At 31.5% G+C, this 70,977-nt stretch overlaps 3 protein-coding genes across 4 annotated transcripts; 1 reads left to right on the plus strand and 2 right to left on the minus strand.

Moving 5' to 3' along the window:
• The first annotated feature begins 17,251 nt into the window (after positions 1 to 17,251).
• On the plus strand, positions 17,252 to 19,067 carry SAD1 (Small nuclear ribonucleoprotein family protein). The gene is made up of 4 exons (XM_021418685.2): positions 17,252 to 17,408; positions 17,490 to 17,613; positions 18,505 to 18,577; positions 18,858 to 19,067. Exons 1-4 carry the CDS (start codon positions 17,375 to 17,377, stop codon positions 18,888 to 18,890), a joined length of 264 nt encoding a protein of 87 aa, XP_021274360.1. The 5' UTR covers positions 17,252 to 17,374; the 3' UTR covers positions 18,891 to 19,067.
• An 830-nt stretch (positions 19,068 to 19,897) lies between these two features.
• On the minus strand, positions 19,898 to 24,679 carry KAT5 (peroxisomal 3-keto-acyl-CoA thiolase 2). Its single transcript, XM_021445508.2, has 14 exons — positions 24,298 to 24,679; positions 24,130 to 24,206; positions 23,706 to 23,790; positions 23,490 to 23,616; positions 23,124 to 23,222; positions 22,945 to 23,015; positions 22,752 to 22,859; positions 22,584 to 22,661; positions 22,378 to 22,510; positions 22,191 to 22,287; positions 21,302 to 21,425; positions 21,100 to 21,208; positions 20,761 to 20,844; positions 19,898 to 20,264 (listed from the first exon to the last, which is right to left on the minus strand). Exons 1-14 carry the CDS (start codon positions 24,412 to 24,414, stop codon positions 20,155 to 20,157), a joined length of 1,419 nt encoding a protein of 472 aa, XP_021301183.1. The 5' UTR covers positions 24,415 to 24,679; the 3' UTR covers positions 19,898 to 20,154.
• Positions 24,680 to 28,352: 3,673 nt separating this feature from the next.
• On the minus strand, positions 28,353 to 35,944 carry LOC110429320 (kinase superfamily with octicosapeptide/Phox/Bem1p domain-containing protein). 2 transcript variants are annotated; one of them, XM_021445293.2, is made up of 10 exons: positions 35,657 to 35,944; positions 32,026 to 35,533; positions 31,848 to 31,934; positions 31,574 to 31,726; positions 30,409 to 30,572; positions 30,180 to 30,327; positions 29,764 to 29,886; positions 29,593 to 29,680; positions 28,637 to 28,885; positions 28,353 to 28,514 (listed from the first exon to the last, which is right to left on the minus strand). In XM_021445293.2, the coding sequence occupies exons 2-9, from the start codon at positions 34,987 to 34,989 to the stop codon at positions 28,674 to 28,676; spliced, it is 3,939 nt and encodes a 1,312-aa protein (XP_021300968.1). In that variant the 5' UTR covers positions 34,990 to 35,533; positions 35,657 to 35,944; the 3' UTR covers positions 28,353 to 28,514; positions 28,637 to 28,673. The 2 variants fall into 2 exon arrangements, with proteins under 2 accessions (XP_021300968.1, XP_021300967.1); XM_021445292.2 differs by having other exon boundaries at positions 28,353 to 28,885; positions 32,026 to 35,457; positions 35,657 to 35,940.
• Between the last annotated feature and the right edge of the window lie 35,033 nt (positions 35,945 to 70,977).

The following is a 70,977-nucleotide window of genomic DNA, read 5'->3' on the forward strand; positions in this document are numbered from 1 at the left end:
TTTTGTCATTTTATTACTTGGTCTTTCATCTTTTATTTATTTATATTTCTTATTTCATTACTTTACTTTATAGTCAAAATTAGCTAAAAGTCTAGTGGACTTTAAAGTCTCAAGTCAGGTTGTAATACTATAAATTAGTTTAGGCCATGCAAATGTTGACTAGCAGTGGGATCATTGAGCTTAACATTTGAACATATTATTGACAAACAAGCCCAATGCAACTAAGGTGATTTGAAACAAATCAATCAAACTAAACAACAGATTTAAAGCTAAGAAAGGATTAAAACTAAATGAGTCCCAGAACATTCTGGAAATAAAAAGAATAAAAATAAATAAAAGTAAAAAAAGCAAAAAAAAAGACAAAAGATAAAAAAAAAGAGAGAAAGCCAAACGCATCCTGCTCAGGACAAATTAACTGTGCTAGCTGCCAATTTTTCGCATCTGGCAATGGCCTCGTGATGCTAGGATACCACAAGTGGCTGCATCCCCAACATATGAAGGCAACTTTATTACTACTTTCTCACTAGATTTCAAAGAATAAAAAACCTAAAAAACAATATCCTAACATCCAAAATTCCCTAATTTGCTAGCAACCAAAAACACTTAGCCACCATTGAAGGAAAAGCCTAGATTGAAAAAAAAAATCCTTTTTTTTTGAAAATCCTAAGAACCAAAAGTATCCTAGTCTTTAGTTGCCAAAAACCACAATAAAAAAACTAAAAAAATATATAAAGCAAAAACCAGGAACAGAAAAAGAAAGAAGGTGACTATAGAGGGTTTTTTTATAGGTTATTTCTCTTCTTCACGGGGGTTGGAGAGTTTAAGATTCGGTGGTACTATTGGGGTATCCGATCGACTATAAAGAAGAAAGGGAGGAGTGTGAAAGTTTTGGGCTAGGGTTTTAGGATAGTGTTCGGGTAGAGAGCGGGCAAATAGCTTAGATGCTAGAGAGAGAAAGTGGGAAGAGAAATAAAGAAAAAGGGCTTTATACATCTAGGTCTAAGATGGGCAAAATGGCATCATTTTGTTGATGGTGGTGTGGTGCTGAAAGGGAAGCCTGGAACGACACTGTTTCGTAGGAGGGGGGTTGAGCTTTTGAAGCAAACTTGCGAGCTCTCTCATAGTCCAATCTTCATTGGGCTAACTTGGGCTCAACTTTTTGGTAAGTTTTGGACCTTTGATCTATTGGGTTTGTATTTAGATGTTGGTTTTGATTGGTTTTGTTTTAAAGAATGATTAACATAGTTTTATGCAAATGATAAAATATAAAATATAAAAAAGAAGAAAAATAGAAAATAAATTTGTATTGTAGTATGAATTTTAGAAGTATTGGAAAAGAAAATTACTGAAATAGGAAAATATAAAAATAGATAAGAATCAAAATAAAATATTTAGTAATATAAACTAGATTTGAGTAGGCAGAAAAATAAAAAATATATATTCAGTTGCATACAAAAAAGATAAAATTAGGTAGAAAAAATTATTTAGTGATAAAAACATATAGAGAAATAAATAAACATTTAATTACACAAAAAAATAGATTTAGGTATATATCAAATATAGGAAAAGTAAATATTTAGTTGCAGAAATAGATTTATTTAGATTGAATATATATATATATATATAGATATATTTAGAAAAGGAATGTATATCTAGATATAGACTATGTCTAGGAAGAAATATAAAACGTGGGAAAAGGTGAAATGTTAGACATAATCATAAAATACATAGTTATGTACATTGATATAGATATAAAATGGGAATGAAAATGAACTAAGAAGAATTAAAATTAAAATGTAATCAAACAAAATATGAAGGTATCAAATTGGTTGAGTAGATAGCTTTATGTAAAATAGGAATGGGTACAAATAGGCAGAGGAAATGAAAATAGAATAAGATAAAAAATTAATAATATAAATAGGATGATTATTTAACTTAATACCAATGATGAGATGTCCGTTCAGAATGTGAAAAGTTGCAATTCCAAATGAGTTTCCTTAGTTTAGGAATTTCGATTAAGACTTCACCAGTACGATAGAAGGGTTTTAATTTTGAATTTTGGTATTTCTAATTCTAAATGAATAAAAATTATATATACTTAATTAGTCAAGATATACAAAAAAATAATAATAAATATAAAAATAAATGTAAGAGAAAAAATTACATATATTTACTCAAAGTGTCAAAAGATAAATATAATATTATGAAAAAATAATAATACTCAAGACAACAAATAGATAAATAAAAAGTAATAAAATTTTCAATGATGGTAAATTCATAATAATGAATACATTTAAAATATAAAAGGTAAATCTTTAGTTATAAAAAAATATAGATTTATAATGGTTAAAAAAAAGGAAGAAGAGTAAGATAGATACTAATTAGAGAGGAAGAAGTTGAATTAAAATATACACATAAATAACAATAGCTATATAACAAGATGTCTTGGTTAAAGGATATAGAATTTAGGTAAAAGAGAATCTACATAGCAAAATAGACGGATACCTAAATAACATAAAAAAATATAATTCATAATATAGATGCCTATAAAGAGAAATAGTAAAAATGAAATCTTAAAGAAATAACAAAAAAGATATATGAGGGTTTAGAAACAAATATTAAATTTCATAAGCACATCACACATCATTATTGTATTATCCAATATTATGGCATATAGATATTTTATGTACACGAGTATAAGCCTCGATGTTGGGATTTTTTGAAAGATCTTGCAAAGACGAGTTTTCTTCCAAAAATTTTCTAGGTAAAAAAATACCTTCGAATCCCACCGGTATGATAGGAGGGTTTGGAGAATATCTTTAATAAAAGGTTTCTGCTCATAATAGGTCTACATTCATGAAAATATTATTTTTTTAAAAAAATACAAATGATTACCCCGATGATGGGATTTATTCGTTAAATTTGCAAAGACGAGTTTCCCGAATAATTCTTTAGGTGAGAAAATATCCCCAGATCCCACCAGTATGATGGATGGATCCGAAAAACATTCTCAATAAAAGGTTTTTATCCGACATTATTTGGATTTTATACCATGCATTTCACAAGCACATCATGTGCACGTCACACCCGCAAAACCAAATAAACTATTTTTATTTGCTAATAAAATAAAAAATAAAATAAATAAATGATCATTAAGAAAACATAATAAAATAAATTTAAGAATTAAGGCTCCAATAGAATAACCTATAATTAAGTGGTAACATTCATAGAACAAGCGTCACGGGGGTGCTAATCTTTCCTCCTGCACAACCGTACTCTTAAACCTAACTCTAAAAAATTGTAAACCAGTTTATCATTCTTTCGGCGGATCTAAAATTAATTTAGAACTTCATTGATTTGAATCGAGTTAATAGGTGGCCAATCACATCTAACAAAAGAAAGATTGGCGGCGACTCCTTAATATTACCCATGTCTAGTGGTCGAGTTCCCGAGACCCACACGTTACGACAGATGGCAACTCTACTTGGGAAATAGAGAGTCAAGGCATTAATTAATCATGGGTTCTCTTAAGCTTTAAATAATTTAGTGTTTCATTTGATATCAAGTATTTAGTTTATGCATTTTTGTTCGATGCATTTACTTTGTTATTGTTATTTTATTACTTTTAAATAATTGTGAGGAATCTAGGATAAAAGGATGTGAGATTATCGATCTAAGGTTGGTCTATTCCTTCCCACACACACACGATTTGCATTCATGCATAAGCCTTTTACCTGAGGTCTGTCCTTATTAAGAGGAGGTTAAGTAGATACGCTCTCGTGAGGTGATAACCTCCATATGGGCTAGCGAACACTCTTACTCAGACTAAACCTAGACCGTTTGAAGCCTATAATGGGTAAGGATCGATGTGCTTTACTAGTCCGAGTGGACGATAGTGAGGAATAATTTCAAAACTTTTTAACTCCGAGCAAAACCAAACTTAGCATGTAGAAAACTGAGAGTAGCTTTCTTTTAGGCAAAGCCATTCCAACATCTTGTGAAGGAAATACCCCTAAACAGGAATACATGGAGGAATATTCCTCAGTCTCTTTATTTTGATTTTTTGCATAACGTTATGGAAATAATGAAAAAATAAGGAACTGTAAAATGGATAAATATGTTAATATCAACGATAATTTTGACTATTTCTCCCTAAATGGCATCCTGGTCAACTCAAAAAAAAAAAGATAAACAATAGAAAAAAGAGTTCTTTTCTTCGAATGATGACTTTTCAAAAAGAAAAATAGTAAGGAAAAAAAACACAAACAAGGCCTTTTCTTTTATTTCTTTTGTCTTTTAAAAAAATTATATTTCTTTCAATTTTTTCTCATAAAAAAAAGAAATAAGAAAGAGAGAAGGGTTTTCCATTTAAATAGGAATGAAAAGAAAAATAAAGCAGTATTTCGTTTCTTTCATTCCTTTCAGAAAAAAGAAGAAGGATTCTAATTTTGAATAAATTTTCCACTTCTCACTTGACATGATTTTTAATAATAATATGGTGTTTATTGTACGCATTGCATGTACAATATTTAAACTTTCTTACATTTTAAGGACACTTCATTGCATATCACTTCATTTATCCATTAAGGCATTATTGCATTTCATGCACTCATGCATGTGACATATTTTCATTCATATGCATATATTCATTTCATGTTTATTTTTTGCCATATTTCCTCTAATAATGAAGAATCATATAATTTTATTAGGTTTGAAGGAAAAAGGACAAATCCACTCTTATGGAAAACATTTATAAAATTTTCAATGAAATTTCAAAATTGCCTTTCTAATTTATTTGATTTGAGTCAATGGGGTTGAAGGATATGGAACATCAATTGGAAGCAAGGATAACTACACTAGAGCATAATCAATAAGGGTTTGGACATGATTTTCGTGAGATGAAAGGACAAATTGCCCAATTTATGAACATGGTTGAACATCTCAACGAAGTTAACGAAATTCACCCTCAAGAATTCTCGTTGCTTCACACTGAACCACACCTCAAGTAACCATTGAATGGAAGCCAATTTATCCTTGATAGGTCCAACATCTTACTTAATGACCTAAGTAAAAATCAAGGTTTGAAAAAAGTTATGAAGAGAATGGACGAGCTTAATATGCAAATGATTGAATTGATGAGCTTAATATGCAAATGATTGAATTGATGAGCTTTATATCCAAGATGGGATCTTTGGGCCTTACACAACTTTCAAACATTGGTTTGCCACTAAGCACATTCCTCTAACCTACCACTTTTCAATCAATATTTCAACATATGAACACTAGTCTGCATCCAAGTTTGCACCTTTACACAAGCACTTTTCGACCACCTTTTCAACAAGCTCCTCGAGCCTAATTATTGATACCATCATCAACCACCCTTGGTCCTAGCCGAAGTGTCATCCAAAAACAATCCAAAAAAAAAAAAATACACAAGCAATTGGATCTCATTCCCGTTACTTATGAAGAACTTTTTCACCAATTGGTTCAAGATCACCTCGTTGCTGCTATGCCTATGGAACCCTTGAAACCCCCATATCCAAAATAGTACAACCCAAATACAAGATGCGATTATCATGGTGGCATCATGGGACATTCCATTGAAGATTGTATGGCTTTCAAGCATAAGGTGCAAACATTGTTAGATGCAAAGTGGTTTGATCCAGCGAAGATGGCTGGGCATGGTGATAGAATGTTCAAATAGGTGTCTAAGTGGCAAAAGAGTGGACTCTATTGGGACTTTTTCCTTTTGAGTAAAAGTTTTTTAAGACTTTAGAACATTTAATTTTTAGATGTGGTTGTTCTTAACTTCTTTTGAAGTTTGTAAAAATGGATTTGTGTTTGTGAACAATTACCAGGAAATGAATATATTCTTCGAATGATGCAAGAAAATTGTCATAAATTGGATCAAATGTATCAATGATTAACTTTTTAGATTTGGTTTAAGCGTAATCTAAATTATGTTTCATAATAACAAAGAGGATTTCTCAAAAACAAAAATAAATGGAAAAAAAGGTTGGTTTGAAAATATAATAATACATGAGTTACATAACTTAGACTTCGTTGTAATCTCATCATGCATTAAAAGTGCCCCAAATCATTCATCATCCATTGACTCGTACATACAATTATCCCACCATGCATTCAAGTTTGTCACACATGCATTCATCATTCATCCATCTTTTTGTAAGTAGCATTATTTGACTCCACAGCATCCAATGAAAGGTAAGACAAACAATATTGTTGATTCCATCAGATAATAGATCTTTTTCCAAGTTTTGTATAAAGAAAGATTATATTTAGAAATATCTTCAATAAGATATAATTTGTCACCCAATCTAATTTGTTTTCATATTGTGAAAAGATAAAAGCACAAGGAAGTCCATTTACTGTTTATGTGATATGTAGACTCAAGTTAGAATTATGGAAGAGGAGCAGTCAAAATGAATGGACAAGATCGAGAAACTTTAGGAAGAGATAAGGGAACAGTTGGAAAGTTAATGGAGATGATGATTGCCAGTAAAGGGGAAAGGTTTTTCGAAAGATCATTAGGTTCAAAAAGACAGATCCAATTTTCGGTGCAAAAGCAAACTATGTCAATTCCAGAGCCAAATCTCTTTGACCTAATTTCTATTCTTGACTTAAATGACCCTGAAAAGTAAGGAAAATTGAAAGTAGACTTGTCTGAGTTAAAGAAAGAATTGAGAATGTAACAAAAGCATGACCTTTTGGATGAACGCCTTAAAGCCATTGAGAGGATGGATATCTATGAATCTTTTGATGCAACTAACTTATGTTTGGTACCTGATGTGATTATCCCACCCAAGTTCAAACTATCAAATTTTGAGAAGTATGATGCAACCAAATGCCCAAAGGACTATATCGATATGTATTGTCAAAAGATGACTGCACATACACATGATGATAAACTCTTTATTCATTGTTCCCAAAATAGCCTAACTAAGTCCGCAGCAAGGTGGTATATTCAATTGGATAGGAATCATATTAGTTCTTGAAAAAATCTTGCAAGAGCATTCCTAGACCAATACAAACATGTCGTTTAACATGGCCTTGGATAAGCTTTCTTTGCAGAACATAGAAAGAGAGATACTAAGAGTTTTAAGGAATATGCTTAAAGATAGAGAGATGTTGCTGCATAGGTTCAACCACCTCTCACTGAAACAGAAACATCAATGTTTTTTATTGGTACTTTACAGCCACCATATTATGATCGGCTAATCGACAATGTTACTAAGAACTTTGTCGACATAGTGATTTCAGGAAAGATGATTGAAAATGCAATTAAGAAGGGCAAAATCAGAGAAAACACTATCAATAGCATGGAATACTATAATGCATTAAAGAAAAAGAAAGGGGTGGCAAAAACTATTATGTGTGAGGGGCATTAATCCATATTGTCTTCTTCATCCCATATACCAACCTTCCTACCCCATTATGAATCATTTTTCCCATAACTTATATCTATATCAACCTATTCCACAACCAATTTTTCATCCAAAAGCACCCACACCTCAACTTATGCCTTGATCATTTCCAAGATCCAATACCTGCCAATTACCGATGTCGATCCATCATCTGTTGCCTCTATTAATTGAGAATCAATACCTTAGTCTTATGCCAATGAAGACAATTCCAAATCCATCGACAAGGAACTGTGGCCTTAATACTAAATGTGACTGTCACATGGAGGCAATTAGACACTCAACGAAAAATGTAGGCAATTGAAAGAGAAAATTGAAATTCTCATCAAGGATGGCATTTTGACTCTTGAGCTTATGGAATGTTGGAAATCAACTTTGCCATAGGTTAAGCTTTTGTTGGGAAGTTGAAGAAAACCTCAAGCGTCTAACAAATTGCTTGCAAGAAAAATGGATGATTTGGAGTTTTTATTTTGTATTGATGTCTATGGCATGAATAGGATTTTTTTAAGAAATATAAACTTTAAAAATTGTCATTGAAGCTTTAATTTGGATTAAAATTTTTGAAGTTTCATATTTAATTTGCAAAATTACGTGATATAATTGATTTAATAAAAGACTTCTATAACTTGTTTCCAAGATCATAAAAATTGAAAAAAACAAAAAAGGTCATGAGGGGAAAAAGGTTTTTGACAATAAAATGTGCACATGATCTCGAAAGAATTTATGCTTACTGTTTGGAACGAACTAGTTCTTGCCAACACTCTTAAACCAATTCTTCAAACACTTTGGAACCTAAAATCACTCAAATAAAGACTATTCAAGAACTTAAATCTAAAAGAAAGCAGAGTTTTGAAAGTTCATCAACTTTAGAATGTGATACCAAAGGACAATGATCTTTGTCTAGGCAATGACCAATGTTATAATTGATTGTCTTGAAAAATTCTTTCTTTAAAAAATCAAGCAAATCAGACACTCTTATAAAGACTTTGAATGTGGTAGGTTAATAAACATTAAGACTATGCTAAAGTCTCAAATATGCCAAACCTTTCAAATTCCTTCAATTTGGATATCAAATGTGAACCTTGAATCCATTGTCTAAAGCCTTTTTTCACCCATATTCTATCTAGGGCATGATGACCAAAAGAACAATATTACTCAATACCTTCGAGACACTTTGGCTTCAAAAATTGCTCTTTTCCCTATCTCATTTGGCAAGGTATTTCTTATCAAAGAGAGTTGATCATGATAAGGGATTATGATATTAGATCTTTGAAGGCTTCTAAGGAATCTTTGTTGTTAAGAGTTATCCCTTGAGCCTTCATTTAATTGGCTAATTATGAAAAAATTCTCAATAAGTTCTTCCATTTTGGAAAGATTGATTCAATCTTGAGTTGTGAAGAAGTAAAACAAAAAAGAAAACAAAAAAAGAAGAATTAAAAAAGTGAGAGAATGACGAGGAAAGTTGATAGTGACATATGCAATTGAAATACTCAAATGGTACCAAAAAAAAGGGAAAAATGAAAAATCAACCTTTGATCTTAAATTCTTCCATTCTAAGAATTGCTCTTCAATATAAGTATCCATAGTTAAGAGGATAAATGGCCATGTTTCATTTTTCTTTCATAAATGAGAAATTATCTAGTTGCTACCTCTTTAAGCCTATTGAATTTTTTTTTAAAAATGCACCTCAACCAAGGATCACTTGCCACATTAAAGGGAAATTATGGAGGAAATTTTTGTCAAAAGCATGGATGATAGAAGATTCATTTTGGAGGAAAAATGAGCATCCTATTTATCCTAGGGGTAGATGCGAATTTGACTTATTAAAGATCTTGAACTCAATCCATCAAAATGAAAATTTTAAGAAAAAAATACAAAAAGGGAAGACAGAAAAAGCATAGAAAAGAAATTATGGAAAAAACATGCTCTGAAAAAGGACAAATATCTTGCAAGAGTCCTTTACATGACAAGAAATAATCCTTAGTTTAATCACCTTTAAATATATGTTTTGGACCTTTGCATCCATTTTTTTTAGAACCTTTAACTACAGCCTACACTACATGCTTGAAAAAGGCCATGGAAATGTTGACTAGTAGTGGGTCATTGAGCTTCATGTTTGAGCTTATTATTGACAAATAGGCCCAATGCAACTAAGGTGATCTGAAACAGATCAATCAAACTAAACAGTAGATTTAAAGCTTATAAAGGATTCAAACTAAATGAGTCCCAAAAAATTTTGGAGACAAAAAGAATAAAAATAAATAAAATGAGAAAAGCAAAAAGAAAAAAAAAAGATAAAAAAAAAAGAGAAAGAAGGAAACGGCTCAGCAAGGTGCATTTGCACCCTGCTAAGGATGGATTAACCATGCCAGATGCCAATTTGTCGCATTTGGCAATGGCCTCACGATGTTAGGGATGACATAGGTGGCTACATCCCCAACAGCTAAGGGCAACTTTATGAATGCCCTCTTACCAGATTTCAAAGAAAAAAAACCTCAAAAAAAGTCCTAGCAGCTAGAATTCCCTAGTTTTGCTAGCAACCCAAAAAACCCAGCCACCATTGAACGAAAAGCCTAGATAAAAAAAATCATTTGTTTTATTTTGAAAACCATAAGAACCAAAATATCTTAGTCTCTAGCAGTCGAAAACCAATAATAAAAAAATCAAAAAATATATATAAAGCAAAAAACAAGGAACAGAACAAGAAACGAGGTGATGACCGAGGGTTTTTTGTTGGGTTATTTCTTTTCTTCATAGGGGTTGGAGAGTCTAGGATTCAGTGGTACTATTAGGGTACCCAATTGGCAGTAGAGAAGAAAGGGAGGAGTGTGAAAGTTTTGAGCTAGGGTTTCAAGAGAATGTTTGAGTAGAGAGAGGGCAAAGAGCTTAGCAGTTAAAAAGAGAAAATGTGAAGAGAAAAAAGAAAGAAGGGCTTTCTATACTTAGGTCTAAGATGGGCAAAACAACATGGTTTTGTTGATGGTGGTGTGGTGCTGAAAAGGAAGCCTGGAACGGCACCATTTCGTAAGAGTGGGGTTGAGCTCTTAAAGTAGACTTATGGGCTCTCTCATAGTCCAATCTTCATTGGGCTAACTTGGGCTCAGCTTTTTAGTTAAGTTTTGAACCTTTGACCTATTGGGTTTGTATTTTGATGTTGGTTTCGATTCGTTTTATTTTTAAGAATAATTAACATAGTTTTTATGCAAATGATAAAATATAAAATATAAAAAAAATAGAAAATATAGTTGTATTGTAGTATGAATTTTAGAAGTATTGGGAAAGAAATTACTAAAATAGGAAAATATAAAAATAGATAAGAATCAAAATAAAATATTTAGTAATATAAAATAGATTTGAGTAGGTAGAAAAATAAAAAATATATACTCAGTTACAAAGAAAAAAGATAAAATTAGGTAGAAGAAATTATTTAGTTATAAAAACAGATTTAGGAAGATAAAAAAATAGAGAAATAAATAAACATTTAATTACGCAAAAATAGATTTAGATATATATCAAATATAGGAAAAGTGAATATTTAATGGTAGAATAGATTTATTTAGGTTGAATATATATATAGAAAAGGAATGTATATTTAGATATAGAATATGTCTAGGAAGAAATATAAAATGTGAAAAAAGGTGAAATGTTAGACATAATCATAAAAAATACATAGTTATGTAAGTTTATATAGATATAAAATGGGAATGAAAATGAGCTAGAAAGAATTAAAATTAAAATGTAATGAAACAAAATATGGAGGTATCAAATTGGTTGAAATAGATAGCTTTATGTAAAATAGGGATGGGTACAAATAAGGAGAGGAAATGAAAATATGATAAGATAAAAAATTACTAATATAAATAGGATGATTATTTAACTTAATACCGATGATGGGATGTCCATTCAGAATGTGAGAAGGTGCAATTCCAAATAAGTTTCTTAAGGTTAGGAATTTCAATTAAGACTCCATCAATATGATGAGAGGGTCTTAATTTTGAATTTTGATATTTTTAATTCTAAATGAATAAAAATTATATATACTTAACTAGTCAAGATATTAAAAAATAATAATAAATATAACAATAAATGTAAGAGAACAAATGACATATATTTACTCAAGGTGTCAAAAGATAAATATAATATTGTGAAAAATTAAAAATATTCATGACAATAAATAAATAAATCAAAAGTAATAAAATTTTCAATGATGGTAAATTCATAATAATGAATGCATTTAAACTATAAAAAGTAAATCTTTAGTTATAAAAAATCATAGATTTATAATGATTAAAAAAAAGAAAAGGAATAAGAATAGGATAGATAATGAAAAAAGAGGAAGAAGTTGAATTAAAATGTATACATAAATAACAATAGCTATGTAACAAGATGTCTTACTTTAAGGATATAGAATTTAGGTAAAAGAGAATCCATATAGTAAAGTAGATGGATACCTAAATAACATAAAAAAATAAAATTCATAATATAGATGCCTATAAAAAGAAATAGTAAATGGAAATCTTAAAGAAATAACAAAGAAGATATAGGAAGGTTTAAAAATAAATATTAAATTTCATAAACACATCACACATCACTATTGCATTATTAAATACCATGACATGTAGATATTTTATATACATGAGAATAAGCCTCGATGATGGGATTTTCTTAAGGATCTTACGAAGGCAAGCTTTCTTCAAAAAATTTCTTAGGTGAAAAGATACTTCTGGGTCCCTCTAATATGATGGGAGGGCTCGAAAATATCTTTAATAAAAAACTTATACTTTTAATAGGTCTGCATTCATGAAAATATTTTTTAAAAAAAATGTGATGAGTACCTGGGATTTATTCGTTAAATTTGAGAAGGTGAGTTTCCTGGATAATTTCCTAGGAGACAGAATATCCTCAAATCCCACCAATATGATGAGTGGATTCGAGAAATATCCTCAATAAAAGGTTTTTGTCCAATATTATTTGGATTTTATACCATGCATTTCACAAGCATATCATGTGCACATCACACCTGTAAAATCAAATAAAATATTTTAATTTGCTAATAAAATAAAGAATAAATAAATAAATGATAATTAAGGAAACATAATGAAATGAATTTAAGAATAAATGCTCTAATAGGATAACCTATAATTAAGTGATACTGCTCGTGGAACGGGCTTCATGGGGGTGTTAATCCTTCTTCATGCGCAACTGTACTCCCGAATCCAATTTAAAAAAATAATACACCAATTTATCATTCTTTCGATAGACCTAAAATTAATTTAGGACTTCGTTGATTAAAATCAAGTCAATAGATGGCCAATTACACCTAAAATAAAAGATTGGTGGTGACTCCTTAATATTACCCATATCTAGCGGTTGGGTTCTTAGACCCGCACATTACGACAGTAGCAAATCCTGTCAACCTTTGGCACGCTAATTGGAAGCTTTTTTCTGATGATATTCAATAAAGAATAAAATATACTTTTGGAAATTTATATTATACAATTCTTGAAGATGATCTGAAAAATTATGTGTTGATTGCATACAAGACCTTTTCAACAAAAATTGTAATTCATTGTCTGAATTTGGGTTACCTATGCTAAACCAAAGAGATGTCATTAATGATCAAGATAGATTAATGCATGAAGAAATGAATTATGACTTACTTGAACTCCAACAATTACATTTACAATTAATCACTAACTTAAAATCTACCAATGAGTAAAACAATCAGTTGACAATAGTGAGGGCTAAATGATATTTCTGTATGGTCATGGTGGTACAGGGGAAACCTAACTATGAAACACAATCATATAAACCATAAGATCAGTAGGAAAAATAATTTGAGCGGTTGCATCTTTTGGTATTGCATCTTTATTATTACTTTGAGGCAAGATTGCTCACTCTAGATTCACAATACCTATTGACATAAATGAAGGTTCTACATGTCAAATAAAAAAAGAAACACGACTAGCAAGATTAGTTAAAGCTTGTAGTTTAATAGTTGGGGATGAAGCACCTATGGTGCGTAGATTTTATTTTGAAGCTTTAGACAAAACTTTAAGAGATTGTTGGACAATAATAGTGATGACAGTATTAACAAACATTTTGGAGGAAAAACCATTTTATTAAGAGGAGACTTTAGGTAGATACTTCCTACTGTTCAATTTGGTCACAAAACAGACATTATCAATATTACAATCAACCAATCAACATTATGTTCTAAATGTAAGGTGTTTAGATTGAAAACTAACATGAGGTTATTAAAGCTTGACATAATAGAAGAATCAGAAAAGAAATTGAAAGCTTTGCCCAATGATTATTAGATGTTGGTGATGGAAATATGCGTTCATCAATAATACAGGAAATTAATGATGACTATGATTGTGTACCATTACCAACTGATTTGTTAGTTCCAATAATAGATGATCCAATAAAAGATATCCTTAGCTTTGTTTATGATAGATTTAAAAGTTTCTATGCAAATCTAGAATATAGCTCCAAAGCTATAGTGACACCCTAAAATGAAACAATTGACTCAGTTAACACACATGCCTTGAGTTTAATACCAGCTGATATAAAAACCTATTTTAGCCATGACTATATATCTCAAGCAACTGATCATGTTTCAAACCATCAATTATTATACCCAACAAAATTTTTCAACTCATTAAAATTTTCTGGTTTACCTGATCATGCCTTTCATTTGAAAGTTAGTGTTGTAGTCATGTTACTTGGAAATATTAACCAACATTCTGGTATGTGTAATGGAACAAGATTAATTATTACACAACTAGCTCCTAATATTATTGAAGGCAAAACTATCTGTGCAAAACAAACAACAAACAAATACTTCATTCCACGAATCTTGTTAACACCTATACATCATAAATAGCCATTTGTTTTCACAAGAAAACAATTCCCTATTAAACTGTCTTATGCTATGACAATTAACAAAAGTCAAGGACAAACCCTACAAAAAATTGGCATATACTTACCCAAGCTTATTTTCACACATGGTCATTTATACATTGTCCTCTCTAGAGTAACATCTAGAAATGGGTTACATATCTTAACGACGGATGAAAAAGGCTTGGTTGTCTACGAAAAAAAAAAACATTGTATTTCGAGAAATTTTTTATAATTTAGTTTCACATTTGTTTCACTATTTTACTACAAAAATTGCTTATTTATGTTTTACAGTGATTCCTTAGAGAATTGTACATAGAGAGATGCAATGCATTTCATGATCAACACTTCCAATGCACCATAGTTTCAGTCTCAATTGAAAGAAGGATGGCTCTATCAAATCAAAAATTTTAAAATTAATCACAAAAAAACTTTTTTCAATTCTATTCCATCAAATATAACATGCGTCTTTACAAAAAAAACACTATCATCCAAGCAATCCAAGAAAATTTGGATGCATACCCTGCATGTTTGTTTTCTTTTACATCCATTGATTAACTTAATTCTCGAATTCGCAATGATACAATCTTGACAGGCAAGATCATCTTAAAGGAAAACTTATTCTGACTTCTTATTCAATTGGTTGACCAATCACCATATTTGATTATCTTCTTTACTGTTTGGTTTCTTATAGACTTTATTAGAGCTCTAAAATCAATGACCACGACAAAAAATGTCCGTTTGTAAAATCAGACAAATGATGTAAAGAAATGCGACCTTTAAATTGAAAACTTGAGGTATGGAATGACTAACACTTACGTCTTCATATTCTGACTTACACATTATAATGGGAACACTTTGAAAGTTGTTTTTTATCGTGATCAAGTTGAAGCAATTGACCAAGATGACCTATTTGACAATTTTTTTAGTCTAATAGGAATTGTTGTCACAACAACTGTGAAAAAATACATGAGTTAGTATATGAAATGTAAGAACTATTCAATTGATTTACATTGATAAACATTTCCCTTATTCTTTTCTGGTCACGTAGAGACAACTTATCTTACATCTTGCTTAGCTACAAATTTTTAAGTGGATCTTGATATTTCGGAAACCATAATCTACAAACAAAGGTGATGTTAATATATAAAATAATAAACACTCAAATATCACTCCAATGTTATCTAATAACACATCCACACACAAGTACGAAAAAAAGCCATTCAGTGTCCAAATCATTGACATGTACATGTCCCCCCACCAATTATCAACAAAGCCAAATGAAATCAAACACTCAATACTTGCGAAGATCAACAACGTTGATCCATCAATTGTCCAGGTAAGAATAATTTTACTTAAACGGCTTTAACCTAAAGTGCAACGCAATATATGCATTGACAATTGACCATCATTACAGGAATCAAGTATAGAACCAAAGCTATAATTTTTGACATTGACTACATGGTACTGCAATTCATGCACCGAATGTGAGATGGCTATTTGCTTCTGTGCTGGTAAATATTGGTGCAAAAATTATGAGGAGATGACACCTTTGCCAACGTAAGGAAACAAAACCTTCTTACATGTCTTGTATCTTTCATACAATCAACTCATATCATATGTACTAGCTTATTTCCATACTTTTGGTTTCTTATTCATTACAACAGAGCATTGCATAAGGATACCCAGTCATTAAAGAAGACAACTGAGGATTCTTCAACCCCACCTAACTGTCAAAATAGTTTTGAGTCATGCCCGAAACTACCTTATATTTTTTGTTCTCAGGCGGTGCTGGACGTGACACTATGTAATTTGAACTTTTTTGTGTAAATATAGTTATAGGACATTGACTTTTGGTAAACTTTATAACAGTGTACGTAGACAAATTGAAACACTGCCTAATATTTTTTGTTCACAGCCAAAATGATACATTTGACATCAAAATGTTTGCTTTTGTAATCTATTCAAAACGCAAGCATTGGCTCATAAAAAAGAAAAAAAAGAAATATATCAAACAAATGACTGGCATTTACTGCAAACAAATTATTGCTCCTGTTTCACATAACAATCACATGCTCTTACTTTTTGCAAACCTAACTTCCTACCATGTTTTTAATTTAACATGTGTGCAATGCACAAGGTAAACTTTAGTCTTATACATTTAATAAATGTGTAGCATGACTCAATAGGATTAATACATTTAGTAAACGTGTCACACTAAATTTTATACAACACAACACAATTAACACGATCAAAATTTATACGATTTATAATTCGGTTACACGATTAACATGCCATCAACATAATTAAAACAATTAAATTAAAATATGTAAAGTAAAATATTATTTTATTATTCAAATTTATAACAAAAAATTATAAATATCATAATATTTATTAAATATAATAAAATTTAATATCAATAAATTTTAACCATAATAAAAATATTAATATTTAAATAGATCAATAAATCGATCTTAATACTATACAAGCCGTATTTATACAACACATAAACATGATTAAATAAACAAATATAAACGAATCACGGATTTTATATATATACACGATAACATAATTAATTAATTATGTTTTAGACAAATTAAGCAAATTTGATATAATTAAGATACGATTTATTTATATATTAATCATGTCGACACGTTTAATATATAAAATACAATTAATCTAAATCTAAATATATCTAAATTCGTATGGTATTCATATTGTATTCCAATGTCATATGCAAAATTGTCTAGTAATAAATTTCTCTGCGAAATCCACATCCCACATGTACGAGGTGTCACACGCTAATGCCCGTACGTGGGATTTGAATGTTTAGACGGTGAGCAATGAGTTGGGCCGTACCGCGCACCACGAGACCCACATATCTGCTGGGTCAAGGGTGTAGTCTATTGGGCCAAAACGGCCCGCTTGCCTCCTTGTAATTTTAAAGAAAAACAAAATACCGGTTTGGTTTTGACAAAAAGTTGAATCAAAATTGGGAGCTTTTCTTTCGGCTGGACTCTCTCAAAGTAATGGCAAACAATCCCTCGCAGCTTCTTCCATCAGGTGACTTTTCTTCTTTTTCCTTCACTTTCTCGAGAAAGTCAGACAAAATGCTGATTTAGGTTTCTTTTATTTGCTTCTCAGAGTTGATTGACAGGTGCATTGGCTCCAAAATATGGGTGATAATGAAAGGGGACAAGGAGCTTGTGGGTACTCTAAGAGGCTTTGATGTCTACGTCAACATGGTCCTCGAAGATGTCACCGAATAGTAAAGTTCTTCCCTTCTTTCCAACCTTTTTATTGAATGTTTAGACATAGATACATCGGCTTTAAGTGCACCGGCAAGGTTTTATTTTTGTTTTGTGTGTATCAGGCTTTTTAGGGTTTTAGGTTTTCTCACAAGAAAATGGGCTTAGGAAAGTGATGGGAAAGGGAGCAATTTGGAGTTTTGATTTCTGGGTACATAGCAAGGTCGTATGTCTTTAACATATGTCAAACCCGGGTAGCCTTTCTTTCCCCTTAAATTACTTCGAAGTCTCAAATTTTAAGTTCGTTTTTGAAGCAGAATTCCTATGGATTGAAGCTTTGCTTTTCACCTTTTAGTTCAATGTTGAAATTCTTTCCAAGTAGCATGGTGGTAACCGGAGAAAGTGAGATGGCTTATAAATTTGTTGGGATAGAGTGTGGCCTTGTACTATTTCCTACCAATCCATGGCAAGTTTTTTCAGCAAACCATTTTAATTACTGGTAACTTTGTATTTGTTAGTACCCTCATTGCAGAAGGAACAGGTTGAGAACCAGCTGTCTGTGTAGAGAAAAATTGTTTTGGGCTGGACGTCCTCTCACTTAGCTAACTGCACTAGCTGCTTCGTCTTCTTTCACATTGTGTCCCATTTGATATTCATTGCTTGATTGTGCAATATTTCACATTGGTTTTGCTAGGTGGTGGTGGTCTTTTCTTTCTGGAGTGGCAAGATGTTTGATTTTTTTTCTCACATTGACTTGAAAAGAATAGTGCTTTGTTGAACAATACATTTTTTTATTTGACTTTTATTGGCTTAGCAACATATCTGCCCCTTGTTTGTCTGCATTCATAAGTAATTGCTTCAAAGCTTGTATTCATCTTGATTGCTTCTCTGTTTCTGTTTGCATATCACAGTGAGATCACTGCTGAAGGAAGACGGATCACAAAGCTTGATCAGATTTTGCTTAATGGAAACAACATTGCTATTGTAAGATTGAATGGTTTCTGATTTAATTAACACCCTTCTTGTTAGAATCATAATTACTTAGCAATTCAGATTGGTATATTTAATTATTTATGAGGATTACAGTATTTGATTAAGGTTGGAGCAACTTTCTGCTAGATATAAGCATATAAACTGTAGATCTCCAACTAGAGCCAAAAGGTAGCAATTTGACAAAAAAGAAAACCTGATGCCACCCAGCTTAAAGAATTTTAATGGATTCAAGTATCAAATTCGTCATACTAATTGTTTTTGTGCAATGCAGCTGGTTCCAGGAGGCTCACCTGATCCAGAATGACTGTCAGCTCCTGCCTGTTTCTCTTTTACTCCCTTTTAATGAGATTGGTTCCAGGCTATGTTCTCAGTTTTAATGAGAATTCTGGTGCACAAGGAAAGCTCTTATTATTTACCCCAGTCACTGTAAGATTCTCCAAGTTGAATGGTCATATGACAGAGTTGGCCCTAGTTACTGTTATGATGAATGATTGGTTATGCTTATCATGACTTTGAAATGCTGATAGTTCTAATGTCACTTTATATGCATCATCATTTCAAAAATATTATGACAGAGTTGAATGCTTTTGCTTCTCAGAAAATTGATGCTATTTCAAGTCACTAGGAAAGTTAGTGTCACTTTATATGTATCATCATTTCGAACATATTATGAGGGAGTTGAATGCTATCTCTTCTGAAAAATATTGATGCTAGTTCAAGTCACTAGGAAAGGTGACGTCAATTATGCCAATCTCGTTTCTATGTGGAGGTACATAACAGTTTGCATATACCTGTTTTATAGGCTGCTGTGCGTGTACTGTGCATAATGCACACTAATATTTGATTTGCCTATCCAGCCTTAAGAACTAATAATAGCCAGGTTTGAGATAAAATGGTTTAGCTTCTTTTGTTTTTATCAGTCCTTTCCGCCTTCATTGGTATTTACCAAGCAAAAGTTATAGTCATGTTCCGACAGCCTTGTGAAGGGGGGTTGGGGTGGGGGTGTGGTGGGGAGTGGATTGGGTCTCAAGGCATGAGAATATGAAATTTGTAACTACTTTTGGGGTTAAAAGATGAAAACAACTTGCTTTCCCTTGAGCATGGGACAGATGTGCTTACTGGTCCACGTTACTGAACTTCAAGCGTGGTTTTAGTAATCCTTGGCAAATAAGTAAACAGGGACAAGAAGTACAGAAGAGCAGAAGCATTCTCAGCTCAGGGTTCGATAAATGCATGGTTAAAAGAAGTTTTGCTTCGGAATCTTCAATAGATGATCATTAAGATGTATGATTTCTGCCCTGGCAAACCTCATTCTTAAATGACACAGTATATAGAAAATAGGAACATATTCCAATCACAATCACAGGACGACATTACAGAATGGATACATATTCAAATCACCTGTAAACAAAAGAGTACTTTTGCCCGGCCACATTCTTGAGCTATTGCACAGATAGCTTTATTTTGATTTCCAATATGCAGGTTTGACAGGCAGACAATTATCTAATTTTGTGAATATGTTGAGTCATATTGAATACAAATAATAAGATGCCAACAAACATATCTATCTATGGAGCATCCTTGGATAGAAACTCGTCATTTTTGACAGCTCGAGCATTGCAGAATTCATCAACACAGTCTCCCCTTTCAAAAACAGCTGCAGCCCCCATTCCACTGCCTGCAGTGACAACAGCATCGGTTTCTTAACCAGATCAAGAAAGAAAATGAACCATGCTAAACGTCTATCAGTTCAATTGTTATGGCTTGATAATTGGTTTATCACATCGACAATTTATTTTGCGTATTGCAGAGTAAAGCCAAATCCAGTAACTGCTTGCTACTCTGGTAAAGTCAGCTTGAAAACCATTAAACCCACTGCTAATTTAGTTGAATTCTTTAAAACCACCTCTATGATTCTGTCAATGCGTTCAGTAACCTATGAGTAAATGCAAGGCAAAGAAAGGTATGGCTGGGCTTTCTCAATTTACTATGTTATCCCCAAAAGAAAAAATGAAGTTGTGATCTTCAGTCCATTAGGTTGTACAGCCCATGCTGACATAAAATGTTACCAATTCATTATTTCGACTAAGGTTAGAGCTGAATCTGAATCTTCTTTGGCTTTTTTCATGTTTTGGTAGAGAGAGAGAGAGAGAGAGAGAGAGAGAGAGAGAGACCTATGCACATTGAGATCACTCCAAAGCGACAGTCCTTGCCACGACGCTTCATCTCATACAATAGAGTTCCGACACAGCGAGCACCTGATATACAAAATAGTATATAGCTTAAATTAATACCCTCAAGACCAAGCTTAGCCTCTGGAAGAGTTAGAACAGGCAATTAAGTATTTGTTTAGACACACATATATATATGTTTATAGAAGACCATATATACATACACACACACTTCTGTATGTCTGTTTCTCAGCTTGTGTACAACTTTCGTTGTTTATCACAAGCTCAGTTAACAGGGGCAGTTTTTTGTCACATATTGTCAAATTTCTGTTAGATAAGTACCTGTAGCACCCAAAGGATGCCCAAGGGCTATTGCACCTCCATTAACATTGACGTTTTCACTATCAAGCTCCAATTTCTTACAACAGTATACATACTGGGATGCAAATGCCTGGGGGAAAATACAAATTGCATAATTAGAAAAGAAAGAAAAACTCAAATAAAATTCACCTTCAAAATAAAATCAATCAAAGAAACCCATTACCTCATTTATCTCAAACAAGTCTATATCAGCAAGCTCAAGACCTGCAGACTTAACCGCAGCTGGTATGGCAACAGCAGGACCTATGCCCATCACAGCAGGATCCACACCAACAGCAGCAAAACTTCTGCAAAAGGAGCATTGGAAAACAGTGTGAGGAGCTCAAAAAGTGTGAATTTATATATCCACTCCAACCTAAAATTCTCCCACGGTAATCAGACCTTTTAAGCTACACACATATGACTAGAAAAAGACAACTGATTATGAAGCACAGCAAACATTTCCCTCTTTTTTTACTTTGCTCCTAATTCTTCAAGTCCTAAACTTGGTAGGCATTTCTGTGCATATTTACTTACTGTTTACCCTTTTCTCTCTCAAAGCCCTTGCTTCTTCTACTGTTCTTTTCTGGTCAGGTGACAGAACTTTGGCACCATGTATTGAATTTTGTTAGTGATCCTACTAATATTAATTTGAGAAATCCAATCAGGAAAGAGAGCAGCGTGCTTCCTTCAGTGGAGAGGATATCACACGGAAGGAATTTTGAGGTAGACCATTACCTTAAAAAATCAAAGCCAAGAAAAAAAGCAGGGGAGGCAGGGGTAAGAAATAACTATCCTGTTTCCTACTTTGCCCTCTCTTAGGGAAACTTACTTCTACAATAAAGATTTTGTAGCTTCAAGTTAGTGAACTTCTGTTTAAGAATGTCATTGATTTCTGCTCAGTATATTTAAGTACATTAAGAGAAAGAACACAAAATGCAACCAGCATTTACTGGTTCGCCAAAAGATCATGTAGAATAAATAAATGATAAATCAGCCCAACTCAACTTGAAGTTGCTAAGCAAGCACTCTTTATCTGTGTTAGAGACTTTGATATAAGCAGTTTCCATTACCTGAATACCCCAAGGATTGGGAGTCCTTTCTGCATAGCCAAACTTCTCTTCATAAGGAGGACCGCTCCTGCACCATCACTTACCTGGCTAGCATTTCCTAAGAAACAAATAGGAACACAACTTTTATTCAAATTGCATGATTGTTCTTGTCTGAGAAAAAAGTTTCACAAATTTCATGATCATATACCAGCAGTCGTGGCCCCTTCCTTTCTAAATGCAGGCTTCAACTTTGCTAGATCTGCCATGTTTGTGTTTGGGCGGATTCCATCATCCACCACAATTGTGACTGGCTTCTCTTCTCCAGTTTTGGGATCCACAATCTTTGCAGATTAACATAAGTTAACAAAATATCATAAAAATTCTAGACCAGAATAATTTTCCACACAAAGTTACCTTAGTAGCTACAGGGATAATTTCATCTTTGAATTTACCAGAGGCTGTTGCATGAGCAGCACGCCTATGAGATTCAACCTATGTTTGCAAATTTAAGACATTCAGAGTAATAAAGATTATGTTTGCATCAGCAGATAAAAAGTACATTGACCAATTCACAGTACTAACAGCAGCCTGGTCTTGCTCTTGCCGTGTCACACCATAGCGCTGTGCAACATTTTCAGAAGTAATGCCCATGGGAAGAAGACAATCCCTGGCCTGGGCAAAGCTCTCTACCTGTAAATATAAATTTAGTTGCATATTAACACGTCAATAGAAAACATATCCTAAATAGTTAATACAAAGTAGATGTTCAAGATACCTTTGGGTTAACGTTGCTAACCCCAGGAACAACTTTATCAGTTGTCATGCTCTCTAATCCAGCAGCAATGCCTACATTGAAAACCAAGAAGGTTAATACCAAGGTGAAGGGAATCTCATATATTCCAGAATAAATCTTTCTCAGCAATCAAATATATTAATAAGATCAAATATCTTTACCGATATCATATAATCCTGCTTTTATGCAAAAAGCAACATCGGCAACTGCTTGTAGGCCAGATGAACATTGCCTGTTGACAGTCTTAATAGGCACCGTATCTGGTTGAAACAGGTAATTGCATTAGCCATATGTATATACAAAAGGAACTGTAAACAAATGAAACCAACAACTTAGAATTCGATGCAAGCCTTCCAATTTATATTTCTATTATCAACATAGCAAAAATCTTGGTGTGACTCCAATTTAGTATACCAAAAGCAATTAACAAGTAAATAATTTACAAAACAACAAACAGTTCAAATTTCCATAAAGACAAGAAACCATTAAAGGGTCCAAGAATAAGAAATTCAAAAGAATAAGTATACCAGGGAAACCAGCATAGAATGCAGCCATCCTACACTCCATTCCTCTTTGTGAGCCAGGTGCCAAAACTGTTCCAACAACTATATCCCCCACTTCACTTGGGTTCAACTTTGTTCTGTCTATCAAAGCCTGAATTGGGAATTAACTCAAGGTAGGAGGCAAAACAAATATGATTTCAAAGACAACTTAATATATGAAAAAGACCAAAAGCATCTAACCTTCAATACAGGGGCAAGTAAATCATCTGCGGGTGTATCCTTGAAGCCTCCACGCTTTGCCTTGCAAATCGCAGTGCGGCATGCCCTGTGAAACAACGCGTTGCCCCCCTTTTTGATTACAACATCAAAGCTTTTCAGGCATAACAAAATATATTTATTTTACTAGTACATACAGTACTTGCAAAACCTTCTACTGCTCGAATTGGATGGGTGGTTACGTTATAACCCCAAAACACTAATCATGCTATGAATTTTGTCACTTAAATTTAGCTCAAATAGCAAATATCCATTGGAGCTTCGACAGGGATCTAAATTCCAGTTCGTGATCCTTGCTATCTTTCTTTCAGCACAAAATATACTTGTCAAGTAAAAAATATTTATACCAAAGAATTTTTTTTTTTTTTAAAAAAAGGAAAAGACTTACGCCACAATCACAACATCATCGGCAAAAGCAGCGGTCCGGTGATAAGCAGAGCCATCCCCAGCAGCACAATGTGAAGGCTGATCAAATGAAAAACAACACACTTTCTCAAAAAAAAAAAAAGAAAGTAATCTTAAGAAGAAAAAATGTAACAAAGTGGGTCATGCTTACAAAGAGAGCAGCAGCAGCAGCAGAGTCAAATGATTGATGAGAAGAAGAAGAAGAAGAAGAGGGTCGTAAATGATGAAGCAAAATTCTCTGTCTGTTGAGTGCTTTCTCCATGTCCATGTCGTTTCTGTCTTTCACTTGTTTCCTCTCTCTTCAAAGGTTAATGCTTTATGATAATAACTTAACTAACACAGATGCCTTTTTTTCTGCTGGCGAGTTTGGTCAAAACTAGGAAGCAACCGATCGCTTGTTATCTGAATTCAACTCGTTTGAATTCAATTCGATTTGATTAGAAAAAAAAATCAATAATTTGAACTAATTGATTCAAACGAGTTAAACAGTTTTTTCAAGTTTGAGTCAATTTTACTGTCTGTAGGCTTAAATGTATCATATATAGTGCGGTCGAAGATGGAACAATGGATAAAATTATAAGTGTGTGAGAATGGTCAACCATTACTCTCACTTAGGGTTCTTCCACGAAAATTACTCTCACGTGTTGCACCTGGACCTGGATTTATTTATTTATTTATTTGTTTATATATATATATATATTATATATTCTTGGTGGTTGGTCTGGTGGCACATTTTTTTGTCTCTACTTTTTTTTTTTTGGCCTTTTATGTTTGTTTTTAAGGTTTCAACCACCGAGAATACGGAAATCGGAACACTGTTTCGTTGCCTTGTTACACGCAAATTCGGATTCCAGAGATCTCACAACTGTCAAGTCTCAGTGTTATAAAAAACAAAAGAAATATTTCAATTCAAAATCTTATTATAATCTCACTTCTTCCAAAAACAAAAACATATATTTTTATTATATTTAATTAATTTTTTATATTTTAATTTTAAATTAAATAAATTTTTATAATTAATTATCATTAATCTTAATATGATGTTACAAAAAAAAATGTCATGTGATAATATTTATATATTATGTTATTATTTATTATTATATGTTAGTATCACATAATATAAAATAATAAATAATATTTAATTAAAAATTGATTAAATTTATAATAAAAAATAAAATTTTACTTTAATTTATTTTAAGCTTATTCTTAAATTTAATTAAAATTTCAAAAGGAATATATTAGTTTTTGAAAAAGATACTCTATCTCATAAATATATCTTGCGTTGGATACATAAATTCAATTATTAATATTTTTATTAATTTGATGACGTGATAATATTAAAAAGATAATATTATTTTTTATTAATTTTAAAAATTATTATTATATTATTTTTATAAAAAAAATTCAAATGAGTGCTTTTTGAATTTTTTTAATTGATATAAAAAAAATTTAAAATTAATAAAAAAATATTTTAATTTTTTTATATTTTATATTTTATATTTATATTTTTGACAGGAAGTATTCATTTCTAATATTAATAGTTTCATGCAAGCAAAAGGTAACTTTTGTACCTAAAATGAGGTAGTGCGAAATGTGAAAAACATATATTTTTCAGGGAATATTCCTATTACCAGGAGTAGGACGAACGACCGTCAACCCTTCTATTGCATCTTACGATTGTGATGGAATGTATGTTTTTAGCTTTAAAGTAGGAATATGACGTTTATAGACTTGAGGGTGTGAACATGAAATACCCAACAACCTTATTTGTAATTCGCTCTTTTGCATAGAATTATCATTCAAATTCATCACCCTTTCTGTTTCGAATTATTTTCCTTTTTCTTATTTAATTTTCATTAAATTTTAAAACAAATTTGACTTTAATGTATATTAATATTTAAATTTTAAATTTTTTTATAAGATAGTTTTAGGACTTTTTAATATCAAAAAGTAAACAAAATTATAAAAATGATTTTTAAATATAAAATTAATACAAATGTAAAATGTTTTACAAATCAATTGAAAATTTTAAAGTAAAATACTCTACGCCTTTAAATTTTGTTCATAATTATATACAAATCTATTAATATTAAAAATAAATAATCGACTTCAAAATCTCGAACAAGATCAACAAATGTCCTTTAAATAAATAGCAGGCACCCCCACAACTTTTTTTTTATCTTTCTTCTCTTCTTCAATCTCTTTAACCTTTTATATTATTTTTTTCCTTTTTATGTTTTCCTTCTCTTCTTTAATCTCTTTAGCCTTTAGATTTTTTTTTTCCTTTTTTGTATCTTCTCTTCTTTAACCTCTTTAGCTTTTTGATTTGTTTTTAATTCCTTCCCACGGTGGACATTTTTTTTCTTGTTTACATTTTTTAAAAATTTTTTCCTATCTTCTTTAACTTCTTTAGTTTTTTAATTTCTTTTTAATTACTTATCCCAGTGGGTATTTTTTTTCTTTGTTTGCATTTATTTATTTTTTTTTAAAAAAATAAGACTAAACCATTTCAAGCTTTCAACCCATTAAACCTCTTTAGTCCTTGGTCAACCTATTTTTGTTGACTTCAACCAAAATTGGGTTGGGTTTTTGGGAAGATACTTTAATTCCTTCCACTGTGGGTTTTTTTCTTTCTTGATTGCATTTGTTTTTTAAAAGTGGAAGAATTTGCTTTTTAAAAAGGAAAGAATGGGTCTAAACCATAGACCCATTAAGCCTCCTTAGTCTTTGTGAGTGTGAGTGTGATTTTTGTTGACTTCAACCAAGTTGAGTTGTTGGCATTTGAGAAGATTCTTTCCTCTACTTTGTTCATAAACATACCAAATTTTTTTCAAGTTCACCCACATGATTGAGATGTTCCTTGCAAGGGAAGTAGCTTGATTTGGTGAAATCGTCCAATAGAAAGAAAAATGGAAACGGACAGTGGCAGGGAAGAGGGTACTTGCAGTTTGAGTTTGTTTCTAGACTCTTTTTTTTCCCTCTCTGCCTTGTTTCAAAATAAGCCAGAAAAATTTAAAAACAAAAAATCACAAAAAAGACTTCAGGAAAAAAAAATTACAAAATTTCAGAACCTCAACCAATTTCAAAATTGAGGTTTTTACATTTTTAGAGAGAAGATGAAAGAGTCGACTGTAGGGGAGAAAAAAAATGCTAAATCATTCTTGTTGTGCTTTGTTGATTGCTAATATACAAAAAAGTTACTAAATTATTTAAAAAAATTTAAATAAACTCTTATACTTTTATTATGTTAAATCAAATCTTTGTATTTTTATTTAAAATTAAACAAACTTTTATATTTTTTATTTTGAGTCTAATAAATCCTCATAACTATTAATTGATTTATCAAAATGTCATTTGTTATTTTATGTTATGTAATGTTAATGTGATATGTTAAAATATTATAATTAATTATAATGTTACATGTTGACATACGATAATTGTTGATAACATAACATATTAATTTGATATGATAACATGATTATGTGATATTTTTCACTTTCTACATTAATGTCATGTTAATACCATGTAAATATAAAATGACAAGTGATATTTTTACTAGTAACAATTAATCAATAATTAATCATAAAAATTTATTTGATCCATAATAAAAATACGAAGTTTGATTATACGCAATAAAAGCATAAAAACTTATTTGAATATCCTTGAATAATTTCGGGACTTATTTGAGTATTATACTTATTTTTTTTGTTACCTAATAGTGACTTAGTGTGACTCAATTGTACAAAGGGAATAATTATCTAAAAATTAATACCACGTCATCAAAAAAACAAAAACACAAATAGTAAGATTTATATATCCAATGAAAAATATTCTTTTGAAATAGATTTTTTATTTTTAATACTAATAAACTTGCATAGAATTATAGACCAAACTTAATAGAGTAGGGATATTTTACCCAAAAATTTATATAAATCAACATAAACCTCCTCTCTGATATCAATCCTCCCCTTCTTGTGGGATTTTTGTTTTAGAAAAAAGCATAACTTTTACAGTTAAAGAAAAAAAGGAACAAATAAACAATTAAACTAAAAGGAATATCCTAGAACAAGTGAACAACTTTACTTGCTGGGCTTTTTACAAGTACTGTTGCATAGAAATTTTCTGGCTGTATATTTCAGACCATATGTGTTCACAAAGCACCGCCAAGAAAATAATGAAGATGTAGAAACCATTAAAGAAAGGAGATAGATCAAAGCAACTCTAACCTAATGCCCTTTTTTTTTTCTTTCTGAATGAGTGTATATACATATAGACATACTATTTTCAACAAAATCATCCATAGTAAACTAGTTGGACAACTCTATATAAATGTTCTCTTGGCGGCTTACTAGTATGACCTCAGGTACTCTATTACAAAAAGAATAAACAAATCAAGATATATTTATTAACAAAGGTGAGAAGAGGGAAAAAAATTTGGCCATCAATGATCAAACACTATTCATGCTCATCCTTGAAGATCAGAGGTGTACCTGCAAACGAAACAGGTGCTCGCGTATAATGATTGACTCAAGCCGTAACATTAGGCCTTGTTTGTCTTGCCTGATTGTTATGTCCCTTGGGCTGAAGCAACATAGACATGGATCGCAATCTGTTTGTTATCTCGGTAAATGATGGTCTAGATTCAGGATCAGGAGACCAGCACTGTTCCATCAGCTTCCTCCAATCGGGATCACAACGCTCTGGAATAGGAGGTCGAAGACTGTTCTTCACTATCCCCCCTTTAATCAAAATTCGCCAATCAAACATAAGCCATATTTAGGTAGAAGCAGAAGGTTTTCATTTATTTTTCAGTCACAAGCAGAAAAAAAAAAAAAAGGTAGGGTCATTACTACTCAACCAAAAAATAGAAAACAAGGAAGATGAATCCATACAGATCATGATATGACATGAAGTTTTTTGTGAGTTGTTTAGTTTTGTTGTTTTGTATTCCTACAGAACAAGAGCACTTGAGCCCAGTTGTAAAAACTAGCTACTTTTACACCTCTCCATAAAACTGTTTGCACTTCATCTTCAACAAAACTAACCACTTGATTCAGTTCCTAGGATCATCACTACCAGCATTGCTAGCTCATGAGTAAACTTCCCAGTGAAGCCAACTTTAAAAGGTGAGTATAATAATTTGTTTTAGCCTATTTTTGGCTTGCTTTTTGGAACTTTCTGAACTATTGTCTTACTGTAAATAGAAAATATGAAATATAAAAGAAAAGTGAAAATCACATGCAATCCTCATACTCCAGGGAGATTTGATTTTGTACAATCCAATCCATATATGCCAAAGAAAATATCAATAGACCATTTTCATTTTTAGCTAATGTATTCCTCCACAGTTGGAATTGATAACATGTCAAAACCTCCCAATCACATGCGTGTGAATTTTATATTCACTACCAGAGCTAATTGCACATTAGGTAAATTGAAATCTTACCAATAATGGCACCACAATGCATATCGGCATATGGCTCCTCCCCAGTCAAGATTTCCCACATTGAAATTCCAAATGAGAACACATCAACCTGTCAAATCAAATAGTATAAATTTGGCTTCAATTTTCTTTCTTTCACAGTGGTGAGACATGTTAGAATATGGCTCTACTAACCTTTTCAGAAACTCGGTTGCTGCTACCATTTAACAGTTCTGGTGCCATCCATGGGAGGGTTCCTCGCACACCTCCAGAAACAAGAGTATTGCGCTTGATTCTTGATAATCCAAAATCTCCAACCTACAGAAACAAGTACACAGTAGCCATGCTTCAATTAAAAAGCCAATGAAAAACTTCCTGAGGTTATTCAATTTTTTCCTTTTTTGAAAAGCTTGAGGTTATTCAATTGTACCCAAGCATGTGATCAGCATTCATCTTGGACCAAAAACAATAAATTTCATTTTAACCAGAATTTAGAATTCTTCTCTCTCGCCATTTGTATTCTTACGACATCTTGAAATCAAATCTCTACTAGAGAGATTGAGCAAAGAAGAAAAATCTCGACAGAGAGGAGTTTGTCTGTAACATATTACCTTGCATATGGGTCGTTGTGGGTCCCTTAAATTGACAAGCAAATTGTCACATTTCAGATCAAAATGGACAATGTTTTTGGAGTGCAAGTATTCCATGCCAAAAGCTGCATCCATGGCAATTATAAGCTTTTTGCGACGATCAAGTGATCTGCATAAGAATTTCAAAACACCATAAGTGCATCATTAATGAGTGAAGGACTATAAGATTGAGGGATTGAACCTGTATTACCTATCCTTCTTGAGTAGGACATTCCTAAGTGATCCATTTACCATATATTCAGTTACAGTTGCCAAGGTTCCTCCAGTTCCATCTGGTACTACTCCATAAAATGCAACCACATTTGGATGATGAAGATTTGAGAGAATCTGTGCTTCTCTCCAGAAGTCTTTGGTCTGTACAGCCAAATGTTCATCAGCTTCAGGCATGCAAATAATTCAAAATTGCTATGAAGAATATGGCAGCAAAATTATTCAAAGGATCTCAATACTACCACAGAATGGGAATTCCCCCTTTCATCTTGCTATTACAATAGCAAAAGGAAAGCAAGGGAGGAAAACAATAACCCAGTGCAAAATGCCCACTGGACTCAAGCCTCTCAGTTAATTTTCTCCTGTTTCTATCTTTCACATTTAAGTCAATTGACTTAATCTTGGTCAATCAAACACCAAGACCAACCCCACCCCCAAAGGATAAAAAGGCCTTTTTCGTCTTTCTCCCCAAGACCCTTATTCAAAATTTGAAGCAATGATGACACCCACAGGCTAATCTTTCTTGATAATAACATGTGACTTGTGATACATATCAATGCAACTGCAAACAATTTAACTCAAGAACAAAAAACTTCCCAAATATAACAAAAACAGATTATCAATCTCAAATTGCAGAAGAGAAGGTCAGAACAACAGTAGTGGATATATTTCAGTTTAACAGAAGTCAAGAAGACAAAAGGCCAAAAAGAGACTAATAGGAAGAAGAGCAAGGTTACCCCCATGAATAAAACTTCACAACTTACAATAATAATATTTTCAAGAATTTTTCTTCTTCTTCTTTTTTTTTGGTGGCTGAAAGCTAGGATGCAAGTGCACTTTTCAAACCACCTAACCAGCAAAAATTATTCCATATTTCCCTCTCTAGAACTTTCTGCACCCAAAATTTATAGAACAGAATAACTAGTACAAACAATAATGCATGTTCCAAATGTGAACAAAGACAAAATAATAGCTTCCAGATGAATCTCATTCAAATGTTTATAATGCAAGCATATATCCTCAAATCTCTACCATAAATCATTACGATGCTTTTAATGAGATTCAGTATCAACTTTCCTACATGTAAAATTAGGAACTGGGAAGAGAAGGGGAGAAATAAGAGGAAAATATCTCTGGAGACCCACCAGCCGGTCTTGCTCAGATGATCTTCCAGAAAAGCAACTCTTTTTTATTCTCTTTATAGCAACATCTGTTCCCCGCCATTTTCCATGATAAACAGTTCCATATGTACCAGATCCTAGCTCCCTCAGTTCTTCAAGATCAGCATTTTTTATAATCTGTACATCAAAATTAGAAAACTTTCATTCAACTTTAGAAGCTAATTTTACAAAGCAACTGGTCATGTATTAAACCATAAAGTTTTATTGGAAACAGGTATAAATCAATTTAGTGTAGAACCTGCAAGCCATAGATGCTGGCTTCCATTTCAGCTATCATGGCATCACTGAAGGACTCATCCTTGTCTCGAATATCAGCTGCAGCATCCTATGAACAAAGCCATTAAGCAACCTAAGTTTACTAACATCTATACAAGTAATAAAACTAGATGTACATGACATAAATTTAAAAATCTTACCTCAGACTCAGATTCTGGAATGACATCATCCAGCTCTGTTGCAATAGGAGATATGAGATCACTGCTGATTACATCCACACGTGGGACAACTGCAGATGAAACTTGAGCCCCGGAAGGCACACTAGTGATCACATCTTCCAAGATAACTACAGGCTCAGGTTGGATTTGACATTTGTTCTTGCTTGAGGGTTCTGTCTGAGCAACCATAACATCTTCTACAATTGAGTTCTCATACATAGATCCTATAAGCACAATCCTCTCAGCATTCTGATTGAGATAATTAAGGTCATCATCAATGAGAGAAACCTCTGTCTTAAAAGCTGCATATTTGGCTGGATTCTCTGACACAGCATGAAGGTCATCCTTGTGCAAGTTTGAGCTCAGACCAGGGTCTACATGAACTGCAGATGTTTGCAAATTGATTGAGCTCTTCAGTTGATCTTCTTTAGATATATCCTTTCGACATGCAACACGCTGCAATGGTGGTCGTTCATGAGACATTGGGCCATGCAATGACTCACGGATAATACCACCCCGTGGGGTCTCAATTCTTGAGTCTTGTCCAGTCTTTGGAAGTAAGCCAGTTACTTCAGGGTTCTGGGTACATGAAGTAATGTTCCCTCGTCCATCAATTACTTTCCCATTAAATCCACAATGTTCAACCATATCAGAGGTGGTTTTGTCCACGGTCTGCAGATGCTCCATGTTATTCTTTATAACGAAGGATGAAGTAACCATCTTCAGAGAGACTTGTGAATCTTTTCCCCAAGAATCAATACCACAAACAGAAGTTTGGCTACAGTCTGCATTAGATGATTTATTGTTGTATTCCATACTGCTACCAGGCGATCTCCGCTCATATTGCTTTCCACCTTGATGAAGAAATGCATCACATTTATCAGACCTGTTCCTGGAATCCAAGCTTGTAGTATATTCATCATAATTGTTTGGTGTCACAAAACTTGATTTACTCAAATCAATTTTAGCTGTTTGGCACTTGTCATTCCTGTCACCAGTACCCTTATGAATGGTTTCATTCCAGACAGAAGGTTCAGAATGTGGAGAACAGTTCAACATATCCAGTGTTGACTTTGATGTAGATTCAATAGCTGGCAAATCATTTTCTTCCCTGGGCTTTATAAGATCAATGTTATCATGCCGTTGCATCAACCTTTCCTGCACAGCATTTGAAACAATAAGGGAAGGTGGTTGAGTCCTTGCAAAATTTAAAGGAGAAGATGGGCTCATTCCTTCTTGTGAACAGTAAGCAGACCTCCCTCCATGCTCCTGTAGCTTTGAATCAGAAAATGCATGTGACATGCCTAGGTGAGAATCAATGGAATCAACAGATTCTGACAACAGACTCAGCCGAGCTTCAGCATGTGAGATAGGCTTTTCTGAAAGGAATGATATTTCCTTACGCATAGACCTCTCATGCGAGACACCATTATAATCACTATTATTTTTGTTTAAAACGGAAAGAGTCAAAGAATCTTTGCCGGGGTCAGGGTTTAGCAATTGCCCTCCATAAGCTTGGTATGTCTGGCCAGCATCAACCTTTACATGAGGGTGATTATAATTCATCAAAGCAGGTGGAACCTGTTGGGCATGTTTATAGTTAGTAGTTTCTGTGCTGCAGTACTCAGGATTCAAGTGTGCTGTAATGAAGGAACTGTTGCTTTCAATGCTGGAGTCATCACCAATCGGCAGTGCATGAACACTTTTGGAATCTCCATGTTGGAAAGGTAGTGGAGAAATAGGAGGAGATGGAAGTGGGGACCTGTTAGTATTTGGGGAATCATGGAAAACCTGAGATGGATGCAAGGCATTAAAACCACCCTTAGTCTCCAGTGAGATTACCGACATTGGGCATGGTTTGTGGAAACTATGTTTATGATCCAAATCGGGTCCTAGTTGACTTCCTTCACTGGGTAAACACTGCCCACCAGAGGTTCTTTTAGGACTAGGATCTACTATACTATTGACAGCAACCACATACTGGTAATCAGGATTGCTCTGCTGCATGGTGCTAGACTCAACAGAAGATGTACTTTCAGACTCACCAAAAGGAATCAAAAATATCCTCAGCCTTTGAGAACCTTCAAGCTTTCCTAGCCCATGGTATTCTTCCACCATATTCTGAAGGTCTTCATCAGAAGACACAGATATAAGGGCATCAAGATCCTCACCTGGAAGTTGGTACTTGATTGAATGAGGTTGGTTGCAAACTTCAGAAGTTTTACTCACAAGCTCTTCCCAAGAAAGACTCTTCTGAATGGAAATAATGCGTGTCTCTCCCCCAACATATCTGAGTTTGCCATCACTAGGCCTAGGCAATATTTTTCCACCAAAGCTGCAAAGAAATTTCATTTTCCCAGATTGAGATCCATCAGAAACTCCCTGCCCACTAAAGTTGCTGGAACTAGGAGAGTCACATGCATAAATGGGTGGAGTAGTTGGTCCAAAACCATTTGGATGGCTCCTATCGCAATTCAATTCACCAAATGCCTTCCTTGACACTTGCCCAATATCACCATCTTGCTTCTGGTATCTACTTGATTTTTCAATGCAAGACCCATTTTCACTCCCTTTAAAAGACCCTTTCGCAGATGCAAAATCAGAAATATCAGAAGCACACTCAGAGTCCATTCTTTTCAACCCAAGAATCCGGGCAAGATCTTGATACCCCGGATGGTGATTCTGGTTCTGATTGAACCCAGCCCTCTTCTCATGCATCTGAACTGCATCTGATATAGCAGGAATTGCTCTTGTACTAACACACTCCTGAAGAAACTCCATGGAGAATTCCTCACCTGTCTGTACAGAGATATTATTATTATTATTTACATTCTTTCCCGCATTAGGAACAACAGATGTAGATTCTTGCTGAACCAAATGACCAGACGGGCTAGGCACCTCCCTGATCATGTTCCCCAACAAGCCCCTGGGTCTATTTGCTTGCATATAGACAATGTCTTAGCTCCTCAAGCCACTCTTCTCCTCTTCAAGCCACGAACCAATAATGCATAATCAAGCTATTCTCGTATCAGCTACCTTTCACAACCTCACACTCGAAATCTAACATTCTCCACACCTAAAACTGCCATCCCCTAGGCCTAATAGCTTAAACTTCAAATCAAAACTAACACACTTTTGCACATCAATACCATCCTATCTTCTCTTTGCACCCGAATTGTGAGGACTCAATCACATTCAACACATATTTACAAACAAAAAGAACACCTCTAATTTACAAAATCCATTTTTCTACAGCAATTAGGTACACAAATTATGCACAAGATATCAGCATCCTCAATCCAAGGCCAAATTTGAGCTAGAGTTCTAATCAAACAAATGCCTCTCTCTTCTACAAATTCCACAACCAATCAGATAACCGCAGATCCAAAGGAAGAATATACGCAAATCAATCATCTAACTCCAAAAGAAAAAAAAACATACTCAAGAATTATACTTCATGATCGTCTCTGAAAATTATATACACCAAATCCTAAAAAATCAGGTATGAAAATAAAAATTAAAATAAAAAAAAATAAATACATAATTAGCAAACCTTGAATATCGATCAAAATTATAAAATATAAGCGAAATTAAATGAAGTTAAAAAGAATACCTTATAATTAATCTGCTGAGGAAAATCTAGCTCGTGAGCTGATAATTATATGGATGATGATGAAAATGAATAGTTTTGGAACTGGATCGAGCCAGGGGGAAAAAGCGGAGCGGAGAAATAACAAATGGGTAAAGATGAGAGAAATTGGAAATGGTGGAGAACGGACCGTGGCTTACGCCTGCAGCAGGTAACAATCTCGGGCATGCGAGAGCTGACATTGCCGAGAATTAAGCGGCATGTACGCTCCTCATTAAAATTATAAATATATATATAAATTAAATTAACCAAAAGAAAAACCTTTTTATTGTTTTTAACTGTAACGATTTTTGTTTTTGTCTTTTTATCTCTCTGCCCTGAGCGTCCTACGTGGAGTATTTAGAACTCCCACACGTTGGTTCACCCTCTCAAGTTTTTTGAATTTCTTTCCCCTGCTCTTTTATGGCCTCGCGTTTTCTCAAAATTCCAGCAAAACAAAAGGTGAAAGCGCCAATATCCTCGTACCTTTTTTATTTTATAATATACTTTTATTTTTTATTTTTTAATCATAATTTTATTAATTTTTAAAATAAATAATATAATAAAAAATATAAATAATGCTAAAAAATATAAAAAATGTAAATTTCTTTTACTAATTTAAAGAATTATTATTATTTTTTTTAAAAAAATTCAACTTCCCACCGATACTCCCCAAAAATATGGTGTTCTTTGATTTTTTTAAAAAAATAATAAAAAATTACATAATAATAAATTTTAAAATTAATAAAAAATAAAATTATCTTTTTAATATTATCGTGTCATCAAGTTAATCAAAACATTAATAATTAACTAACGGTTTGATTTATGTATCCAGCTGAATATATTTTTTTAAAAAAAATATTAAAAAAAATTTTTTATTTAAAATTTTTTATATATTTTTATTATATTCAATCAAGTCTTTATATTTTTATTTTGAGTTAAACAAGTTTTTATATTTTTATTTTAAATCAAATGAACTCTTATGACTAATAATTAACTTAATTAAAATACCATCAGTCATTTTATACCATGTAACGCTGATATGATACTTATATGATATATTAATATATTATAATAGATAATGATATGATATTCTGATATGATCATATCGCATTTTTTACCTTTTTCATCAACACCACATTAGTGTCTTATAATATAAATTGAGAAGAGATATTTTGATTAATAATAATTAATTAACTATTAATTATAAAAACTTATTTGATTCAAATTCAAAATATAAAGATTTAATTGAATATAATTAAAAATAAAAATTTATTTAAATTTTGTTAAATAATTCACGATTTGTTTTGAGTATTAAGAGTAATAAATAAAGTTGTGGGGAGTGTGTGATAATTTTTTACCCTCATTAATTCATAGGGGTGACAAAAAATTAGGTAAAAAAAAAATAAAGAAAAAAGAAAAAATCAGCATCAAGTGGGCGGGCATGAATATTCATGCAGCGCATAATTTTGGGGCTTAGTGGACTCGGCACCGGCCTCTTATATTTGCTGCGTTAGTGCTTGCGCTAAAACCACATCGCCTTTTAATGGTCGGCTAATAGGTTTAATTGAAGCATAATCATTTTTTTATCATTAATATTTGAATAATTTTTAATTATAAATATATATCCTTATCAAAGAATTAGTTTCTAATCCCTAACTTCTAAAATTATATTTAATAAAAAAAAGTAAAATTAAGCATGTAAATAATTTTCATCCATCATATTACTTTTCATAAGATAAATATACTATATATAAAATAATCAAATATTTTAAATGAATTATTTAATCTTTTTTTTTGTTTAATTAAGTATTATTTTTTATGTTAAATATTTTTCATTTTCATTTCTTTCTTTTTTAAAATTGTAAAAATAAGACCTTATAAAAATAAAATAACTATTTTTCTATAAAAATAAAAAAATTAAGCTTAATTTTAACATTTACATTATAATTTATTAACATGAACCTTATATTTTTATTTTTTTATTGTCATGAAATTAATAGTTCATTGATACACTCTTTATTTAAAAATTCATATATTATTTTATCAATTATATAATAACTACATATTTTGAATATATTAGTTAATGATATGTTTATTCTATTTTATTAAGTATATATTCTTATGCACATTTTTATTTTTATTTTTTTATAAAAGTGTTGTTTTATGTCATTTTATTTTTTTTTCATTTGAATGAGTTAAAGAGAAAACAACAGAGGTTCTACTCATTTTGACTAACATTGTTTATAGTTCACCTTCAACACTAACAGTGGAATGAACAGTGACATACCCTCCAACTAGTATATCAATTAAATTAAGATAATGTTTGGTATGAAGAAAGTGAAAGCACATTCTTTGTAATGTATCTAATTAAATTACATTACAGTGTTGCAACAGATCATTGTAATCTAAAATTGCAATGCAATTACATTATAGCAAAAAAATGTAATATGCTTGCAGTTCAAAACTAATACAATTACATTACATTGCACTCTGTAATATTATTAAAAACATTTTTACTCTTCGACTTTATCACTTTGTTAAAAATATTTTGCAATATTATATAAAATAAAATATATTAAAATAAAATATATAATATAAGAATTAGAAATTAAAATAAAATAAAATATAAGAAATTAAAATTTATATAATATAGGTAAAAGAAATTAAAATAAAATATATAATATAAAAAATCATATTAAAGAAATGAAAATAAAATATACAATATGATAATAAAAAATAAAAATAAAATATATGACATTAAAAATATATTTAAGAGATGATATTATATAAAAATTAATAACAAAAAATTCAAGTATATTAAACTTACATTTTAATAAATAAGGATAATTTTGAAAAGTAACATTACATTCCTAACAAAATAGTTGTAAACTAAATGCTGCAATATTATCTTCCCTACATTTTAATCATTATTTTATTTGTATATCAAACATTGTAATGTTATTTTCCCTTACAATCATATTAGTTGCAATTATATTGCATTGTAAAGTACTAAATATCACCTAAATATACAGTTATTTTATTAAAGATATGTGCTTAGCACTCCATGACATGTTGAATTGTTGTTTTGACTTGCTTGTTGTGGATGATTGTTACTTCAAAATTTAGAAATTTTACTATTGTTTCATCTACCGGATCTCTTAACATTTAATATTTACATTCTTTAAAACCTATTTTGTTTTGTTCTAATAATCTCATCCATTATATAACAAAAACTCAAAAGGTGCACAACAACCTACAAATAAAAAACAGCATTTCAATAAAAATCACTACTAATGCTCACTAACAAAAATGCTACGGTTCCATGTATGTTAAGATAACATTGATAAATGCAACCGTTATTCAAATACAATATTTAAGTATTCACAATTTACCTATGAAGATCTAATAGTATCAACAAAACTCTAAACCAGCACTCGAACATTTGATTCATTAGTTAATACATAATATCTTACACTTTACAATATAGTTTGGTTCAGTGCTTGCATGTCCCTTTGAGAGTGTAATAATCAACTGTTAAAATTTTATAAATAAAACTTGTCATAATTTATCATCATTTTATTTTAAAGAGAAAAACGAAAAAGTCAAATTGAACATTATAGAAGACAAAAACAAAAGAGATAAATAAGAAGATTAACAGAACATGACAAGAATCAAAATAGTAAAAAAAAAAAAAACAAAACTTATCAAAATTTATCACTCTATGGAACCATTCAAAATATATTTCATTTGTTTTCTCAACTATCGATCAGTCAATATTTATGTCAATTGCAATAACAGTATTCTTCTCAGCTAGTTAAACATAAAAAGAAGGATTGAAATGTTCATTCATAAATATTTCCAAACAATAATCAAACAAAACAAAGATCAAAGATGAAATATTAATCACAACAAATTATATAAGAAATTCATAACCATCATTAAACACAATACATGTAACATATAATGATTCAGTAAGAACCAAAATAAATAAAACCAAAACATTACAAAGAAAAGGTCATAGACAAAATTGCAAAAGACAAACTTGTAAAAAATGATAGTAAAGATGAAAAATAACAACTGGAGCTTTCCAATATTTGCGCCAAAACAAAGCATACACTTGCAAAAAAGAATAGCTCACATAAACTTATAGAAAAAAACTATAAAACAATAACAAAACTCAGTTCAATATTTAAAAATATGATACATTAACTAATTCAAACAGTTTATTCACATGAAAGGCTAGTAATTAAAATAACCAGTGTGGTAAACAAATTCAGCCAATCCATTGTGATGAAAGATATAAATAAAGATGACACAAATAACTATAAAAATAAATATCAAACATAATCTGCAGAATAGAGAAAAGTATATAATAGTCCATAAAATTTCTGCAATAAAAACATCAAAACTATAATAGCACTAAACAAAAGAAAATTTTCAGTGGTGCACTTTCTACGATGGCTACCATCAAGAAAAATAATGAAAACTGAACAAAGAACATGATCCCTGAACATGAAACACAAAATCAATCGATGCTTTAAACATTTAAAATAGCTTCAAGGTAATGGCAATGTCAAAGTTTACAATAACAATAAAATCAAAATATCAAAATCATTATTGCCACACCATAAACATTAAAATCAAGAAAACATATTATACAACAAAATTATTAAAACAAAATTGCACAAACAACAAATAAAACTAACAAAATAAACAACAGAGAAGCTGATGTAAATCTATGATAATTATCCACAAAAGCAGTAAGGAAGAAATAACCTGGCAAAAATAGAAAAACAGCAAAAATTGAATAAAAAATGAAAATAAGACAAAACCCAACAACATGAAAATCCAAAATTTAATTTACATTGCACTAAAAAAATAGTGAAAGAAATTGTATGTACACTTAAATACTCAAATTAATAAGTGTTTGTATCAAACAATCTTAGTACTCTATATAATCATTATGTTGATCAATAAATAAATAGAAAAATAATTTTTTATTAATTTAAATAAATTTCATGAGATAAAAAGTGGAAAGGAAATGCATTTACACATAAATACTCAAATTAATAAGTGTTGTATCAAGCAAGCTTTTTTTGTTATGAATATGCAAATTTCATTTGCTAAATGTCAAGTCAAATCAACTTGGACTTTATGAGTACATCTATGCCTATATATTAAAAGAATTCTTGGATGGGACTAATTGCTGGTCACGTGGCATGGCCAATTGAAGAGTATGTGGTCCACTCAATTAAAGACCACGTTGTTGTTGGTTGGGGCGTTGGCAGTAATTATCTCGTGATGGAGGCCTAAGGTGGTGGTCAAGTCACACTCGAGTGTTGTGGCTACTTGTGTTGAGTACATTATGAGGCTAGAGTATGCTATACCAATTGGTTTTAGGTGAAGTGGTAGCACTGAAGTCTTGGAAGCGATATTAAAGCAAAGGTCACAAGTTTGATTCCTAACAGGAGCAATTGTCGAGAGGGAGCTTGTTGACTAGGGTGTTGGCAACAATTGTCCCATGGCGGAGGCCTAGGGTGGTGGCCAACTCACAGTCAAATGTTGTGGGTGCTTATGCTAAGTACACTATGAGGCTATTATGTGCCTTACTTATCACCAATTGATTTTAGGAGAAGTGGCAGCACCTGAGGTCTTAGAAGGAGCCTAACCTTTGACTTTAAAGGCTTAACATTTAGGAGGGATCCAATAACTTTGCAAAAATCTTGTGTTACCGAAGGAAAATCCACAAATAGACCTCTCTTTATTTAATGGATCAAATTATCCATATTGGAACACTAGGATATCTATTTACATTAAAGTTATTGATTATGATATGTGAAATGTGATCACCCAAGGTCTTTACATTCTCACTAGTGTAATCCTTATCTGGGGTGAGAAAATACTCAAAGCTAGAGAAGAGTGGATTGAGGCAGAGATGAGAAAAGTCCAAATAAATTTTAAAGTTGTTAATACTTTTCATTGTGCCCTAACCTTTATTGAGTTTAACAAGATTTCAGGCTATACCATAGTCAAAAAATTTTGAAAAAACTTAGAGTTATTCATGAGGGGGCTTTTCAAGTTAAAGAATTTAAAATTAAAATCTTCACCCATAATTATGAAATGTTTAAAATAAAAGCTAGTGAAGATATTACCACAATGTTTAATAGGTTTACCAACATTACTAACAAGCTTAATCAACTAGGAAAACCTATCCTTAAACATGAATTAGTAAAAAGACTACTTAGAAGCCTTCCAAAAAACTAGAAACCTAAAGTCACTACTATTTGATACGCCAACGACCTCAATATAGTCACCCTTGATGAAATTTGTGGATCTATATTTACACATGAGCTAATGATGAAACAAAAAGAAAAAGAAAAAAAAATAAAGAAGTTAAGGAGGAGAAGAGAAGCTTAACCTTAAAAGTAAGAACACTTGAAGAAGAGTTAGAAAATCTCTCAAGTGATGAGGATGAAGAGCTGGCAATGATAGCCAAAAGATTTGAAAAAAAACTCATGGGGCAAGAGATAGAAGATTTGGAAGAAGAAATCAAAGAAAAAATCAAGGTTTTCATGGAAGAACAAGCACAAGAATGATTTATATAAAAAAGATGAAGTGTGCTTTGAATGCTAAAATCTGATCACTTTAGATAAGAATGCCCACTGTTCAAGGAGGAATCCACAAAGAAAATTAAAAAGCTAAAAAAGGCAATAGTGGCTGCTAAAAGGTTAGATAGTGATTCTTTTAGATCGAAGGATGAGAAAGGGAAGTTGGAAAAAAGAGCAAATTTTTGCTTAATGGCAAAAGATAAGGACCACAAGGTAACATCTAACCTATGTGATGTTTCATATGATGTTCAAGATAAGTATGATTATTTATATGCTGAACTTGCAAAGGTCGCTGTAAAATACATGGTTTTGATAAAGAAAGCTATGTCATTAAATGATGAATTGGAAAAAATAAGCATGATTTCAACTATGTTTTTGAGCAAAGATATTCTTTTCAAATTGAATTTTAGCTTTCTAAAACAGATTTTGAATCCTTAAAATTGGATTTAGAAAGCAGGAATGAAGCCTTGCACAAGGCCTTGGATGAAAATGCTGCTATTAAGATTTCAATGGAAGAAGTTTCAAAACTGAATTTGGAAAAAGAAAAAGAATCTAGGAGAAACGCCAACCTTATAGAGAAAAAGAATGCATTCGCGTCATATTGTTATATATGTGGCAAAAAAGGTCACATCTCTTATGATTGCTATCAACAGAAAAGTAACCTTCCCAAGACCAAATTGGTTTGGGTGCCCAAAGGTTCATTTATGCCCACTAACCTTTAAGGACCCCTCAAAGTATGGGTACCTTTAAAGAAAAATTAAAAATTTGTTTTGTAGGTTGAGTAAGAGCAAAGAGAACAATATTTGAAAGCTCAACCAAAGGAAAGACAACCTTGGTATATGGGTAGTGGCTACTTAAGACATATGACTAAAAATGAAAGATTATTTATTAAGCTTGATAGAAAGAAAGGTGGAAGTATCTTTTTTGGTGATGAATCCAAAGGTATTATCAATGGAATTGGAACCATTGGTAACACTTCTAAAACTCAAATCAAGCATGTTTTACTTGTTAAAGGCTTTAAGCATAACCTATTTAAGTATTAGTCAACTTTGTGACAAAGAATATAGAGTTTGTTTTGATTCCCATGGATGCCAAGTTATTAAAATTAACATTAATAAAGTAATATTCATTGGCAGTAGAATTAAGAACATGTATATAATCTTTCTTGATGAAACTAACAATGAATCATGTCTCACAGCTAATGATGTATATGATAGTTGGTCGTGGCATAAAAAACTAGCATGTATACCATCTCAAAACTCTTAAGAAAATATTTGGTTGCTAGACTTCCAAAGATTTCTTTTGAAAATGACAAAATTTGTGATGCATGTCAATTTGGAAAACAGGTTAGAACTACTTTCAAATCAAAGAAAATTGTTTCAACTTTAAAACCACTTGAACTATTGCATATTGACTTGTTTGGACCTGTCAATGTTCTTAGCTTAATAGGCAAGTCATATGGCTTTGTTATTATTGATGATTATTCTAGGTATACTTGGGTATATTTTCTTGCTCCCAAAGATGATGCTTTTGCCTAGCTTTGCTAATAATTGTAAAAAGATACAGAATGAAAAAAGGCTTACCATTATTTGTGTTAGATGTGACAATGGTGGTGAATTTGAAGGAGATGAAATGGAAATAATTTGTAATGAAATAGTTTTGATCATAATTTTTTTGTGCTTGGAACTCCATAACAAAATGGAGTTGTTGAGAGAAAGAATATGACCTTAAAAGATATAGCAAGAGCAATGCTTTGTGAAAACAATTTGGCAAAATATTTTTGGGCTCAAGCTATGAACTTAACAACTTACATTTTAAATAGAGTCTCCATTAAACCCTCAATTTCAAAAACCCCTTATGAGCTTTACAAAGGAAACAAGAACCAAACATATCACATTTAAGGAGTTTTGGATGCAAATGTTTTGTTTTAAATAATGGAAAACATGCCATGAGAAAGTTTGATTCTAGAAGTGATGAAGCCATTTTCTTAGGATATGCATTGAATTATAAGGGTTATAGAATATTTAATAAAAGAAATCTAGTTATAGAAGAATCTATTCATGTTGTCTTTGATGAAACTGATGAGGCATAAAGAAAGGTAATGCTTGATGATAATGATGCAGATGATATTGCGATGAGAATGGAAAAGATGAGCTTGAAAAATAAAAAAGATGATGAAGGCAGCTCCAACAAAAAGAATGATGAAGAACTGTCACTAGAAGACTTGCAAAGAACTAAAAATTAACACAATAATCTTCCTAGAAGTTGGAAATTTGTAAAAAATACCCACAAGAACTAATCATTGGTGATCCTTCGAAAGGTATCAAAACTAGAAGAGAATTAAGGGAAGCTTGTAAATTTGTAGCGTTCATATCACAAGTAGAACCCAAGACCTTTAAGGAAGTTGAAAAAGAAAAGAGTTGGATGATTGCCATGTAACAAGAACTTAGCCAATTTGAAAGGAACAAAGTTTAGACCTTAGTTTCAAAGCCAACAAACCATCCAATCATTGGTACCAAGTGGGTATATAGAAACAAATTGGATGAGTTGGGTAATGTGGTAATGAACAAAACAAGATTAGTTGCTCAAGGCTACAATCAAGAAGAAGTTAATCATTATGATGAAACTTTTGCTCTTGCAGCTAGATTATAAGTAATTAGACTCTTACTTTCATTTACACGTTATATGAATTTTAAATTGTTCCAAATGGATGTTAAAAGTACATTTTTAAGTGGCATTATTTAAGAAGAAGTTTATGTTGAGCAACCCCTTAGTTTTGAAAACTATGAAAAGGTTGATCATGTTTACAAATTGCATAAAGCATTGTATAGATTGAAACAAGCTCCTAGAGCTTGGTATAAAATACTTTTAAAATTTTTAATAGAAAAAAGATTTTCTAGGGGAGTGTGGACACTACATTGTTTATCAAAAAGATAAAAAGGACTTATTGATGAAATTTATGTGGATGACATAATATTTGGTGCTATTGATGAAAAATTTTGTGAGTATTTTACTAATACGAAGCAGGGTGAATATGAGATGAGTATGATAGGAAAGCTGAAGTCCTTCCTCGGTCTACAAATCAAGCAATGCAAGGATGGAATATTCATTAACCAAGAAAATTATACAAAAGAAATGTTAAGGAAATTTGGGGTGATGAACTTGAAGTCAATTAGAACACCTATGAATCCTTCTACAAAGTTTGATAAATATGAAAAAGGAAAAGATGTAGACTAAAAGCTCTATAGAGTTATGATTTGTTCACTTCTTTATTTAATTGCTAGTAGACTAGATATACTATTAAGTGTATGTCTTTATAAAAGATTCTAATCATGCTCTAAGGAATCAAATTTAACTACTATAAAGAGGATTTTTAGATACCTCTTGAATACACAAAGCTCAAGCCTATGGTATCCAAAAAAGCCATCTTTTGATCTTCTTGGCTACTCTGATGCTGATTTTGCTAGTAGCAAAATTGATTGGAAAAGCTCAAGTGGTACTTGTCAATTCTTTGAGAACATGCTTATGTCATGGTCTTACAAAAAACAAAATGCAGTTGTTCTTTCAACAGTTGAAGTTGAATATAGTTCATTAGGTAGTTGTTGTGCACAAATATTATGGATTAGGCAACAATTAAACGATTTTGGTTTGTCCATGCAAAATGTTCCTATCTTTTATGAGAACACTAATGCCATCAACATATCTAAGAATACCATTCAACATTATGGAACCAAGCACATTGAGATTAGACATCCTTTTATTAGAGATCATGTGCTTAAGGGAGATGTTACAATAGATTTTGTGGATATCTTGCATCAATTAGCTGATATTTTCACAAAACCCTTGAGTGAAGACCTATTTTGCAAAATTGAGAAAGCACTAGGAATGCTTGATGGGAATGAACTTTGATTGAGTTGAATTGAATATGTTTTTGATGATATATTGTGTGATATTTGACTTAACTTCTTGTTTTAATTAGTTAAAAAAATGTTCTAATTTGTTAAAGAAATCTTAGAAAAAAGATAAGACTTGCATTGATTAGTTAAGGCCTTCTTCAACCAATTAGGGTAATTCTATGTTGAAGTGATAAGGCTAAGTCAGTAAGATTTTAATCAATTAAAATTTCCCTTAACCAGTTAAGGTAGTTTTGGTTATCAAATGTCTCCCAAGTTAGTAACTCTTTAATCAATTAGAGCCTGCTTTAACTGATTAAAGCACTTTAGAAGAAAAGAAAACTATCATGTAGGTTGTTTTAAAACTTTAAAAAAAATGAAGAGGGAAACTATTCAAAACGTGGGATAACTGATTATACCCTCGATTAAAGACCTTTCAACTCTTCAAAAAACAAAATTTGTTTCAAACCCTTTAGATTAATACCTAAATTTTTCGTCAGTGCTTTTTATCTCTCTACACTCTAGTGCACCAGAAACCTTAACTCTTAAAATCTCCCATACCCATGTAAAAAACATCATAAATTAGTAAAACTTTTGGCAAAGGAAAGGGAAAGAGACTAGTGGAGGAGTCTTTAACTCCTTAAACTCTAAAGAAAGGCAAGATGGATCGGCAGTTAACATCTGGAAAGCAAAGCTCAAATTTGAACCAAATTGGGGAAAAATTGAAAGAACTAACAATAAAAGGAATTCCAATTAAAAAGGACGCCTTACAAGCTCATGGTTTAGGAACAAAGCACATGCTGATAGGCTTAAGAAAATAGAAAATGGCATTATATCATTTGAAAAATTTGTTGATTGGGCAAGTTTTGATGAAACCCCTTTGGTTAAGTCTAATTTATCTGGGTTCTTTGATGAGTTTAAAATAAAGGATTTGAGTACCTTTGGACATTAGACTTATAGCCCCACCGTAGTTAAGGAAGTTTACTCTAGCATTGCCTTGGATAGGGATGAGTTGAAAAATCTTGATGATTTTGTGGAAGATAGGCTAAATGTGTTCTTGAGTGGGAAAGAATTTAAAATCACTATTGTTGATATTGGAAAGTTGCTAAAAACAAAGTATCAAGTAGGAGAATTCTCAATCCCTCTAAGCTATGACCTATCACCTATGTGGGATATGATCACTTGGAGAAAAGAAAAATAGCCTTCAAAGAGTTATGCAAGTGATATAAAAAATGCACAAATGAGGACTCTTCATTATTTCCTAGCCTCCACATTGCATGGGAAGAGTAGTAGTTTCAGCTATGTTAGCTTTCAAGATCTGTGGTTGATGGAATTTACAGTAAATGAGATCTTTTTGAATGTAACTAGATACATGATAAAAAGGATAAGAGGAACCTACTTAGGAGATAAAACTAACTTACCATATGGGAACATTATCTCCTCATTGGTTAAGAAGAAAGGAATCTGGAGTATTAGGTTCCAAGTTAATTAGACCAAGAACAAGGATTAGGGCATCTTTCTTGGAAGCTTGCAAAAGATGGGATATAAGTGTGCTGGTAAAGAATGCATTAAACTTTTCAAGGGTGCACTAGCAGCACCAAATGCTCAAACTCCTTCCACACCTCTATCTAGAATAAGTGAACCTTTTGTTCTTAATGCAATGATTTTCAATTTGCTAATGAGGATTGATGAGAAACTTATTGAGCAAACCGAGAGAATCATAAAAATGGAAGAAAGATTGTAGAATCTTGAGAACTTACTTTTCAAAGATAAAGAAACTGAATCTCTTGCATCTAAAGATTAAGCTAGAGTTGCAAGCTCTTCAAATGAAAGAACTAACAAATAGTTTAAAACCTATGCCTTTAATCTTGAAGTTGAAATTGCCAGAAAGAAAGCTGAAACAGAAAAAAAGATTCAAGATGATGAGGTGACACCTGAAAATGAAGTTACTAAGACACATGCTAATATGAATCCACTTGAAAGACTAGCATCAACACCTAAGAAAGTCAAAATGACAGATGAAGCTAGCGCAAAATTGGGTGTTGATAAAGAAACCGAGAGAAAAGAGAAAAATGAAGTTAAATAGAAAAAGGTAAGTGCTGTTAAGCAAGAAAAAAAAGATGAAGCAGAACTAGGGACTACAAAACCAAATGTAGAATCCCCTGAAGAATCTGAAAAGATATTGCTCTTTAACTTCATTAATGAAATACTTAAAATAGCTACAGCTAATCAAACAAAGGCAAATGTAAGGAAAGAATAAGAAGTTGAAATAGCACAGAAAGAGGAAAAGGAGATTGCAGCATAGAAAAATCAGAACAAAGGCAAAACAGTTATCATTGATTCAATCCTTGGAAAACCTCTAGGCAAAGGTAAAAAAACAATGGTAATCGAGACTATATTTCTCAAAAGAAGGAAGTTTACACAACTAGCTGTGTCAATTGTTAAGCCAACCCTTAAACTTTCATCCCTTGAAACCATTTCCTATGGATCTTCTACCTCATTAGACCCCAAATCCCTTTATCTTCTAGCCATTCACCTAGGGACTGATGAATCATCAGTCAATGAGTCTTCATCAGACTTTAATTAGACGAAATAGAAAATCAAAACCCTTTTTTGATTGATGACAAAAAAAGGGAGAAAATAGAAAAATAGATTAGGTTGAACAATGTTTATATTTTGTGTTGTTGGCTTAGGTGAACAATGTTAAGGGATTTTTATATGCTGAATGTTTTTTTGGATGTTTATATCTATGTTTTTCTACTAAATGTTTTTGTTGAATGCTTATATTTATGCTTTTATGTTGAATGTTTATATCTATGTGATTAAAAGTCAATCTAGAAAATTTGTGACTATTTATTTGAGTAATATTTGTACATAGATATACATTAAACTTGTAGGAAAAAGAGTTTATCTTTACAAATAAAAAGAGGAGCTTACATTTAGGGGGAACAATCCCTCACCTGCAAATAAGTATAAAATTCATTTAGACATTGCACTATTAATCTAGGAGTGCTTTGTCACTATAAAAAAAGAGAGAGAATGTTGACTTCATGTGTTTTTTATGATAACAAAACATTCCTTATTCACTATATCTAACTTCAAGACTTAAGTGTGCAGGATAAAGTTTAATTTCCTTAATAAATTTGATAATTAAAGGCAAGTCAAGAAACTTGCTTACTTAAAATATGAGTTAATCATTTAAAAAGGCAAAGAAAAACGGACTTAGTGAAAATAGAACATTACTAACTGATTAACGTTAAGCCTTATTTAGTTAAGGCAAACATGGGCACTATATAAAAGTAAGACAAAAAAGCTTTAATCAGTTACCACAAGGCTTAACTGATTAAGAAGGTATTGAAAGCCAAATATAGAAGCTTGCTAATCAGTTAAGCAAAGAGGTGAATCAGTTAAAGCTCAAACCTAACGTACCTAGAAGTGCCAAAATTTAAATTCAAAGTGAAGTTGATCTTTAAAAGGGAGCCAAACGAGGAAATTCAAGTTTAAAGATTTCTTAATAGGTTAAAACTCATTTTAATCAGTTAAGAATGAAGGGAGAGAAGCTTTAATCAATTAAGAGGAGACTGGCCAAAAACACTGCATGAAGAGGTTTTAAAACAAAATGTTTTTAATCAGTTAAAATTTTCTCCAATAGGTTAACACAGTAAAAAGAGATAATAAATAGTGCAAGTCAAAGAAGGCTTAATCGATTAAAGTATGCTTTTAACCAATTAACAAAAATTTGTTTGTCCATTTGAATTCAAGTACTAGAAGACAAAAATAATGACTAGAACATCGCTAAAACTATTTCTAATGGCCAGATTCTATCTTCAACAACCAAAACTGATTTTTCAAGGATAAAAGGCATCTCCAATGATAAAAAAGATGTTAAAAAGCAATCTACGGAGAGAAAGAGCCAAAAAAGAGCGAAAACCTTCTCTTTGCAAGTGTATTCCACTCCAATCCTTTTTAAACTTGTTTAAGCTAGAATTTGTATATCTTAGATTTGTTAAATGATCATTTGTACTCAATCTTCTTCTTATTTTTTAATTAATTAGAGTGTGTAAGGTACTATAAGAGTTCTTGTAAGGGTTTAGAGCTTGGGTTAGAAGCTCACCTTGTAAAAGCTTGGTGGAATTTGTTAATTCTTCTAATTTAGGGAAGTTGGGTTGAAAGTCCTTAATTGGGAGATCAAGAATGTAGGTCAAGGGACCAAACCACTATAAATATTTGTGTTTTATCCACTTTTTTCTACCTTATCATTACTTGGTGCCTTTTAACTTCAATAAGTTTTAAGCCTTCTTCTTCTAATTACACAAAAATTTTTCAAAGCTCAAAACCTAATTTTAAAATATTTTTTAAGTACTATTCACTCCCCCTTAACACTACTTTGGACTAACAGTTGTAGCATTGTGGTTGTTTTTTATGGGTTTTACTGGATGAGTCCTTCGAAGCTTGAAGGCTGTTTTATCTTTTCAGTGTAAGCCCTTTGAAGTATGATTTATCATCAAATATTTGTTTGAAATACTTTGTCTTTGTTTCATTTTGAATGCCTACTTTGGTCTTTTTATTTTATTTTATTTTGTTCTTTTATTTGCTTTTTCAGATTACTCTATTTTATTTGGCACATTTTGGTAATTTTGGTTGTTTCATTACTCCCAGAAAGTTCAATCTTTTTCTTTCTTTAAACTTTTTCGTTTGTATCTTTTATCTTTTTCTTTTCTATCCATATTTCTCTCCCTTTTTTTGTTTTGTTTGGTTGGTTTGAGCTGTTTTTGAAAGTGTGCTGTGCTCTAGTTTTTCAAGGTCATTTTTTTCATTTGGTTTTTTTCTTTATCTTTTTCTCCCATAGTTTTCTAGTGGTTTTTTCCTTTATGTTTTAGATTTTTGTTTGTTTTTGAGTAACATGGGTATAATATTTAAACGTTGCTTGCATGAATACATTTATTTTCCTTAACTGAGACTTTGTAAAAATAAAATATTATGGGTGCATCTAAACTACTTCTATGGTTTAGATGGCAAATTGGCCTTTTATTATTTATGGTAGGTTGGAGTTAAATTATTTGTCATTTTCTAACATTTAATTGTTTTTTTTTTTGCTGTGATTGTCTACTTTGCTTTCTGTTGAAAGTTGGAAAAGTTAGGGACCACTTGATGTAAAGTGACATCTTTTTCTTTATTAATCTTTTTTATTATTGATTTATGTCTTTTGTTTTAAATTTTTTTTATTTTGTTTTTAGGTGATAGCATGGAAAACTTCACTGTGATTGTTCAGTTTATATTCATTTTTACTTTTGTTTTCATTAATATTTAAAATTTTATTCTCTTTGTCTTTTATCTTATGTACTGCTGGATTGTTAAATAAAGGTCAAGATTTGTGTGTTTATTATTATGAAATATTGGTTTATTTTGTTCATTTATTGTTTAAACAATGTTGGTAGGAGATTATTCGTGATAAGATTCAAATTTTTTAGTCAATATTCTCACTTTTCTTGAGTTCAGCCATCGACATGCTTAATGCTTTGTTTTTGCATTTTATATTGTTCTCATTTTTGTTTTAATTTTGTTTAATTTATTATTTAAATTGTTTTTTGCATTATGCTTTGTTCTGTTTTAAAACTTAAGGCAATAGTTTTGTTTTCGCTAATGATATTATTGTCTTATATTATATATATTAAATTGTTTGCACAGAATTTAGTTTAAAATTTAATGTATATTATATGTATCATTGGTTATATTCAATATCTACTTTGCTGTTATTTTCAGTTTGCATATTATTTTGAAATTAGTTTGTTACATTGTGTACTATATTAGATACTAATTTGTTTGTAGTTACTTATTACCGGTTGTTTAAACTCTTCATGCTTATTTAATATGCTAATATTAAAGAGTCACACATTTTCATTAATGTTACCTATAGAACAATTGATAGTTTATTTGTTAATTTTTACACTATTCTAGCATTATTCATTCATGGTACATTGTTCAGCACGTTGCATATTGTTTTATTTGAACTTACCTATTATCAATATTTTAGGCTCCTTATCAACATTTAATATGCAAATGTAAAAATTAAACTTCTACTCATTGGTGTTATTTGTTTCACTTTTAGAACCTATTCTGTCTTTGATTATTATACTTTTTTGCACCATTGTCCAGAACATGAGATCCCTCTTATTTCAACCTATATATGAACATTGCTTTAAATTAATTTCATCTTCTATATTAGATCGAATTTACAGTTTATTAGTTTATATTGTAATTTAGAATTTTATATTTAATTTGTTTGTTTAGCATTTTCCATTCATTTATTATAAATTAAACCATTTATAATTAATTCTTGCTTTTACTTTTTTAATATTGTGATTTTAGAATTTTATATTTAATTTATTTGTTTATTTTTTTATTCATTACACTAAATATTTAATGCTGTATAGAACAAATGATAGAATAGCAATGGCTCATCAATTTTTATAAGATTTACGCCCTTTCCAACCATCAACTTCAATCAAAGTTAGAATAGTTTGAGTATGGGAATCAATCGAATCTGGTCGACCAGATACATTGCTTGGCCTTGATTTCTTGGCCTATGATATCTAGGTAAATTATTCTATTAAAAAAATATTATCCACATTTTCTTTGAAAACATCTATAATTTACAATTAATTAATCTTTTTAATTATCTATCCTAAACTTCAATTTTTAATCTATTAGCACTTTTTAAGTTTCTTCTATTATACAGAAAAATACTATGCATTTCAAGATCAAAAGGTCAGATGCACAAAAATTTGCACCTTGATTGAAAGAAGGATTTCTGTACGAAATCAACAAATTTTAGGTTACTAATCTTAAAAACTCTTTTAACCCGATTCCTACAAATGTAATGATCATGTTTACAAAGAATACTCAGATTCGAGAAATTGAATAGGATTTGAGCCAATACCTTGCTCAGTATTTTGCTTTTCTACCATTTGATAAGTTAAATGGTAGACTCAATCATGATAAAATTCTAACAGGTATTTTAAGATTCTACAATGATTTGTGTTGACTTTATATGTTTTTGATGATAACAAATATTTCTTATTTATTAATGTCTAACTTTACTATTTAACTGTGGAGGATAAAGTTAATTCTCTTAATGAAATTGTTGATTAAAGGCAAGCTCATTGAAAAAGATGGGTTAATTAGTTAAAATGAGAAAGAAGAAAAGGATTAGTGAAAACAAAACCTCATTAACTAATTAATGTGAAGCTTTAACCAGTTAAAGCATAATTGGATGCTATATAAAAGCAAATAAAAAAAAGCCTAAATCAGTTAGTACCATGCTTAATTAATTAAGATAGTACTAGACGTTAAAAATAGAGACATGCTAACTGGTTAAGAAATTGGGTTAATTGGTTAGAGCACAAGACCTTAAGTACCTTGAAGTGCCAAAATCCAAATTTAAATTGAAGATGATCGTTAAAGGGAGTCAAAAAGAAGAAACTAAATTCGAAGAATTTTTAACTGATTAAACTGATTTTAATTGGTTAAAGGTGAAGGAAGTGAAGCCTCAATCAATTAGAGGAAAAGCTAATCAATTAAAGAAAACTATTGGTTAGAGAAGATTGAAAACAAAATGTTTTTAATCGATTAAAGTTTCCTTTAACTAGTTAACAGAGTGAACAAAGCTGCTAGATAGTGCAAGTTAGAGAAGGTTTAATTAGTTAAAGCTTACCTTTAACCAGTTAATGAAACACTATCTACCTATTTGAATTTAAATGCTAGAGGATAAAATAACAGTTAAAATGGCATCAGAGTTGTTCTTAATGGGTAAAAACTGTCTCTAACAGCAAAATCTGACTCCCCAAGTATAAAAGGAAGCTTCAACGATCAAAGAAGGGTTAGAGAAACTACCAAGATCACATTTTGAGCAAAAAGCCAAAAAACCCACTCTTATAGTGCTATTTTTCATTCCTGTTCTACTAAAAGTGTCAAAGGGTTAGTAAGGGTGATTATGTGTACTTCTTTTTCTTCTCTTTTCTTGGTAAATTAGAATGTGGGGAACACCTTAAAACTTATTGTAAGGGATTAGAGCTTCTGTTAGAAGCTCACCTTGTAAAAGCTTAGTAGAAGTTGTTAATTCCGTTGGTTTAGTGAAGTTGGGTTGAAAATCCTTGATTAGGAGGTCAAGGTAGAAGATGTAAGTTAAGGGGACCGAATCACTATAAATACTTATGTATTGTCCACTTCTCTCTACCTTTCCTTACTTGGCATCTTTTAAATATAAAAAGTTTTAAACCTCTTTTCTTCTCGTTGATTAAGAGCTCTACAAGCTCAAGAGGCTAGCCTTAAAAGTTTTAGTGCTATTCACTCTTCCTCTAGCACTCTAATGGGACCAACAAGTGATAACAAAGCCAAACCTTCAAAATTTAGGCTTAATATTTTTAGGGGACATCCAAATGGCTATACAAAAGTTTATTGTTACTGAAGGACAATCCATAAATAAGCCTCATCTATTTGATGGATCAAATTCTACCTATTGGAACATTAGGATGTCTATTTACATTAGAGCTCTTGATTGTGAGACATGGGATGTCATTACAGGTAGACCTTATATTCCCATATCACTTAGTTTCGTCATAGGAGAGAAAATTCTTGAACCAAAGGCAGAATGGATTAAAGTAAAAGTTAAAAATGTTCAAACTAATTTAAAATCTATCAACACTCTCCATTATGCATTGATTCCTATTATATTCAATAAAATCTCTGGTTGTACCACAACCAAAACGATTTGGGAAAAACTTAGAGTAATTCATGAAGGGACTTCTCTTGTTAAAGAACCCAAAATTGCTTTACTTACCCACAATTATAAAATGCTCAAAATGAAACCTTGTGAAGATATATCTTCCATGTTTGATAGTTTTACCAACATTACAAATAAGCTCAATCAACTTGGCAAAACTATTCCTGAACATGAGTTAGTCAAGAGATTGCTTAGATGTCTCTTAAAAAGTTAAAAGCCTAAAGTCATTGCCATTCGTGGGGCTAAGGATTTTAAATTCAATCACTCATGATGAAATCTATAGCTCTCTTCTCTTGCATGAACTTGACCTGAAGGAATAAGTAGAGGAAGAAAAGAGAGAAGCTAAAGATAAAAAGAAAAACCTAGCCTTGAAACTCACCACACTTGAGGAAGAGCTAGAAAACCTTTTAAGTGATGATGATGAAAAGTTGGCTATGATGGCTAGAAGATTTAGAAAACTCATGGGGCAAAAAGTTAGAAGATTTGGAAGAGAGAATTTCAAGAAAGATCAAGGTCCTTCATGGAAGAACAAATTTAAGAGTGATTGAACAAAAAGGATGAAATGGTTTGTTTTGAAGGCAAAAAATTTAGACATTTCAGATTTGAATGTCCACTACTCAAGGAAGAATCTTTAAAGAAGATGAAGAAATCAAAGAGAGCAATGATGGCAATACCATGGTTCAATAGTGACTCTTCAAGCTCAGAAGAAGTAAAAAGAAAAAATGGAAGAAAGAGTAAATTTTTGCTTAATGGCAAAAAATGAGAATTTGAGGTAACATCTAATTTTTATGATATTTCTTATGATGAACTCCAAGATGAATATGATTGCTTATATGCTGAATTTGAAAAACTTGTATTGAAATATAAAGCTATAAGAAAGAAATCAATGGCATTAGATGATGGACTAGAAAAATCAAGCATGTTTTTGATTGCATTGTTGATCAAAGAAACATTTTTCAAATAAAACTTGAGCACTCCAAAATAGACTTTGAACTCCTGAAGTTGGAATTAGTGGATGAAAATGTTGCACTTAAAGTGTTAATGGAAGAAAGCTCAAAATAAAATTAAAAAATGAAGAGAAACCAAAAGAAAATGCAGCCTTTAGAAAAAAAATTAATGCATTTTCTTGTTATTGTTATGTGTGTGGCAAGAAATGTCATTGTCTTATGATTGCTTTCATAATGGTAAAAACTTTTTCAAAACCAATATGGTTCGGGTGCCTAAAGGATCCCATGTGATTGCTAAACCCTAAAGACACATCAAAGTATGGGTACCTCTAAAGAAAAATTAAAAATTTGTTTTGTAGGATGGACAAGAGCAAAAGGATCAATGTTTTGAAGCTCAACCAAAGGAAAGAAAGCCTTGGTATTTGGACAGTGATTGCTTAAGACACATGACTGTTAGTTAAAATTCTATTACGCAAGTATACGTATCGAATAGATAGTATATTAGCAAGTAGAGTATCGATCCCACAGGGAATTGATCTAAAAGTTTACTAAGTACTAAAATTATCGCAAATTAATCTTATCCAAACAATATCAAATAATATCAAATCAAACTAAGTTATGGCAGAATTAAATTAAGAAAAATCAAAATAATAATACTCAAATAAATATCAAATCAAACAAGCCTAGGATTACAATATCCCTCACACTTCATCTAAATCTTACCTCTCTTCCTTAATTTATCTCAATGGTTTGAATTGCTAACCTAGAGTCCTAAATTATTTATAGGGTCTCCCGACTCATCTTATAAAAATATTATTTTAACCAAAACACTATATCAATATGTGAATTGAAATTAACACAAACTCATTAAGTTCAGGCTCTATTCTGGCTACATATGGCCTATAGGTATATCCCTATCCTATACGCAAATCAATTAATATGATCATATGCTATCCCAATTTTAGTCTACACTAAACTCCCTTTCCCAAGTTTGTTTAGGTTTCTAGATCAATTTAATTGGTGGCCAAGCAATTAAAAGCATTAAGAACAAATTGGAATAAACAATTCAAATCCCATTGAAAATAAGCAAGAAAGTGATTAAAATCTAGATTACATGTGAGTTCAATTGCAATCCTAGAAAAAAATTAGCTCATAATATCTATTAAAGACAGTATCCAAAGAAATTTAGCCATGAATCCAAGTCAAAGATAATAAGAAAAACACAAAGGTAAGAGAGAAAACAATAGTTAGAGATTTATGATCTTGATTCTCTCTCCAATTCTCTTGTTTCCTTGCTTTGTTCTTGCTCCAAATCTCCAGAATAGTTTCTTGCTGCCTCCCCAAAATCTCTGAAAAAGGCTCCTTAAATGGGCTCCAAATAACCTAATTTTTGAAATCCCGTTAATGTCTTTTATTTTTTTTTGGAAAGTCGCGCAGCGCTGCGGCTCTACTTCTCCAGCGCTGCGGCGCTGAGCTCTCTGGAATTTTGTTTGTGTGCTTCGTTTCATCAACGCTGCAGCCTTGTTGTCCCAGCGCTGTGGCAGTCTATCAACTTCAAACTTGAGTTTCACCCTGATATGTTAAGAACTGGGCAAAGTGGTAAACATAAAAGTTTTATCCCTGTCTCTTAACTTTCCAATGGATTAAAATCACATAATTGGACTTCTGTATTGAAAGATTTGCTCCAAATACCGCATCATGTTCGTCTTTACATACTGCTGCAGTGGTCCGACTTTGAAATATTTTGACCATGATCCAATCAGAACTGGGCAAATTGGTGAACATAAGCATTGTATCCCTTCTTCTAATAATTCGATTGGTCTAAGAATCACCTCATTTGGGATTTTTTTTGAAAGAGATATGGTAAAAATACTGAAACATATATGAATGAAGATATCACCATACTTGCACTGATTTTCATCAAATGAGTCTTTTTCATCAATTTCCTACAAAAGTCATAAGAGAAATTGCAATAACTACTCTTAAGTAATTTAAAATAAAATAACTTAAAATTTAACTAAAATAACTTAAATTAATCACTTAACAAGTAATCAAACTTAAACTAAAAAAAACACCTAAAATGCTAAAATTCGAACCTAAAATCTCAAAGATCTAGCTACTTAAGCTCTCAAAATGAGTCAAAATAACTGTATATAATAGAGTTATCAATGACCAGCAATAAGAAACTATTTTCAAAGCTTGATAGAAAAAAGAGTGGTAGTGTTTCCTTTGGTGATAACACCAAAGGTATTATCTAGAAATTGAAACCATTGGTAACACTTCTTAAACTCAAGTCAAGCATGTTTTATTTGTTAAAGGTTTAAGACATAACTTAATGAGCATTAGTCAATTTTGTGATAAAAGGTTTAGAGTTTGTTTTGATTCCCATGGATGTCAAGTAATTAATGTTGACACTAACAAAGTTGCATACATTGGCAAAAGAATTAAGATCATGTATGTTATCTTTTTTGGTGAAATTGAGCCTAAATGTGAATCATGTCTATGGCCAATGATGTATGTGATAGTTAGTTGTGACATGGAAGATTAGAATATGCGAGCATGCACATTATTTCAAAACTTTTAAGAAAGAACCTAGCCATTGGACTTCTAAAGATATCTTTTTAAAATGATAAGGTTTGTGATGAATGTCAATTTGGGAAACAAGTTAAAGGTTCATTTAAATCTAAGAAAATTATATCAACTTTTAGACCACTTGAACTATTGCGTGTTAACTTGTTGAACCAATCATTGTTGCTAGTCTAAGTGGCAATTCATATGGCTTTGTTATTGTAGATATACATGGGTATATTTTCTTGCTCACAAATATGATGCATTGCCCATTTTTGTTAAACATTGTAAAAGAGTGCGAAATGAAAAGGGTTTTACCATTGTTAGCGTTAAAAGTGACCATGGTAGTGAATTTAAAAGTGATAATTTTGAAATATTTTGCAACGAAAATGGTTTTGATCCCAATTTTTCAGCTCCTAGAATTCCACAAAAAAATAGAGTTGTTGAAAGAAAAAATAGGACTTTAAAAGAAATGGCAAAAACAATGTTTTGTGAAAACAACTTGCCAAAATATTTTTGGGCTAAAGCTGTGAACATTGCAACTTACATTTTGGATAGAGTTTCTAGTAGAGTCATGATTTCTAAAACCCTTTATGAGCTTTACAAAGGAAGAAAACCAAACATTTCACACTTAAGGAGTTTTGGATGCAAATGTTTTGTTGTGAATAATGGAAAACACACCTTAGGAAAGTTTGATGTTAAGAGTGATGAGGCTATTTTCTTAGATTATGCATTGAAATCTAAAGCATATAGAGTGTTTAACAAAAAAAACCTAGTTATAGAAGAGTCAATTCATATTGTTTTTGATGAGACTAAAGCTGCATAAAGAAAGGTAGTGTTTAATGATGATGATGATGCAGATGATACTGAGAAAAAAATAAAAAAAATGAGCTTGGACAACAAAGTAGACGATGCAAAGAGCTCAAGAGAGAAAAATGAGGAAAAGCCACCATTAAATGACTTGCAAAGAAAGAAAGAACAACACAATGATTTTCCTAGAAGTTGGAGATTTGTAAAAAATCTTCCTTAAGAACAAATCACTGGTGATCCCTTAGAAGGTGTTAAACCAAAAAGAGGATTAAGAAAAACTTGTGAATATCTTGCATTCATATCATAAGTGGAACAAAAAACCTTTGAGGAAGCTAAAAAAGAACAAAGTTAGATGATTGCCATGTAAGAAGAAATTGGCCAATTTGAAAGGAACTAGGTTTAGACCCTAGTTCCAAGGCCAACCAACCATTCAATTGTTGGTACAAAATAGGTATTTAAAAATGAGAAGGATGAGTTGGGAAATGTGGTTAGGAATAAAGCAAAGTTAGTTGTTCAAGGCTTCAATTAATAATAAGGTATTGATTATGATGAAACCTTTGCTCTTATAGCTAGATTAGAAGCAATTAGACTTTTGGTTGTCTATGCATGCTATATGAATTTTAAGTTGTTTCAAATGAATGTCAAAAGTGCATTTTTTATTAGCTTTATACAAGAAGAAGTGTACGTCGCATAGCTTTTGGGTTTTGAAGTCCTTGATAAAATTGATCATATGTATAAATTGCAAAAAGCCTCATATGGATTGAAACAAGCCTTTAGAGCTTGGTATGAAAGACTTTTAAAATTCTTATTTAATAAAAGGATACTCTATGGGGAGTGTAGATAATACTCTTTTCATTAAGAAAAATGAAACTCATTTGATTGTAGTTTAATATATGTTGATGATATAGTGTTTGGTGCTATTAATGAAAGGCTATGTGAGAATTTTGCTAAAGAAATGCAGGGTGAATTTGAAATGAGCATGATGGGAGAGTTAAAATTTTTCCTTTGTCTATAAATAAAGTAATGTGAGGATAGAATATTCATCAATCAAGAGAAATATACCAAAGAAATGATAAAAAAATTTAGTGGGATGAATATAAAATCAATTAGGACTCCTATAAGTCATTCCACAAAGCTTGACAAAGATGATAAAGGAAAAGATGTGGACTAAAAACTCTGTATTGATATGATTGACTTGTTTCTTTTTTTAACTACAAGTAGACTTGATATTTTGTTTAGCGTTTGCCTATGTGCAAGATTCTAATCATGTCCTAAGAAATCACATTTGATTGTAGTGAAGAGGATTTTTAGATATCTCTTGGATACTCAAGGGTTAGGACCATGGTATCCAAAAAGATCATCCTTTAATCTTATTGGCTATTCCAATGCTAATTTTGCTGGTAGCAAAACTGATTAGAAAGCGTTAGTGGTACTTGTCAAGTCTTTGGAAACGTGTTTGTGTCTTGGTCTTGTAAGAAACAAAATTTGGTTGCTTTGTCAACTGTTGAAGTCTAATGTATTTCACTAGGTAATTGCTATGCATAAATATTATAGATTAGGCAACAACAAAATGATTTTGGAATGTCTATGTATAAAGTTCCTATTTATTATGACAACATGAGTGCCATAAATATCTCCAAAAATCTTGTCCAACAATCTAAGACTAAGTACAATGAAATTAGACATCGTTTCATTAGAGATCATGTGCTTAAGGGAAAAGTTAAAATAGAAATTTGTAGATACTTTGCATTAATTAGGTAATATTTTCACAAAACCATTGAGTGATGATCAATTTTGTAAAATTAGGAGAGAATTAGGAATGCTAGATGTTAATGAAGTTTGATTGAGTTGAATTGAACATGTTTTTGATGATATATATAGCATGATGATTGTGTTTATTTCTTGTTTTAATTGATTAAAAAATATTCTAATTGGTTAAAGAGACCTTAGAAGGAGCATAAGATTTATATTGATCAGTTAAAGACTTCTTTAATCAATTAAAGCAATCTTGTGTTAAGGTGGTTAACCTAAGTTAGTGACATATTAATTAGTTAAAAATTCCCTTAACCCGTTAATGCATGCTTGGTCATTAGAAAGGTTCTAAGTCAGAAACACTTTAATTGGTTAAGGCTTGCTCTGACCTATTAGAACACCTCAGATAATAAGAAATAATGTGTGAGAAATTTCACAAAAAAAAAAGGAGTAGAAGGCATGGGAAAACCTCCTATTCAAAACGTGGGCTAACTGGTTATAAAACCCCTTTTAAAACCCTTCAGTTTCTTAGAAAACACACACACCAGAGAGTTTGAACCCTAGAAATCTAGATCCTCTAAAATCCATTTGTTCTCTCTTTAACCCCTAGTTAACTTGAAAAACCATAAGTCTTCACCATCTGCAAAATGAATGGCTAGAACTTCTCTCACCTGCAAGGTTATGGAGTAAAGGAAAGAGAAGAGATTAGCTAAGGACTTTTTTGCTCTACTATCAAAGAAAAATGGTAAAAAAATTCAAGGTTCTTCAGTTGAAACAAAAAGGGAAAGTTAAAGGAAAACGACAGCAAAAACAAAAGGATTTGTAGGAATAGGGATTTCCATTAGGAAAAGTAATCCTTTAAACTCTCGATTTAGAAATAAGGCCCATGTTGATAGGTTTAAAAAGATTGAAAATGCAACCATCTCCAGTGAGAAATTCTTTGATTGGCCTAGTTTTGATAAAGTTCCTACAGTTAAAACTTATATGCTAAGATGCTTTGATAAATTGAAATTGAAAGATTTAGGCACTTTTGGAGATAAGGCATTTAGTTAGAGAATTATATTCTAGCATTGCTTTGGTTAAGAATGATCTTGTGAATATTAAGGAGTTTGTGGAAGATAGATTGAATGCTTTTCTATGTGGAAAGGAAGTTTTAATCATTGCCAAAGATTTAAGGGAGTTTTTAAAACTTATATTTGAGATAGGAGAATTTAAAGTTCTAGAGAAATATGACCACAATCCTATTTGGGAAATTGTAACTGGAAGGAAAGAAAATTCCTTTCCAAGATTTATGCCAGTGATATTAAGAATGCATAGTTAAGGATTTTTCACTATTTCTTTGCCTCTACACTTCATGGGAGAAGTAGTAGCTCTAGTTATATAGGTGCATAGGATCTTTGGCTCATGGAATCTACCTTCAATAAAACTCCATTGAATGTAGCAAGATTCATGATTGGAAGGATCAAAAGAACCTGCTTGGGTGACAAAACAAACCTACCATATAGAAATATAATCACTTTTCTAGTTAAAAAAAAAAAGAATTTGGAGCATAAGATTTTAAGGAAATTTGATAACGAGGAAAGATCAAGGAATTTTTTTGGACAGTCTGTTAAAGATGGGATACAAGCTTAAAAGGAGGGAGTGTATCAAATCTATTAGAGGCAGCCTAGTTCCCCAAGATGTTGAACCCTTCCACCTTTCACTAAAGGGTAAGTCAAACACCTTTCCAAAGTGAAATGATGTTTAATCTCTTAATGAGAATTGATGGAAAATTGATTGAATAGACTGAGAAAATTGTTAAAATTGAAGAAAAATTATAACACCTTAAGGACTTGTTTCTTAAAGAAAAAGGAACTGAATCCCTTGTATCTGCAAATTAAGCTACATATGTAAATGCCTCAAGTGAGAGAATTGCCATAAAGTAGTTTGAAATTCATAAATTTGATAATGAGGATAAGTCTATTCTCAATGAAAGAGCTGTGAATGAGAAATAAGATTAGAATGATGAAGTAATTCTTGAAGTAGAAATAGCTGTGGATATTGGGAAGGAACAAGAAGGTGTAGAAATGACAAAAAAGAATGATCAAGAAAAAGAAACAGAAATTGAGGAAGAAATTTTGAACCAATGAAAATTAGCAATTGTAAAAGCAAATGAGAACACCCCAGAAGAATAAGAAGGAATATTACTTTAAGATTTTATTGTTGAAATGCTTAAAGAGGCTATAGTTGATGAAGCCAAAGCTAAAAGAAAGGATGGAACAAGAGGCCCAATCAACACAAAAGGATAGAAAGAAGATTGTAACACAACATGTTTAAGACAAGGGCAGGGCAACGGTCATTGGGTTAGTTTCTAAGAAACCTTTTGGCAAAGGAAAAAAAACAATGGCTATAAAGACCAATGTCTTTAGAAGAAGAAAGCATGTCAGGATAGTTGAGTTTACTGCCAAGCCAACCTTTAAACTTGCATCCTTTGAAATCATATCCTTTGGATCTTTCACTTCATCCGTTCCTTCATGTTGATTTATTTGGTCACTTTAGAATTGATGAATCATTAGTAAATGAGCCTTTATCAAACTCTGATTAAAGGAAATACAAGTTCAGGACCTTCTTTTGATTGATGTCAAAAAGAAGAAGAAAATAAAAGGACATATTAGGATTAGGTTGAGCAATGTTTATGTTTTGTATTTTATGCTGCACTTATGTTTTATTGCTACTAAGTTAAGTGATAAATGTTTGTGTTTTTGTGCTGAACTGTTGGCTTAGTTGAACAATGTCTTAAGAGATATTTTTGGGATTTTTCTGTTGAATGTTTATATTTATGATTTTAAGTTGAAAGTTTATATCTATGTGATTAAAAGTTAACCTTGAAAATTTGTGATTATTGTTTATTTGAGCAATATTTGTACATAGATATACATTAAACTTGCAAGAAAATTTGAATTTCTTATTTCACATATTAAGGGGGAGCAATCTCTAAATCTGCACATAGAGTTTATTACTTTAAAGACATTACATGCTTACTCTAATAGAGTTTTGTCATCATCAAACAAAGGAGAGAATGTTGACTCCATATGTTTTTGATGATAACAATGTTGGGTTCGACTTCATACTCAAATATGAAAATAATTAATAAATTAAACATATAATGCAGTAAAAAAATAAACTAGTATTTAATTAGAGAAACAGTTGAATCCTACAGGATCAATGTTTGTACTTTTCATATAACTTTCAAATTAATTAATAACACTCATAAGTTTAATAATTATATACCTTGCTTTAGATATCGTAATCAAGAGCCAATTAAATCCAAAAGGCTTATAATGGAACAAAAACTTGAAAGAGAATAAGACGGTTTAAAATCTTGCAACCAAAATTTTTGCTTCTTCACATTTACAATTTGTCAAATCTTCAGTCAACCAAGTGTTTGGCCTCCAACAGTAATCCACACAGTGACCGAATAAGACCTTCTCAAAGGTAGGATTTTCTTACTTGTGCTAACAAGTTTTGTTTCTAAAACAAAAATGCTAAAATTCTTGCCGAATCTTATTTTTGTAAGGTAAAGAAAACTATTTTTCTTTTTTCTTATTTAAGAAACGGTTGAAAAGTGGCTGGAGGCTTAGAGTTTTAGTTTGCTAACATAATATATTTATATTGCCAAACTAAATTGTAACCCTAAATACAATAGTTACATTTTAATTTAATTAAGTCTCTGTGAACTTAATTAATTTCTCTCTTTATTTTGGCCTATTCTAATTAAGTCCAACTTAATTAATTATCCTTATTTAATCCTAATCATGTTACTTAACGTGTGTGACCTATTGGGCTTCTAATATGTTGGCAATAAATACAAATGCTAATTAAATATCGATTCGATAATTGATTTATATTTATAGATCATGAGCGACATCTAGCAATATATCATGACCGCCAAAATGTTAAAGAATCAATTAAAGAATTTGACAAAGCCCTTTAGTGCTAAGCCTTTCAGTGCAATATGGTTTTTTCATCAAATATCTCAGATATGTCATCAAGCATGGCTTAGTGTCTATTTATTATATTCTATATTAGTTTTCATAATTCATGACTAACTTTATGAATTTAGGAAACTAAGTTTCTTCAAATTCATCATACTTTGGCCAAAGACTTTGTACAAGTTAATTAAGAATTGAGAACAAGTGAGATACATCCCCTCATGTCACTTGAGGTGACGAATCTTCTCTTGACCACTCATTCACCTTCGCATGCTTCATGGCATACCCAAAAACACCTTGTTTAGGCATAAAGTTACTTCCAAACCCGTAGAGGTAAAATCAAAGTATGTCATTTCTCATATAAGATGGCTTGGTGTCTCAAGTCTGAGAACTAGTTGTATGACTATCACATGAGAACATATTTCATAGATACTTGAGTGAAATACCGAATGGTGTTCTCATAGCAGGCCATGTTCAGTAAACTTGTTCTTTAACAAGCACCCACATGTTATCCTTAAGTATCCCATATACTTTAATCTATCAGATAGATTGCTTATTTCTCAAGTAAGGAGGCTTACCATGTACCAATCTTTGAGCATTGTGAATGCCCTATCTTGACAATTCAATGACCAGGAACAATTTTAGGAATATGGCTTTGATGCATAGTGATCTCATAATTGTAACAACTTTACAATTCTCTTACAAGGCTTTTATGTTCCATGGACTTCATCCAATTAGTACTTAAAAACTCCTTATTATTACACTAACATGAAGAAAAACTTCTACCACATATAATTATGCTATTAAATATACATTAAATGACAATATATATTCCTTAACTAATCTAATTGACTCAAGAGTATATACCAACAAACAAAACATTTCTTATTTATTAATGCCTAACTTCACTATTTAAGTGTGTAGGATAAAGTTAGTTCCCTTAATAAAATTATTGATTAAAGGCAAGCTCACTTAAAAGATGGGTTAATCAATTAAAGTGAGAAAGAAGAAAAGGGTTAGTGAAAACAGAACGCTATTAATTGATTAACGTGGAGCCTTAACCAGTTAAGGCATAATTAGGCGCTATATAAAAGCAATACAGAAAAGCCTTAATCAACTAACACCGGGCTTAATTGATTAAGAAGGTGTTAGAAGCTAAAAACATAGGCATGTTAATTTAAAGAATTGGGTTAATTGATTAGAGCAAAAGACCTTAAGTACCTTGAAACACCAAAATCCAAATTTAAATTGAAAATGAACATTGAAAGGAGCCAAAAATGAAGAAATTAAGGTCGAAGAATTTTTAATTGGTTAAAACTGATTTTAACCGGTTAAGAGTGAAGGAATTAAAGCCTTAATCAGTTAAAGGGAGAGCCAATCAATTATAGGAAGATTGTTAGTTAGAGAAGATTGAAACATAATGTTTTTAATTAGTTAAAGTTTAGGGTAACCAATTAACACAGTGTACAAAGCTACCAGAAAATGAAAGTCAAAGAAGGTTTTATTAGTTAGAGCCTACCTTTAACCAGTTACCAAAACACTATTACTTATTTGAATTTAAATGCTAGAGGATAAAATAATGACTAGAATGGTACCAAAGTTGTTTCCAATGGCTAGAAATTGTCTCAAATAGCAGAATCTGACTCCCCAAGTATAAAAGGAAGCTCAAATGGTCAAAGAAGGGCCAGAGAACCTACCAAGATCACATTTTGAGCAAAAAACGAAAAAACCCATTTTCACACTATTGTTTTTCATTCCTATTCTTGTAAAAGTATTTGAGCTTTATTGTATTCCTTTTAGATTAGTAAGATTGATCATGTTTACTTCTTTTTTGTCTCTTTTCTTGGTAAATTAGAGTGTGGGGAACACTTTAAATCTTACTGTAAGGGATTAGAGCTTTAGTTAGAAGCTCACCTTATAAAAGCTTAGTGGAAGCTGTTAATTCCACTGGTTCAGTGAAGATGGGTTAAACATTCTTGATTGAGAGATCAAGGTAGTGGATATAGATCAAGGGAACTGAACTAATATAACCTTCCCTTTTCCAGTTGATCTCAAAATTTTTTAGTACTATTCATCTTCCTTCTAGCATTCCAATAAGATCGATAATTGGTTCATCATTTATTGCATTCATTGCAAACCATATTTCATGCTACTCTAAATGTAATGTCATTAGAAAACTTATTGGTCTAACATTTTGATGCATTTTCTTTTCACTAGATTTCATAAGAGCTTTGAAATTGATGACAAGTGTTGAGAAAGTATGCTTGCAGAGCAAGTCCCATGATGTCAAAAAAATGTGATCTATACATTGAAGAGATTTGTGAGTAAGAATACTGTATAAAGTTAAATGACTAGACAGTTAACAAATATAATTTTTCCAAATCAATTTTGCTAAATAATCTAACACCAATTCATGATCATATTAGATACTCTGTACTTGGCTTCATGCTTAGCAACTAAAATATACATTGACCTGGACATACCAGAAATTGGACTGTTTAAAGAAAAGTAATTTATATTCTTAAACTATTTTTCACAATGTTAAAAACAATTAACATATTCCTTGCAGGTACCAAAATCAACCATTGAGCTTTGAAATCATTGACAAGCACATTGAACATTCCCAAAACATACTCAATGATGAACAAATCAAAGAATCAACAATTGTAGACATCATTGGAGTTGATCCATCCAAAAATTCAGGTCAGAAAAAAAATTACATAAAACGTTCTTTCCATCTTTAGTTGTACATTACTTTCTTGACACTATGATCACATAATAACACGCCAAATTCAAGGTCCGAGCAAGAATTGTTGGCTCCATTATTTTTTGATGATAATAAAACATTCCCATTTATCTATATCTAACTTTTCTACTTAAGTGTGTAGGACAAAAATGTATATTAAATAATTAGTTAATCATTCAAAAGGAAATATTAAAACTTATAAAACTCAAAAGAGAAGTTAGCGGGTTCAAGCAAATCGTGAAACAGAGAACATTTAGTCTACCAAGAGGTAGTATTAGTCAACTAAGAGCTTACTGCCAAAAACTGAGTTCAGAGACAAAGATGACTTAATCAACTAAGTGGCAATATTAGTCGACTAAGAGCATTCTGTCTAAAAATTTGAATTAAATGGTAAAAGACAAATTAACGGCTAGAATTGCCCCCAAATTGTTTCCAACGGTCAGAATCTATCTAACTGCCATTAGAGTGGATTTTTCAAGTATAAAATGCCCTCCCAATAGCTATAAACAAGTTTTAAAGGCTTCTAATATCAAAAAGAGCTCAAAAATAGCAAAAAATCTCTGCATACTTTCTGCACTTCACTACAATCTTTGTAAAAGAGTTAAGCACTTCACTTTGTACCATTCGAATTAGGGTAGTGATCATAGGTACTTCTTTATTTCTTTTCTCCTTAATAACTTAAAGTGTGCGATTCACTCTAAGGGGATTGATCAAGCTTGGGTTAGCTTGATTGAGTGCATAGGTTCTAACTAAGCTTGGAAAAGTTAGTTTTTGGATTTTGGTTGATCCCGAGAAAAACCATTGTTGAAGGTTGTGGCTGAGCCTGTGAAAAGCCATTGTAAAAGCTTGGTGAAAGCTTGGGAATTTTACTGTTTATAGTGATTTGATTTAAAAAATCCTTGGTTGAACAATCAAGGTAGTGGATGTAGGTCTTTGACCGAACCACTATAAATCTTTGTGTATTTTCTTCATTGTTTTATTTTTCATTTCATTATTTGTTAGATTATTCCTTATCTTGCATTTAACTTCCATCATTGAACTTTTACATGCCCCCAATTAGAGGTCAAATTTAGTAAGAGCCAAAAAGTGCTATTCACCTCCCTTTAGCACATTTATTTAGGACCAACAAGTGGTATCAAAGTTAGGTTCCTTACTCTTAAGGCTTAACATCCTAAGGGAGATACCAATGGCTCTTCAAAAATCTATAGTTACTGAGGGACAATTCACAAACAGATCACCTTTGTTTGATGGATCAAACTACCCTTATTGGAGCTCTAGAATGTCAATCTATATAAGGGCAATAGATTATAAAATATGGAATGTCATAACTGATGGAACTTTTGTTCCCTCAACCATAAATGTAGTGACAAATGAAATGATTCTTAAGCCAAAGGCTGAATGGATTAAAGTTGAAACCAAAAAGGTTTAGACAAATTTTAAGGTAATAAACACTTTACATTGTACCTTAACTCCCACTGAGTTTAACAAAGTGTCAAATTGTACCACAGCTAAGCAAGTGTGGGACAAACTTAGGATTATCCATAAAGGGACTTCTCAAGTTAAAGAGTCTAAAATAGCTCTCCTAACACATAACTATGAAATGTTTAAGATATAACCTAGTGGAGATATCACCAGTTTGCTTACTAGGTTCACAAACATCGCAAATAAACTCAATCAACTAGGCAAACCAATTTCTGAACATGAAATTGTCAAAAGACTACTTAGAAGCCTACCAAAAAATTGGAAGCCAAAAGTGACTGCTATCCGTGAAGCAAAGGACTTAAATGTCATCACTTTTGATGAATTTTGTAGGTCTCTTCTTACTCATAAGCTGGAACTTAAAGAAGAAGAAGAAAAAGACAAGAGAGAACCAAAAGAAAAGAAGAAAAGCATTGCTTTAAAAGCAAGCATTTTGGAAAAAAAAAACTAGAAAACTTATCTTGCGATGATGTTGAAGAATTAGCTATGGTTGCAAGAAGATTTAGAAAACTTATGGGACAAAGAGACAGGAGATTGGCTAAGAAAGAGTGCAAAAGAGATCAAAGTTTTTCATGGAGAACCAAAAATAAAAATGAGTCCAACAAGAAGGAAGAGCTTATATACTTTGAATACAAGAAGCTTGGACACTTCAAGTTTGAATATCCCTTGTTGAAGGAAGAAACTCCCAAGAAAAATAAAAAATCAAAGAAGGCAATGGTGGCTACAACCTAGTCAGACAGTGATGTTTCAAGTTCAGATGCTGAAGAAGAGAAAGTGGAAGAAAGAGTAAATTTATATCTGATGGCAAGAGATGGTGAATTTGAGGTATGTTCTATTTCTTGTGACATTTCTATGAATGAACTTCAAGATGAATATGAATGTCTTTGTGATGAGTTTGAAAAACTTGCATCAAAATACAAGACTTTGAAAAGAAAGACCTCATCTCTTGAGAATGATTTAGAAAAGATAAATCATGATTTCTGCTTTGTTTTTGAACAAAGGAATTTACTTCAATTGAACTTGAGCACTCAAAAACTAATTATGAAATTTTGAGATTAGAATTGAAAAATAGGACTGAAGCTTTGCAAAAAGCCATCGAAGAAAATACTGCTCTTAAGAATGCAAGATATAAAACACCACGAAGAAACACATATTTCAAGAAAAACCCTGCTAATGTTTCTCCTAGGTGTTATGTGTGTGACAAACTTGGTCACTTATCTTATAATTGTTATAGAAACAGAAGCATGCAGAAAACAAAAAGAATTTGGGTTCCAAAAAGATCCTATGTAGCAACTAACTTTCAAGGACCCATCAAGGTATGAGTACTTGTTAAGAAAAACTGAAAATCTGTCTTGCAGGTTGAGCCTAACCGAAACAACTTATGTTCAAGAGCTCAATTGAAGGAGAAGCAACCATGGTACATGGATAGTGGCTGCTTAAGACACATGACTGGAAATGAAATGTTATTTGCTTAGCTGGACAAGAAAAAGGGAGGTACTATATCATTTGGAGATGACTCAAAAAGTAGAATTCATGGTATAGGAGCTATTGGTAAGAATTCTCAAACTTAAATTAGTCATGTGTTACTTGTCAAAGGTTTAAAGCACAATTTATTAAGTATCAGTCAATTGTGTGATAAAGGCTTTAAAGTATGTTTTGATTCATGTAAATGTGAGGTGATCGACATTTGTATCAATAAAATTTCATTCATAGGAAAAAGAATTAAAAATATGTATGTTATATTTCT

Source organism: Theobroma umbraticum, unplaced genomic scaffold, assembly GCF_002168275.2.
Source record: "Theobroma umbraticum cultivar Fairchild unplaced genomic scaffold, ASM216827v3 scaffold_44.0, whole genome shotgun sequence".
Taxonomy (NCBI): Eukaryota; Viridiplantae; Streptophyta; class Magnoliopsida; order Malvales; family Malvaceae; genus Theobroma; species Theobroma umbraticum.

Excerpts from the sequence above, each read along its gene's own strand:
- KAT5 (XM_021445508.2), bottom strand. The coding sequence starts at position 24,414 with ATGGACATGGAGAAAGCACTCAACAGACAGAGAATTTTGCTTCATCAT. Across the intron at positions 23,223-23,489 it reads ATTCTATGCTGGTTTCCCTG|ATACGGTGCCTATTAAGACT; the intron begins GTATACTTATTC and ends TGTTTCAACCAG. Across the intron at positions 22,860-22,944 it reads TTAGCAACGTTAACCCAAAG|GTAGAGAGCTTTGCCCAGGC; the intron begins GTATCTTGAACA and ends TTATATTTACAG.
- SAD1 (XM_021418685.2), top strand. The coding sequence starts at position 17,375 with ATGGCAAACAATCCCTCGCAGCTTCTTCCATCAG. Across the intron at positions 17,409-17,489 it reads CTCGCAGCTTCTTCCATCAG|AGTTGATTGACAGGTGCATT; the intron begins GTGACTTTTCTT and ends TTTGCTTCTCAG. Across the intron at positions 17,614-18,504 it reads CTCGAAGATGTCACCGAATA|TGAGATCACTGCTGAAGGAA; the intron begins GTAAAGTTCTTC and ends TGCATATCACAG.
- LOC110429320 (XM_021445293.2), bottom strand. The coding sequence starts at position 34,989 with ATGCAAGCAAATAGACCCAGGGGCTTGTTGGGGAACATGATCAGGGAG. Across the intron at positions 29,887-30,179 it reads CACAACGACCCATATGCAAG|GTTGGAGATTTTGGATTATC; the intron begins GTAATATGTTAC and ends TTGTTTCTGTAG. Across the intron at positions 28,886-29,592 it reads GCATTGTGGTGCCATTATTG|GGGGGATAGTGAAGAACAGT; the intron begins GTAAGATTTCAA and ends TTTTGATTAAAG.